Here is a 72,089-nt window from a genome sequence, read left to right as displayed (position 1 = left end):
AATACTTGTGAGATTAATTATCTCTTTGTTCTTTTAGAACACCTAAAACACCATTAGAGAATTGGTTGTTTAGCTTGACTTATCAATAGGTTTTCCATCCCCTATTGTGGTGTCTACATTATACCAAGGTTTCTAACCACAGGTTGGTTAGGGGTTGAGGTCCATTCCATTAGAACTTAAACTTAATTAAGATCCGGGCTAATATAATACGTGTTTAGGAGCAGGTCGTCCTAGGTTCGTATCATTTGGTATCAGAGCTAAATTTTGTTCAGGTTTGATCTATCTTTATTTGATTTATTTTTTTTTTGTGTTATTCTGCAATTATAGCATTAGGTTAAGGTTGCATCCATCCTATACACATTCAGCATCTTAAAAAAAAGAAAAAAAATTCATTCCTAGTTGAATTAGGATTTCCTAGTTTTATCGTATTTTTGTTTCCTAATTTGTTGGTTGTCTTTTATCATTGTTCTTGATAATTTTGGTTTTTTGTTGATTTTCCTTTGCTGTTTTAGTCTGAAATATTTGCATTCATATATTCAAAAAAAAAAAAAAAAAAAAAAAGAAGTTTGCGGCAACATTTAAAAAAAAAAAAAAAAACTGCACATTTTATTTATTTGGAGGTCACGGGTTTGGTGTTTTTTTTGGAGTTGGAATTGCAATTTTGGTAATTATTCTTGCTACTGCAGTTATTTATGTTCTGTGAGTGAAAAAAAAAAAAACAAAAAAAAAGAAGAGGTAAAGCCGAATAAAAAAAATATATATATTTCGGTTTGTTGGAGTTTGATTTGTTTGCTGGAAATTTGTTGGAGCTGCTGGGTTTTTTGATTATTTATTCAATATTTGAGTTGCTGGGAAATTATTTTTGCTGCTGGATATTTGGATTTTGGGTGCTTAAATTATTTGGACTAAAATCAGTTAAAGGATTTGATACAAAACTTGAATTACAAAGAACAACAACAAACAACTATTCTATATTTTGTTCAATTTGATTCTTGTCCGTATTTGAATTTCTTTTCCTGGAATTTTATTCTTGAACTCATAATCTACTACCATCTGGTGCAGTTTTCAAAAATTCCAACGTTTTCCCATTATTTTATGTGTTTTCTTGTCAAGAAAGCCGAAAAATTAGGATTTGTTGGATTCTTTCGGTACTGCCTACTTTTTGCTACTGTTTTGTTGGTAAGTTTAATTAAAACATACTAGTGATCTAATTGCTGTTTTGTGGGTGTTTTAATTAGAACTTTGAGATAATACATTGAGTGAAAAAAGGCAAGAGTGTGTGAGCTTAAAAGAGGGTAAAAGCCGAAACTAGTGTGCAAACACGAGTGTCGAGACCTTGTTTGAGTGAAACACGTGAGGGAGTGAATATTGTGAGGATTTATTTTATTTTTGCAGTATTTTACTAACATGGCAGATTCTAGAATAAGAAGAGGGGATCCTCCCTTGAGGATCAATGAGGAAGAGTCCGTAGCATTCCATGGCGATGACCGAGCTACCGGGAGTGGAGACCAAGTGGACATGAGAGCTGTCTTGGAATCAATACAGCGGGTTAGTGCTCAAGTTGAGCATGTGAATCAAAGAGTGGGAAGACTAGAAGCCTCACAAGGAAGGCCGAATACAAGAAATAGGCAAGAATTCCATGGAGGACGAGGCCAAGGACGAGGAGGTCGCGAGAGACCGAGAGACGAATTTGATGAGGAGCCATTCGGTGGAGACTTTGAGGAAGGTATGGATGAAACTTTTGCTGTCCAAGAGAGAGCTGGCCGTGGAAGGTATAGGAAGGAAGAAACAGATGACAATCTTAGCAATATCAAGATGAACATCCCACCATTCATGGGAAAAATTGATCCCGAGGCATATTTGGAGTGGGAAGAAAAGATGGAGATGATCTTTAATTGTCATAATTATTTGGATACTAAGAAGGTGAAATTGGCAGTAATGGAGTTTGGCCATTATGCACTCCAATGGTGGACCAATGAGCAAAATACCAGAAAGAGAGTTGGTGATGATTTAATCTCGACATGGCGTCAAATGAAAGGAGCCATGAGGAAACGGTTTGTGCCATCCCATTACCATAGGTTGCTACATCAAAGGCTTCAATCTTTATCTCAAGGAACTAGGTCCGTGGAGGATTATTACAAAGAGATGGAGATGCTCATGATGAGGTTAAACATGAGGGAGGATAGGGAGGCAACAATGGCAAGATTTCTTGGAGGGTTAAACCGTGACATTGCCAACCAGCTTGAATTACAACAATACTTGGAATTGGAGGAGATGTTGCATGTGGCTATTAAGTTAGAGCATCAATTCAAGAGGAGGGGTGTAAGATCATGGTTTGGAGGTGTTTTCAACAGTGGAAGGTCCAATTCTAGTGGCTGGAGGAACAATCCCATCTATGAAAGCAAGCCAAAGCCGAAAGTCAAAGAAGAAAGTTCAAATTGGCCAAGGAAGGAGACTAGAACTGAATCTGTCCATGCACCAAAGAATAAGGTAAAATTAGATCTTAAATCTTCTAGAACTCATGATGTTATGTGTTTTAAGTGCCAGGGAGGAGGACACATTGCTAGCCAATGCCCGAATAGAAGAATCATGGTGTTAAAGGGCAATGATGAGCTAGAATCGGAAAGTGAAGAAAGTGAGGATGAAGCCAAGCAAGAGGAGGAGGACTTGGAGGATGAACCCGAAACCTTAAAAGCATCCAATACTAAATTAAACTTGCTTTCTAGGAGAGTACTTGCTGCATACAAAGATGAGGATGAAATTCAAAGAGAGAACATCTTCCACACCCGATGTGCAATTCAAGGTAAGATTTGTAGTATGATTATTGATAGTGGAAGTTGTACAAATGTAATTAGTAACATTGTAGTTGATAAATTAGGCTTAATAACTATTAAACATCCAGAACCTTATAGATTACAATGGCTTAATGATGGTGGTGAAATAAAAATGAATAAACAAGCCAAAGAAAAATTTAATATAGGTAGATATGAGGATGTAGTTTTATGTGATATTGTACCCATGATTGCTGGACATATACTATTAGGTAGGCCATGGCAATTTGATAAAGATGATACTCATTTTGGTCAAGAAAATAGTATTATTTTCAGGTTTAAAGGGAAGAAGGTCAAGCTGGAACCATTATCTTTTAAAGAGGTTTACAAAGACCAATTACAAATGCAACAAAGGAGAGAAGCCGAAAAGCTCAAGGAAAAAACAAGTATGGCACCAACGGCTTCACCATTTTTTCAAGAAGGTAAGAATGAGGTTGCTGATCAAGTTAAGGTTTCTAAGACTCATATTGAGTGGAAAGATCAAGGAAAAACCGAAAGAGAGGGGAAAGAAAGTGGCAAACCCAAGAGCTTGGAGAAGGAAGGGAAATCCGAAAGTTTGCGCCAATCCAAAGGGGAAAAAGAAAAAGAAAGAAAAGAAAGGTCAAGTAGCAACTTTTATTTGAGTTTAGGAGATATTAATAAGGTTATTGAGTGTAATAAACCTTTGCTGGTCATAATTTATAAAGAAAATTATTTTAATGATCAAACTAACTTTGAAGAACTTGAATTGCCAAGTTCAATGATTTCTCTTTTGAAGGAATTTAGAGATGTCTTCCCAAATGAAATTCCAATTGGACTACCATCCAATCAAGAGGGAAAATGTGAGCTTGCTGTCCAAGATAAGTCTTCTAATACTCAGGTTGTGTGGAAAAATTTTATTAAAACCAAGAGTGAGAAATTTGGTGCAAAAGCCGAGAGTGAGGAAGGTGAGATGGCCGTGAGTGGGAAAGGAAAAGGAAGACAAGAATGGAAAAATATAAATTTTTATCTTAGCTTTGGTGATGTTAATAAAGTAATTATGAATAAGAAATCATTGCTGACCATGAATTTTAAAGATACTTATTTAAAGATGTCTTTATTGCATAGAACTTTATCTGCATTGTTGAGAGCTTTACTTAGTGGCAATTTAAAAATTTGGGAAATATTGTTTGCTAACTTTAAAAAGTGTAATTTTTACCATAATGAGCATGTATTTCTAGATTTTGTTGTAATAGTGTTTGACCTAGGAAAATAGGTTTGGTTGCACTTACGAAAGGAAAGGTTTCCTAAACAAAGAAAGTCAAAGCTCATGCCGCCTATGGATGGACTTTTTCAAGTTTTGGAGCGGATAAATGACAATGCCTACAAACTTGATCTACCGGGTGAGTATAATGTTAGTGCTACCTTAAATGTTGCTGATTTGTCTCTTTTTGATGCAGGTGATGACTTCGATTTGAGGACAAATCATTTTCAAGAGGAGGGGAATGATGCGAATCCGCCCGAACCCATACAACCGACAACCCGCTGGGGTGCCGATCCGTTACGGATGAAGGTGAGACCGATCACTAGAGCCCTAGCCAAGAAGTTCAAGGAAAATCTTGCTGTATTTATACAAGGAATAAGTCATAGTCAAGAGGGGTTGGCCATATCTAAAGAACCAAGGCCTGTTTTACTCATACAAGCAATAGAAGCCAAAACGGGCCAGGGTGGCGGTTTTGGTACATTTTGGAGTCCGGGAAGCATGAAATGGTTCCAATGCTTTATGGGTTCAATACATATGCCTAAGAGGTCATGTAATCAAGTTAAAGCAGCCTCAAATGCAATCAAAAAGGGCTTGTACGGACAGCATCAACAATTTGGCCGAATTTGCTGTATTGCTTGCTGACTTTACTGTATTTTACTGTATTAGCCTTTTCTTATTTTTCCAAGCATGGGCAACGTGTGGGACTTCATATTCTGCTTATTTGGCATCCTACAAAGCATCTAGAAGCTGATTTGAAGCTCAAAGAGGTCAAAGATTGATCAAAGTCAACTTGATCAAAAAGGCTAGCATTTTTAGTTTCCTAATTTGTTTTTACTTTTTGTTTTAGGAAACTACCATTACTTTTTGGCTTTTATTTATTTATTTTCTGGAAAAATAACTTTAGGAAGGTTTTTATTTTATTCTTTCCATTGTAAATTAATTAATTCCTAATTTAATATAAAGGAATTAATTAATCAAACTTAGATTAGGAAAGGAAGTATAGTTTCAGCCAACTAGGTTTCTTTATGTGTGGTGGCTGGTTTTCTTTATGTTCTAGGGTTTTATTTCGTGGCTTTGTAGCCTATTTAAAGGCTTATTTTTCAATAAGAATACAACTTTGATTTGATTGAGAAAATACTTGTGAGATTAATTATCTCTTTGTTCTTTGAGAACACCTAAAACACCATTAGAGAATTGGTTGTTTTAGCTTGACTTATCAATAGGTTTTCCATCCCCTATTGTGACGTCTACATTATACCAAGGTTTCTAACCACAGGTTGGTTAGGGGTTGGGGTCCATTCCATTAGAACTTGAACTTAATTAAGATCTGGGCTAATATAATACGGGTTTAGGAGCAGGTCGTCCTACGTTCGTATCACTATGCTTCTTCAACATGGTGTTTGGATGAACTTGTCAAGATTCTTGAATACATGAAGGACTATAAACAGATTGTTCTGCCAAATTTCTACCATGTGGATCCATCTCATGTACGAAACCAGATTGGAAGTATTGGTGAAGCATTCGAAAGACATGAACAAGTTCATAGTCATAACTTAGGAAAGGTACCAACACTACAAAAAATTTGGGCAACCACTACAAAATTCTCCCTGACAAATATAAATTTGTCACTTAACATACACATTACATGACAAAAATAATTATTGCCATCTATTTCGTTTTCAAGTTCAAGTACGTGACAAATTCTTGTTCATCACAAAATTTTATCACAAATTTGGGCAACCGCTACAAAAATGCTAGTGACAAGTATAGGCAATTAGTGACAAAAATTTTCTTTGTCACATTTAGTGATTGGATAATTTCATTGGTGATAAATTCTTACTTTGTCACCTACTTTTGTAACTAATTGCCTTTTAAAATTTGGAGGGAATTTTTTTTGAGTTTATTTGATGACAATGGTGACAAACATGCTTTGTAACTATTAGCCAAAAAAAAAAAAAAATGCTTTGTAACTATTTTAAATATAAACATAAAAGGAAAAGAGACACCCCCTCGATAAAGCATTTTTCCTCTCCAGCTGGTAACCCCGATGCTTTACAAAACCCACACAGGCTGGATTTCCATCGAAAAATTGTTCCAATCTCGACGCCAATCCACCACACTGCCACCTCAGCCACCAAGCCCAGTCTACCAGTGATTAAACCACAAAGAGAATACTCCAAATGATTACCCGACGCCTGGGAAGAGCTGGACTTGGGCAATCAGTATTTTAGTCCGATCACTGGAAATCAATGGTTCTCAGATCTGAGGGCCAACCTTTTCCACCATTAGTGGACTTCTTGAGCTTGAATCGAAGCTTGGTTTGGACTGAAATTTGCTCGTTTGTAAAGTATGAAGGAACCCACTTTGACAGCAACTTTCAGGCAAAGTTGAAGGTCACCGACAGCCACCGTTGAGCAAAGTAAGCTCACAAACTTGTTACTCTCTTCACAAGATTCATTTTGGTATATAATTTGTCCATTATTGTTGGTTATTTAAGATTTTGCCATTTTTAAGTTGTGATTTTTCTTGGAATTAGAATGGAAGTTTCATTCAAGGATACTGCCAACTATAAATGATAGTATTCAATGCATGGTATTGTACGCTTTTGTTACTAACTTTCTCCAAGCTCAATTCATTTCTTTATCCTGACTATATATGTGTATATATATATGTTGTTAGTTCCAGATGTGATTGACCATGGTGACCTGAGATAAAAAAGAGCTAGCTAGCTTCTTTTGCTTGGTATACAAAGTGAAGTGGGTGGGTGGGTCGGGGTGTGTGTGTGTGTATACATAAATAAAGGTTCCAATATGGAGTTTGTTTCAAAGTTAACCCACTTGGCTTTGGGTGTTACTGCTTTGTTTATTGTGGACCCTGTTTTGGGTTATAGACATTGGGAAAGGTCTAATGTTGAGGAAGTGAGCAACGGTGGAAGTGAAGATCTTGTAACTGACTTGCCTCGCCAGCCTCATGTAGACTTCCAGCATTATGCCAGCTATGTGACGGTGAACCAAACACATGAAAGAGCTCTTTTTTATTGGTTTTATGAGGCTGCTTTTAACCCAGATGGCAAACCTTTGGTTTTGTGGCTTAATGGAGGTAAAGCATTATATACATACATGTACAGACACAGGCTCACACACACACTCATGTATATACATACATATGTATTAGATCAAAAATTGATGAGATAGAGACTTCATCTTCTTTCATAAAAGCTGCTGTCTGCACTATTGCAAAATTCCCTGTTCGAATGTCTTTGGTATTTTCCTAACCTTATTAGGAAAAGCTGATAGGACCAAGTTAATTTGATTGAGTGTCTAAGTGGAAAAGATTTTTGATAACAAAACATGTTGTCAGGGGTCCTAAAAGCCAATTGGATGGAATGGGGAGAAATTTAGGTCACCGTCATCTATTTTCTTCTGGAAATCATATACAGATTCACTATTGATAAATATTAACCTTTTGACTCGAATATTATATGCTTATATTTGATATAATGCTAATGAGAAGAAAAATAGAACTTTGCATCATATATATTCTCATGCTCTCTTTTCTTTAAGACAATTTGTGTTCCTCACACTACAAACAAGTACACAAGCTACTTTTTACTAAAAAATTGAATAAATTAGGTTCCACTCACAAGGGAAAATTGAGGATGTCATTATTTTCAATCTTTTAGTGGATGTCATTCATTACAACTCATCCGAAGAATATATTATATAATATGTCAGTATCCAAATGTTTTTTTTTCTTTTTTTTTCCTTTTTTTTTTTTTTTTTTTTTTTTTTCTGAAGGTGGGATGTATTATACTTTTTGTTTCAGGTCCTGGGTGCTTTTCTATGGGATATGGAGCAACACAGGAGATAGGACCTTTCTTGGTTACGGATAGTGATGGAATTCAATTTAATTCCTTTTCATGGAATACAAGTATTGGATTCGCTCAACTTTGAAATTTGATTTTCTCATGTAAACATAGATTATTACTACATTAAAATTTTTATTTTGTTCCCTTATTGGATGCTTTCCACCATTTATATAAATGCCTACAGAGATTGTTTTGGGTTAGGTTGTGGAATATTTAGAATTTAATGTTAATGATGATGCAGAGGCCAACATGTTACTTAAACACAAGTAGTGATTATGACAATATGGGGGATAACTTTACATGTTTGTTAAGAATCATTGTTTTTTTTGCCTATTTAAGTTCCAACAGGTTGTTTGTCTGGTGGGAAATCAAATCAAGTGTTGGTTTAGACATGTATGATTGTATTATTTATTAATTATTGATCTCTCATTTGTATTTTGCATTTAATTTGTTCTATTATTAATTTTTTTTCTTTTCTCAGCTATTGATGCTTACATTTTCCTGCACAACTAGTTCCTTAAGTATCCATCATACAGAAATCGAACCTTCTACGTTGCTGGGGAGAGCTATGCAGGTCTTTTATGTCTTAACCAATTCCCCCTTGTTTCAGTTTAAAATATATATATATATATATATATATGTGTGTGTGTGTGTGTGTTCAAAAGAAGAAAAAAAACCCATATATAATTTATATATACATACATACAAATATATTCATTCTATATATGTATTTGTCATAGGAAAATATGTCCTAGAGCTCGCTGAGCTAATCTATGACAATAACAAAGACCCGTCCCTTCATATTGAACTTAAGGGTATTCTGGTATGTATCATAGATTCATAAAATTACTAATCTATATTAATTCATGCTTGATTTTTCTCTTCAACTTATTGGAACTTAATAAGTCTTGAGTTTGTTCTTTACATTTTTGCTAATTAAATTTGACAGGACCTGCCCTAAGAACCATCCCAAGATCTCTCAGATGGTCCCGCCTGGTGAAGTCCCATTGGAAAATCCCTAGAGAATATCCAATGGAACCTCGCCTTAAAATGTGGACAACCGAACACTAGCATTAGCAATAATATCTCAATATATAAATATAAAATAAATCCATAACAGCACAAAGTCCACAACCGGCCTATTCTACCACAGGCCATAACTACACCCATAAGTAATATGGTTTCTATTGAGTTCAAAACATTGATCAGAGCATTCTAAGAGTATTAATGAAGTTTAGAATACAAATAAGAAATAAGTGAGTACAGAAAGATAAAGATAAGATAGAGAACAGATAAATACTGCCGTTGTCGTGGAAGAACGAAGCGATAAATGGTGCGTGAGGTAGACTGCTACTAGCTACCTGGGCCTAGGGGAACAAATTTAAAACAATAAAACATGAGATAAGGGAATCTTAATGAGTGCATGGTATAATATAAAAATAATGATTTATTTCCATAAAAGTCTTTCTCTCAAGACCTCTCGTTCACTCTTTTGAAAAGTTCCCCGTTTAAAAATCATTTCACAGAACCCAACTTGTATCCCCATCTAATCTCATCAAAAATTTGATGCTCAAAAGTATAAAATGAACGATCAATACAATATTACAAAATACCATAAATATGATGTAATTTACGAGCATAAAATTTTATAAACACACTTCCACGAGATAAATATGAAAATGGAAAAATCACCACAATATTTATAAATCAACAGTATATTCAAACGTATACATGTATCATATGATGTACCAATCTGTAAACCGTGGGATACACCCACCTCATGACCATCAATATATGAGAGATGTCGTGGAAATAATAAATAACCGTCAGAACGTATCCAACCTCACGGTTCGTGGCAATAATAAACTGTTGAGTGAAACCAATTTCACGGCACCATGATAATAATAATAAACCGTCGGATAAATCTGATCTCACAGTCCATGGCAATAATAAATAGTTAAATGAGACCAACCTCATGGCACTGTGGTAATAATAATAAACCGTCGGTTAAACTTGACCTCACTGTTCATGGTAATAATAAATCGTTGGGTGAGACCAACCTCACAGCACTGTGGTAAACCTAGCGCACTGTAATATAATACTGAATCAAAACTCTGGTGCTACATGGTATATCAATTAAAAACAACCGATACAGTATCCTTAAAATAATCTTATAATATCTCAAATACTTTTCCGAACAATATTGTATCATAAGTCCTTATTTAATATTCAAAATTCAACTGCTTATTTAAATATTCCAAAATTTTCAAATCATTATTGTCTACTAAAACCGAAAATACCACAGTGAAATATATTCACCATAAACCAATTTTAAGCATATAAAATTTATAAAATATTTAAATATGGTTAAAATCATATAAATTTTCAATTTGCTCCTCAGATCAAATATTTTCCAAAATGATTTAAAATCTCAATTCAAATACCAGAATGTTTAATTAACATAATTCACAAGTTCACTATGAACTCACCAAAATTTGAAGTCATTAAAAACTTTATCAAAATCCACATAAAAGGAAAATTTATATAAGTAAAAGCGGATGTTATATATGCATAAAACAAATATTTCAATCAATTTATATATACGTAAAATATCCAACCACACATATATATTATTCTATATACCCAAAACATTTTTAAAATAGTAACCACTCACAGTACTGTATCCCCGTTTAAAAATCATTTCACAGAACCCAACTTGTATCCCCATCTAATCTCATCAAAAATTTGATGCTCAAAAGTATAAAATGAACGATCAATACAATATTACAAAATACCATAAATATGATGTAATTTACGAGCATAAAATTTTATAAACACACTTCCATGAGATAAATATGAAAATACAAAAATCACCACAATATTTATAAATCAACAGTATATTCAAACGTATACATGTATCATACGATGTACCAATCTGTAAACCGTGGGATACACCTACCTCACGACCATCAATATATGAGAGATGTCGTGGAAATAATAAATAACCGTCAAAACGTATCCAACCTCACGGTTCGTGGCAATAATAAACTGTTGAGTGAAACCAACTTCACGGCACCATGATAATAATAATAAACCGTCGGATAAATCCGATCTCACAGTCCATGGCAATAATAAATCGTTAGATGAGACCAACCTCATGGCACTGTGGTAATAATAATAAACCGTCAGTTAAACTTGACCTCACTGTTCATGGTAATAATAAATCGTTGGGTGAGACCAACCTCACAGCATTGTGGTAAACCTAGCGCACTGTAATATAATACTGAATCGAAACTCTGGTACTACATGGTACATCAATTAAAAACAACCGATACAATATCCTTAAAATAATCTTGTAATATCTCAAATACTTTTCCGAACAATACTGTATCATAAGTCCTTATTTAATATTCAAATTCAACTGCTTATTTAAATATTCCAAAATTTTCAAATCATTATTGTCTACTAAAACCGAAAATACCACAGTGAAATATATTCACCATAAACCAATTTTAAGCATATAAAATTTATAAAATATTTAAATATGGTTAAAATCATATAAATCTGCTCCTCAAATCAAATATTTTCCAAAATGATCTAAAATCTCAATTCAAATACCAGAATGTTTAATTAACATAATTCACAAGTTCGCTATGAACTCACCAAAATTTGACGTCATTAAAAACTTTATCAAAATCCACATAAAAGGAAAATTTATATAAGTAAAAGCGGATGTTATATATGCATAAAGCAAATATTTCAATCAATTTATATATACGTAAAATATCCAACCACACATATATATTATTCTATATACCCAAAACATTTTTAAAATAGTAACCACTCACAGTACTGCAGATGCTCACTTCTGCTCCTCTGTAGGATCACCTTCAGGCTCAACTCGAGTGTCTGTAATATAATAAAATATTCCTCAGACTCCAAGTAACTAAACCAAAGACACTTGTATGATCCAAATGTCTTAAAATAATTTATGGTACTATAAAATTATATAAATTGAACACCGAACAGTCCAATTATACCGCGTACCCCTTAGGACCCGGTACCCAAAATTAGGGATTTTCACTCGAAGCCTAATCTTTCAAAATCGAACCTCTTAATGGATCCTAATAATATTCAATTTCACTAATCCAACTCCAATTTTAACCAATTTGACCAATTTTGTCCAAACACAGTCCCAACTTATCCAAAAATTAACTAATTGACCCAAAATGGAATCCAAAATTCACAAACTTTATATTGACTGAAAGCCCAAGAGACAATGAACCCATCTGTATGCTCACCTTAGTCCAAAGATTTCTCCAGTGGCCGGGAAGCTCAATTGCAAGTCGTCGTATCTCCTAAATGGTGAGGAAAAGATGTATGGGTTGGCCTGAAACGGCCAAAAATTGAGAAAATCAGGTGACCCACCTCGCCAACCGCCGTGGACTTCGCAGGCCAGATCTGGGAACGTCCGGCAGCTGTTTGCCATCAAATTTCACGGCCAAGCTCGCCTCAATGTGGGCTTCTTCCCTAGCTGGCGTGTGTACAAGGATGGTGGTCGGAATTGGCAAAAACGGCGATGACCTGGTTCTAAGTTAAGCGGGTCGAAACGATCCAGTTCGAACCCATGGTTCTAGGGGGAGAATATCTCAGATTTTGGAGATGAAATGGTTATTTTTGGGTGTGTTTCTTGTTTGGCACACTTATCGAGGCTTATATAGAGCCTTAGGTCATTAACAGACAAAAACTAGGGACTTGTTTGAACACTGATATAAAACTTATGCATAAAAATTCTCAGAACCATAACTTTTTATCCGTAACTTAGAATTTGACGTGCCACCAGTCTATGAACTCGTATTGACTAGATCTACATAATGGTACCTCGGTCAAACAAAAAATATTGACCATTGAAAAAGTCAACTTTGGATCCAATATTGTTCACTTGGTCAAACCTGGTCAAACTTGGTCAACAGATATTTTGGTACGGATTGTTACAAGATTAGTTTTTTACTAAATGATTATTTTTTTAATTATATAAGATCCTTGGAGAATATATTAATGAACTGCATTGGCAGATGGAGATTGTAAAGATTTAGTGGGTATAGCCAAACATCTTGTATTTATATTTATTTTTTCCCTAGAATTACAAACTGTTTTTGTTTATATTTTTCTTTTAATGTAATCTTATTGTATTTGGTACACATTATATAGTATTAGGTGGTGTCTAATGAATTTTGTAATGCAAGATAACCGTTTAATAAAGTATTATTCCTTTATGTTAATTGCATTTCAAAAGTGTCATGTTACATTTATAAATGATAATTAATGATATTATAATCAATTTGTAATATCTAATAAAAAAATATTTTTTATCAAATAATATTGGTGATTGATAAATTATTTTTAGTTACAAAACCATTGTCATCAAATAAATAAATAAAAGTAGTTTCGGTGACAAATTGAATAACTTAACCATGGTTTATGTCATATCAATGACAAATCAGATGTATCACTGATGTTTTAAGTGACAAATCGGATATGCCACTGATGGTTTAAGTGACAAATAATATTTTATCACCTAACTATATGTATTATCACTGATGGATAAGTTTGACTAGCTCATATATATGTATTGGTGACAAAATTTGTGTGAACAATGACAAAAAAATATGCTTTACATGATAAAAATTGATGTCACGATAAGGCTTCAATCTATGATGAAAATTTTTTTTGTCGCAGTTACATGCTCTTTCGTGACAAACTAAAATGTTCATCACAAACATGCTTTGTGATGGGTCTATCATGGCAAACACAAGACGAACTGATTTTGTCACCTAAACTCAATAAGGCGACAAAAAATGGCCCTTACATGACAAAATAGCTGTGTAGCGGTTGCCCAAATTTTTGTAGCGCAAGTTGACGGGATGCGTTCAAAGAAATTGGCAATCTAGCTGGATGGCATTTACATGATAGGTAAACAATAAAGCATTTGTCCTTTTCCTTTTATCTTTGTCTGCCCTTTTTTATTTTCTAATATACATAAGAACCTTTTTTCTTTTGTAATATACATAAGAATTTTGAGTCTAAAACATATATATATATATATACATATAAAAAGATACTTTATTTGTCAATATTTAATTACGAGAATATTATGAATAATTTATATATATTCGTATTTTTCTTTTCCTTGTGTAAGAATTTCAATTTCTAAAATTCGTTAAGGATATTAGCAATTGTGGTGTCTAAAATAGAACAATTACATTTACAAAATTCATGTTATGCTTTCACTTAATATAGTCTCATTGTTTGAATTTTTAAGCGATGAAGCAAAATTTATACAAGAATTCATTGTAGAGGTATCAACTAAAGTTGGTGTTGCACGGTTAAACATTTTAAAGGACCTTTTTGGTATGGATTCAAGACTAGAGAAATTGAATAGTTGTGTTTATACTTCAACACCAAATGATGTTCACTTTATTTGAATTTGTGGGATGGGCGGAATAGGGAAGACAACTCTTGTCAAAGCTCATTATTAATGCATGTCTTCTCAATTTGAATATTGCAGTTTTCTTGCAAACGTTAAAGAAATTTGTGGAAAGAAAAATGGTCTTGTGTATTTACAAAACCATCTTCTTTTGGATATTCTTAATGGTTTACCTACAGAAGCAAGGGATGTTGATGAAGGAAGGAGATGATAAGAAGTAGATTACGCCATAAAAAAAGGTTCTTATTGTTTTGGATGATGTGGATAATTCAGATCAATTAAAAGTATTAGTTGAGAAAGACAATTGGTTTGCCTCTGGAAGTAGAATACTCATAAAAACTAGAGATGAAAAAAATGAAAGTTTGCTTACAAGTACTTATAAAGATTGTACAATATATAGAGTTGTGCAATTAAATGACAGTGAAGGTCTTCAACTATTTACTTGGAAAGCATTCAAAAGTAGTCATCTTTTGAAGGATTACACAAAGCTGTGTAAACAAGTCATAGCATATGCAAAGGGTCTTCCATTAGCTCCAGAAGTACTATGTTCTTTTTTATGTGGCAAAACTATGTATGAATGGGAAAGTGCTTTGGATAGACTGAAGGAGTATCTAGAAAAGAAGATTTATAAAGTACTTTGAATAACTTTTGATGAACTTCAAGAAACAGAGAAGAATATTTTTCTAGATATTGCATGTTTCTTCAATGGATTTAATGAAGATGAAATTATCCAAATTATGGATAGTTGCAGTTTCTATGCAAGAATCGGGATAAGAAATCATATTGATAAATCTCTCATCCGCAAGGGTCCTGATAACAAACTTTGGATGCATGAGTTACTGCAAGAAATGGGCATAGAAATTGTTTGAGAAAAATCTAGAAATGAACTAGGAAGATGGAATAGGTTATGGAATTACAATGATTTATGTCAAGTTTTAGAGAATAATACAGTAAGAAACTTGCTGATCTAAAATCTTGATTTTTGGCATTTGCATTTCATAACATAATATTCTACAAATTTAGTTATGGTGGAATTTGATGTGATCAAATTTTATCTTCATTTTTTGTTGTAGCAATTAATTTTTTGTTTTTTTCTACATGGTATATCAAATACAAGACTGAAACAAAATGCATTTAAGCCTTTTTCTTTTCATTTCATTTCTTTTCTTCTTCTTTTTTTTTTTTTTTTTCTATTCCTCTTTTGATCATTTCATTTAAGCCCTTTTCAATCTGCATATATAGAGTTACCAACATGTTTTTCTATGTGTGTATTATATATAGCTGAAAAAACTCATATAGTGTGGTTCACTTTGTGTTTTGATCTCTACTATTAGGGCACGGAAGAAGTTGAAGCCATTGTATATGGTTCTCTAGAAGCACAAAAAACATTCCATTGTGAAGCCTTGTCAAGTATGAAGAAACTGAGATTGCTCATTCTTAATTATTTCCTGGTGAATCATGATTCCACACCAATTGCATATTTTCTAATGAGTTAAGGATTCTAAAATGGGATAGATTTCCTTTCGCAAGCTTGCCATCAAGTTTCCAACCACATTGACTCATTGAATTGATGTTGCAGCGGAGCAATATCAAACTACTATGGAACAACCTTGTCAATGTACCTTTTGAACCTCTTATTTTCATGTTAATCTCTAACATGTCTTTTGTCTAATCAAATAATAAAATCTTCTCTGTTTTGTTGATATAATAGCTTTTACACAATTTGAAAATCATTAACCGAAGATTTTCGGAAAAGTTTAGCAAGTTTGAAGACTACATGTTTGTTCCAAATCTTGAGAAATTGATTCTTAAGGACTACTCAGGATTAGTGGAGGTTCACCCATCCATCACTTTTCTTACAAGGCTTACTTTACTGAACCTGAAAAATTGTGACAGTCTAGAAAATCTTCCAGCAAATATAAAGGGTTTGAAATCTATCAAACTTCTAAAACTTTCTAATTGTTTTAGTCTTCGTAACTTACTAGAGGACTCAGGGCATCTAAATAGTTTGGAGGAGCTTCATCTAGATGACACTTTTGTAAAAGACCTACAATCTTCCATTGTATCCCTGAAAAACCTCAAGATACGGGCAAGATTTTTACAACCTCAACAAATGAAAAATACGATGAATATCATTGTTGGAAAAGGTCTCATCTCAGGTTGTCTTCATTCTTTGAAAAAATCGGATCTAAGTAGTTGCAGTCTTGGGGATGGAGCAATTCCGGAAGATTTTGGTTGCTTAGCTTCTTTAGAGGAGTTGGACCTCAGAAATAACTGTATTTTTTGCCAACTTGTCTATATCAATCAACTATCCAAGGTTAGGATTTTTGATTTAAGGAGTTGTGGAAATCTAAAATCATTGGGACCAGAGCTTCCACCTAGCTTAGAAATGGTATGGGTTGATAACTGTATGTTCTTGGAAACCTTTCTTGATCCATTTAAGGACCAATGCAACTTATGGTGTTCTGCAAGTTGTTTGGGGTGCTTTAAATTGGTAAGGAGTCAACGCAGCAAAAGGATAGCATTTGCATCTCTGAAAAGATACTTTCAGGTAGACTCCTTATGTCTTTGTGTTTCTAATTGTTAATGCTTAATATTTATTATTGAACATGATGGTTCTTCTTCAATGTTACAGAATCCCCCCATCTAAGCAAAAGATTTGATATTGTTCTTCCTGGAAATGAAATTCCAACCTGGTTCACTCATCGAAGTTTCGGGCAATCAATAAGTATACAACTAGATCCAAATTGGTGCAGCAATGAGTGGAAGGGTTTTTCTTTCTCTATATTCACACACACAAGCTTTTCTTGTAAATTCAATGTAAGAACCAAAGGACATGACATGGAATTTTGAATTGTCCAGAGTCCTAAATTCTTCTATGATTGGTCTGATCACCTTTGGCTAATTTATATCCCTCGTGATATATGTTTCCATAAAAAGTGGCAGAACAATTGTAGTCAAATTGAGCTTACTCTTGGATCCATTAGCCACGGTAATGAAGGCTACAAAAACAATGAATATGGATGTGGTGTTCATTTGTTATATGAGCAAGACATATGAGATTTGAAACCTACACCATGAAGATGCGAATATGGATATTGAATATCTTTCACAGAAACAGGGGTTACGACGAGTAAAACGGTGCTTTTCTTTGTTCTCAGAATGTAACCGCCAGAGAATGCATTGAAGATGAATATGTGGAAAGATCCTAGGATACCTCACATGTTTTTATTTATTTATTTATTTTTTCCAATCTAATTTGTTTGGTGCATGGTGTTGAAATGTGGTGATCTTGCCACAATGTGCAAGGTAGTTTGGTTACACTTGCACTCTTTATTTTGCAACATCAAAGACCAAATATTATTTATGTTTATGAATTTTTATTTTATCTTGTAATGTTTAAGAACAATATCCTTTTTTTAATGCCCTAAGCTCATTAACTAAGCTTAGGGGCTTTTTGTCTAGTTGCTGGAATTGTATTTCCAGCAACATAAGTCCACTTCTTTGAATACCGTTTGAAGAAGGTTTGGGATTTGGATCTGAATTTTGGATATAATAAACGAGAAATGTAGAGAAAGCAGCAGCAAAAAGAATGGCCCAAGTTGGAGCTGGGAAGGCTGAGTTAAGCCCTAAATAATCTGACCCTTGTGCAGTTTTGTTGCCCAGAAATCTGGACAAAACTACCTCAGGTTTGATTATTTTTGAATATGTAAATGGACTTTGTTTTATCTAATTGTTGTCTAGAACACATTTTAATATTCAAAAAGGTTTCCCTCTAATTTTCAAGTCAAATGGAGCTGGTTTTCAAATTCAAATGCCTCAGACAAGCTGAACTGCCCATTAAAGAAGGTTTCTTGCATGCCCAGCACATTTATTAGAGTTAGTTGAGGTAGTTTGGCTTGGTTGGTTACTTTTAATGCTTTTGTATTTATTGCTCAATATGGCAGCATGTCTTATTGTCTTTTTGATGTATTTAAAAGTATGAAAATTGTAATGAAAACGTTGAGGAAGAAAATATTCAAAAAATAGATTTTGAAAAACAACATTTTTGGCTCTCTCTCTCTCTCTCTCTCTCTCTCTCTCAACTACTACATTTGTTTTCTTCTTCTTCCCAAAAGCTAACAACCTTCTCAAAACCCCAAACCTACATTAAAAACCAGAAACAAAACCTTAACAAACCCAAAAAAAACAAAAATCAAGAACCAAGAACCAACAACAATCATTCTTGACTAACACCTTGAATGATTGTGCTCTAGGGTACAACAACATAAACCTACACCAAATTCCATCATGGTATCAGAGCATAGTGTAATTTCTTAGGACCTTGTGAGCTTTCAACCTAGACCATTTTATTTGTAAGAGGATCCCCCACCTAAAGCCTTCCAACCGAAACCAAAACCTCCCAAAAAGGCTAGTTGAAACTCACCAAAACACCACCACCCGAGAGCTTGTTCTTGTGTCCATTTTTCAAAACTTTTCAAAAACCATTTTTTCAAATGGCCTCACAATCCTTTGCAACCCCAACACCACCTAAGTTTGAAGGCCAAAACTATTCCATTTGGAGTATAAAAATGAAAGCTTACCTTCAAGCCTTTGGTTTATGGGAAGTCATTGGAGAAGGTTATGTAGTGGAAGAGTTGAGAGCTAATGCAACCCAAGTACAAAGAAATGCACATGAGGCTGAAGTTGCCAAGGGGTTCAAGGCCCTCACTGCCTTGCACTCCTCCATGAGTGATTCCATTTTTACAAGGATAATTTCATGCACAAGTACTAGAGAGGTTTGGATAAAGCTTCAAGAGGAGTTCCATGGAAATACTAGAACTCGGCAAATGCAAGTTTTAAACCTAAGAAGAGAGTTTGAGACCTTGAAGATGAAGGAGAATGAGCTTGTCAAGGATTTCACGGAAAGGATGCTCAAAGTGGTAAATCAAATTCGGGTCCTTGGTGAGCAATTGACCGATCAAAGGGTAGTAGTGAAAGTATTGGTGAGCTTACCCGAAAGGTTTGAAGCTAAGATTTCCTCCCTTGAAGAATCTAGAAATATTAGTGAAATAACCTTGAGTGAGCTCATCAATGCTCTTCAAGCAACCGAACAAAGGAGAGCCATTAGAAAGGAGGAGACCATAGAGAGTGCATTTTATGGTGGCCACGGCAACAAAAAGAAGGATAAAGGAAGGAAGAGCAACAACACCAACCAAACCTATTTTACAACCAACAACAACACAAACAACAACAAAAGTGGATGGAATCAACAACAACAACAACAAAGCCATCAAAACCGAGGAGGGCATCCACCTTGCTCCCATTGCAAGAAGCTTGGACATCCACCATCCAAGTGTTTTTGAAGGCCGGATGCATCTTGTGAAAGATGTGGAGGAAAAGGCCACATTGCCAAAGTGTGCAAGCAAATGAGACAACAAGCCAATGTGGTTAATGAAGAAGCCAAGAACCTATTTGTGGCCACATGCCTTAAGGCCACAAGTAGTGGTCTCGGTTGGCTTGTGGATAGTGGTTGCTCACACCACATGAGTTTCCAAAAGGATGGTTTTATGGAGCTTGACCGAAACTACAAAACCAAAGTAACGATTTGTGATGGCCGGTTCATGCAAGTAGAAGGCAAAGGAGATGTGTGCTTGAACACCAAGGAAGGTACCAAAATTATAAAAGATGTGCTATATGTTCCTAGTTTGTGTGAAAACTTGCTTAGTGTAGCACAATTAGTAGAAAGAGGCTTTGCTTTAAATTTTGCAAAAGATGGATGTATTATATATGATGCTTGTGGTAATGAGCTGTTTAAGGTACCATTGAAGGACAAAAGCTATAGATTGGACCTAGTTAAGAATGAACAAGCCTTAAAAATCAAAGTGGAGTCCATTTCTCAACTTTGGCATAAAAGGCTTGGGCATTCTAGCTATGGTGCCATGAAAAACACCAATACCATTGTGAAGGACATGCCAAAGATTGAGAAGATGAGAAGCCTATGTGCTGTATGCCAACTAGGGAAATCCACGCGGCTTCCATTCCCTAAAGCCGGTTCATGGAGAGCTAAGGAGAAGCTTGAGCTAGTCCATTCGGATATGTGTGGATTGATGAGTTTGTCATCAATTGGAGGTTGTAAGTACTTCCTAACCTTCATTGATGACTACTCAAGGATGTATTGGATATATTTTCTAACAAACAAGTCACAAGTGCTTGAGAAGTTCATGGACAATGTGGTGATCTTGCCACAATGTGCAAGGTAGTTCGGTTACACTTGCACTCTTTATTTTGCAACATCAAAGACCAAATATTATTTATGTTTATGCATTTTTATTTTATCTTGTAATGTTTAAGAACAATATCCTTTTTGTAATGCCCTAAGCTCATTAACTAAGCTTAGGGGCTTTTTGTCTAGTTGCTGGAATTGCATTTCCAGCAATATAAGTCCACTTCCTTGGATGCCGTTTGAAGAAGGTTTAGGATTTGGATCTAAATTTTGGATATAATAAACTAGAAACGCAGAGGAAGAAGCAGCAAAAATAATGGCCCAATTTGGAGCTGGGAAGGCTGAGTTAAGCCCTAAACAATCTGACCCTTGTGCAGTTTTGTTGCCCAGAAATTGGGACAAAACTGCCTCGGGTTTGATTATTTTTGAATGTGTAAATGGACTTTATTTTATCTGATTTTTGGCTAGAACAAATTTTAATATTCAAAAAGATTTCCCTCCAATTTTCAAGTCAAATGGAGCTGTTTTTCAAATTCAAATGACTTAGACAAGCTGAACTGCCCATTAAAGAAGGTTTCTTGCATGCCCAGCACATGGATTAGAGTTAGTTGAGGTAGTTTGGCTTGGTTGGTTACTTTTAATGCTTTTGTATTTATTGCTCAATATGGCAGCATGTCTTATTGTCTTTTTTATGTATTTAAAAGTATGAAAATTATAATGAAAACGTTGAGGAAGAAAATATTCAAAAAACAAATTTTGAAAAACAACATTTTTGGGTCTATCTCTCTCACTCTCTCTCTCAACTACTACATTTGTTTTCTTCTTCTTCCCAAAAGCTAATAACCTTATCAAGAGCCCCAAACCTCCATTAAAAACTAGAAACAAAACCTTAAAAAACCCAAAAAAACAAAATCAAGAACCAAGAACCAACAACAATCATTCTTGACTAACACCTTGAATGATTGTGCTCTAGGGTACAACAACATAAACCTAGACCAAATTTCATCACATCGGTGTGAGTTGCCCTGTTTTTCTTCTTTCCTTTTTTATTATCATTTTCTTTTCTTCTTCTTCTTTTTTTTATTTTTTATCTTTTATTTTTTATTTTTATTGTGTGTGTGTTTTCTTTTGGTGGCTAGGGCAGATTTCATTCAACTGATCAGACATAGAGAATAAGATTGTGAGAGAAAATTTCTTGTCCAGTGGTATGCTCCACATACCCAATTGCCATAACCATTTGGTAAGTAGCAAGCTAGCAAAAGGACAGCAATTGCATCACTGAAAAATATACATTTCAAAGATGCCTTCAGGTCTCTTTACCTCTAGTCTTTGTATTTAATGCTTAATATTATTAAACATGATAGAACCTTCTTCTTAGCCCAACCTACTTAGTCCTGTGGTCAAGTGGATGAGTTGTGTCCACAATATTACAATTGCGAGAAGAGGCAGGCACAAAACAACCAGATAGAACCTTCTTCTTAAATATGTTTACACTTTACCGAATCCTCTAGTCCAAGCAAATGACTTGATAATTGTTCTTCCTAGAATTGAAATTCCAGCCTGGTTCACTCATCACAGTTTTCGGTCAATAAGCTTAGGAACTAGATCCAAATTGAAGCAACAGTAAATGGATGGGTTTCACTTTCTCTTTGTTCACACACGAATTGGATTGTCTATGTAGTCAAGACTTGGGATTTCGACTTGTCAAGGATCCTGAGTTATTCTATAGTAGCAGTTATCAACTTTGGCTATTTTATTTGCCTCATGGTATATACTTCCATACAAAGTTGCAGAATAATTGCTGTCAAATTGAGTTTATTTTTAATACCCTAGATATGGATGTGGTGTTTCGTTTGGTATACCAGCAACCTTTACGATATGGGGATGTAGAAAACTTGGATAGAATGAGGTGAAGAAGGGATTTACTGAATACTCCACAGAATCTACACCTCACATTTTTCTGTGTTGTACTAGCTTAATGTACTTATCAAATCTGTACGCGTTATGATATCATTAAATTATACATTTATATATCTACAACAGTCTCTAAAAGCAGTAATGAGGTAAGAAAGAAATCCCAAAACAGAGGCAAAAATCCAAGAACTTAAGGAAGACAGTTGATATATAATTATGAATTGAACATACGTACTGTTATGAAAAATAGAATAAAACAATAGCAATAGAAGAATAAAATAGAACATATAGATTTACGTGGAAAATCCTTGATGGGAAAAAACCATGAGCAAAGAAAGGCAAACTTTTATTAATAAAGATTAATACAAAAGGTGAGCAAAATAGAGCTACTAAAACTCTCAAAAAATAATACAACAAAAAAAAAAACCCGAAAATATATATATATATATATTGTACGGACGGAATAAACTAAAAATTGGAAAGGGTGGGCTACGATCTCGGGTCTATTGGCCCTCAACCTCCGCTACCACCACAAAGCCCCATTTTTTCTCTCAAAATAAATTTCATCAAACGGGGTCGCACAGCGAGCTTTTCGGGTCAGGTTAACAATCAAGTCACCGACTCTAACACGTACAAGTCTACAGGATCTTCCAATTAGTTCGTAACATTCCATCTCTTTCCTTTTAGTCTAGTAGGAGCCGTTTGTATTCTGCCAGCAAATGTAGGATATCGTCCATACACAATGAAACCATTTAAGAGAATTCAACTAGATGACTAGAGGAAAAATAAAGGAAAATATAAGTCTGCAAATATATTGATGCATGATATTTACCTAACATCACAAAAACGAGTGCATTGATTGCATGAACACTTATATGATAATGTCTATTCTGTATTATATCTTTTTTTCCTTTATCTGAGGGTGTGTCCAAGTCATGTTATTACTTGTATCACAAGTCTCCAAGAAAGATTGTACAACTTTCTTTTTACTTTTTCTTTTTTTTTTTTTGAATATAATCTTTAACATTAGGAGATCAAAGGGATCATAAGATACCTTAGAAGTAAAGATGAAGCCATTAATTAAATGGTGAATGAAAACTAATGCGCTATATAGAAAACATAATGTAAAACATAAAACATTATAAACGTACCTGACGAACATTTTTAATATGATAAATAATGGTAAGCCTCGTTCAAAGGAAAATTAGACTCGATGAACTGCTTGCGAGATGCACCATTTGCCCTGTCAGAATCAATTCCCTGATGCTGTGTTAGGTGAAGCAGTCGAATTAGATATGATGAAATTATTAAAGGTTTTATTTGTACCTAATTTATCTTTTCAAAAATGCACAGTGAAGAAACTAAGACAAATGCCTACACGTAAGTATTGGATATGTACAACGTAAAAATAACCTACAAGAGAATTTACACTGCGATCTTATCAATTTTTCTGAGTACAAGTTAAATCACTGTGACCTTGCATGAATACTGATAAGTTATGACCATAAAGAAGTATGTTTTTCTTACAAACGACGAGCAATGTAGTCGCAAAGCCGGGGTTCAAGCTCTTTAAGTGGTATAGAACTTGTTGCATATTAACAGAGCTGCCTTTTTTCTTCACCACAAAGAAAACTATTAGTTCGAAGATATATCTAACAGATCCATCACAACAATATAGCATAGGCACCTGCATGTGTGAAAGCTGAGCACAGTAGATTGTTCTCTTTGGCCTTCCCGTTAAAATAGGAAAGCACTTTAAAAAATGTAGAACTCTCTTGGTATAAGAAACAGAGGTTTTACTAATAATAATTATAGAATCAATTGAAAACAAGACAATATCGTGTTCGAAATCCAAGTTCATTGAATGGATGACTAACTAGTTAGCAGACTTTTATATATGAATGTCCCAGGGAACAATATTTTTACCTTCCAAATGCTTGCTATCCAGGACCGGCCCTGAAATTTTGGGGGTAGATCAAATTTATAGTTTAGCTTTTTATCAATATTTAAAATAAATTAAATACAACTAACGAACAGAGTAATTTTTATGAAATAGATTTTTGTATATATCCAAGGAATATAAAAGTTAATCACACAAAATTATAGCTTCATTGGAAAGAGGGACAAAAAAAAAAAAAAAAAGACAATTATGGTTGTATTTTGTTTTGGAAAAATACAATATTATTTAAAGGTATTAATGGCCAATTACTAAGAACAACAAAAAAAAAAAAAAAAAAAGGGCCCCTCTAGTATTTTTATTAAAACAATTAGTATTGTAATATATATCCAAGAAATATAAAGGTAAATCACACAAAACGATAGTTTTATTGGAGGTAAAAAAAAAAAAGATAATTATGGTTGTATTTTTTTTTTTTGGGGAAAAAATTACAACAACATTTAAAGGAAATTACAACAACATTTAAGGTATTAATAACTAATTAATAAGAATAAAAAAAGAAAGAAAAAGGATCCATTTCGTATTAGCATTTTTCCTAAAACAATTAATATTTCAATGTTTCAAACTATATTAAATATTTAAACAAAATTAAAAAAATATTTAAAATATATATTTTGAAAACTGAGGATCCTAACCAAAATAGGTCCTTGTATCATTGCAGACCAGGGCCATGGTCAGGGCCGATCCTGTTCCTGTTGCTATCATCTAGAAGCATAGCATAACATTACAGAAGAAGCACGATTTTACATGCTAGCAGTGGCATGCCATACTTTTACTTGGCTGGCTAATGAATCACTTTTGTAGGTTTAACCCTTTCTTTATCACTTGAGTAATCTCTGCAAATGTTCATGTAGCTTCTCTACTGTAATACCATGACTATACATACATTATCCATATACCATGCTACTATATCTATGTTGGGATGCAGTAGAATGTTTCATCAAAACTACAGGGGTGATATTATAAATATTGCAAGTTGTGTAGGCTAATGTTCAATCAGGAAGCATACCATAGTCCATAGGTTCATGACCCACAAATCTTATCTACCGACTTAGATAAAAAAAATAATAATAATAAAAGAAAGAAAAGAAAAATTGCCAGCCTAAATATTCACAAAACTACTCAACCACTACTCTAACCATGTGCTGCAAACAGAGCCTTAACCGACTGACCGCCAAGGAATGTGGGATCCTATATAGAAGAAGAGTTCAAAGTCCTTTTTTTTTTTTTTTTTTTTTTTTTTTTTTTTTTTTTTTTTTTTTACTTCTTTCCGTCAAATAGATTAAATTAAATACAAAAAACAAAAATAAGATTATTAGGACTAACTATATAAAAGAGAAAGATAAATTAGAAAAAATTTATTTAACTTCTCGTGGGAAATTTTCCTTGAAAAGATAACTTTTTGTGTTTATATATGATTTTCAAGGGTATGAAATTGTGTGTCTGTTGGGAGTCCAATTCTCATAACTTAGGAATGCAGGGTGATGGCTCTTCCCAAAAAAAAAAAAAAAAAAAAAGATAATGTTTATTCTAAATTCCTTGGAAAATTGATTTTACATCTTCCATTAAAGAAATTTTGCCCTCAATTTTGAAACAGATTAATTTAATTATTTGTTTGTTTAATATTTTCTTCTATTTCCTTGTTATTCTTTTGAACATGCTTTAATGATTTACTCTCTTTTTTTTTTGAAGAAAAATGATTTACTCTTGGGTACCTATAATTTTGCAATTTTTACTTCATTTTAATATTTGTATTCTTGGCATTGTATTATTTGAAGGAATGATTTTCTTTTCTTTTCTTTTTTCTGACATGGTACCTATAATTTTGCAATTTTTACTTCATTTTAATATTTGTATTCTTGGCATCGTATTATTTGAAGGAATGATTTTCTTTTCTTTTATTTTTTCTGACATGTATTTTATGAGGAGTAACATTTATGGTTCACAATTAAATTTTAATAATAAAAGTATTATTTAATCTAATATAGCTTTTTAAAAAGATAATAACTTATTATAGTTGCATGGAATTGTATAATTTAAAAAAAATAAAAACTTAAATTCATAATATTATTGCTACAAATATAAGGGCATTTTAATAACTCACACTACTCCTTGCGTTTTCAATATGAACAAACAATGTTTAAAGAAAGATGTTAAAAATGTGTTAGGAATTATATTAGGACAAGAAAAGGAATTCCATAAAACTAATTCTCATAAAACAAATTATTTCAAAATTTTTTTCAAACCGGAATAAATGAAATTTTTTTCAAAAAGGATATTATACTTTTCAATTAGCCTTACCTTCTAGAGCTGTTTTCCTCTTTTACGAAAAGAGTATATTGTGGCAGTAATCGAATAAACAAGCTTTATTTTTTCTTCTTTTCATTTATTTATTTTTATTTTTCTTTTTGAATGAAAGGTTTCCACACAAGGCGTAAGATAAAGTTAGTCAATGAAACAACCAAAAAAAAAAAAAAAAAAATCCAAAAAAAAAGAGGCATAAAGCTAGTCAAACCTGTCAAGCAGCTATCTGGTCAAACCAATTACTATGGGAGCCTATTTGTGTAAATGACGAACTTGTACAATTTCTAGTAAATGAACATTAACTTGATCAGCTGGGTTGCTCTACCAAATTATTTGTTGTTGAACAATGAATTAATAAACATTCTTTCCATTCCCATGGAAGCTTTCCTGATCCAGTTACTATACAGATCTATCTCTGATAAATAAACAAGACAATTTATCTGTGTTGTTTTAAAAAACGAAAAATTGGCATTTAATTAACATTTTAATTATATTAAATTAATATTTTAATTTTAAAATAATAATTAATTGCGCCTCATCATTTTTTCTTTTTAGCTGATCCTAGCTATCAAAACTTAATAAGATCTTAATTAACATTCTCAGTTATATAACATTTTAAAATTGTGTACAATGTTTTAATTTATAAAATTATGTTAAATTCAAAAATATCATTGTTATTTGTTGGTGAGAAATAGGAAGGATATATTTATATATATATATATATATATATATATTGCGTTAAAAATTAAAATAAATAATTATTCTAATTTTCAAAATTACACACAATACTTAAGATTAGTTAACAAATATTTTGTAATTAGCTATTTTAAAATAAATATGAAAACTAAAAGTAAGCTTGAGCTTTGAATCAATGACAAAGACGATTAGCGTCATTCGAACTTGTGTTAAGGTTTTAAAAATTCTTGCTGCGGGAAGGAAAAACAATAAACGAAGACGAAAACAATAAAAAGGAAGAATTATGGAGAAAAGTTATGAAGGATTGCGTTTTGATATTTAAGGGTAATTTTGCCCTCTCAAACAAACTCTTGAATACTTTTCATATTTATGAAAAATCGTGGATAAATTTGATCACAACCCTCAAAGTTGTGGACATTTTACTAAAAGACTCTTTTATTTATAGGGAATGAGAGGTTTTTGGATAATTTGTTAAATAAGTTATTTGTTCAAAAAAAAAAAAAAGTAACTAATTAAGAAGGTAATCTGTATTTTCTCTCTTCACTGTTGGATATTAAAGATCTCGCATCTAACGATTGAAAAACTACCAGCAATGTTGCTGTGTTTTATACCAGCACTAAGGCCAGCTATTTTGGTTGAAAATTATTGAATGGTTAGTAACTATGCGAAAAATTGTCCGCGTATTTAAAAGAAGATAATTATATTGTACAATTTTTAAATTTTTAGTTTAAAAAGCTTATGTAAGAATAGAAAATTGAATTAAGATTTCTATAATGTAATTCAATTATTTTTATGAATAAAAATATTAATTTTTAATAAATAACAATTAATATAACTAGATAGGTTTTATATATATATATATATATATATATATGGAATCATAAAAAAAATAATGGAATGATATTTAAAAAAAGAAAAAGAAAATTTCAATCATCTCTATTAATTTTTATCGAAATATTAAAATTATAATGTCATTTGACTATTGTTATTTGGAAGTATTTTTTATTAAAAATAATTAATATAACCATCAATATTAATCTGAGTTAGTTAGTACTTGCCATTGAAAATTAAAAGGTTTTAATTTGGTTTATGAAATTAAAAAAATGCATTGTGAGACTAAGAGGTGATAAAGGTGACAAAGTTAGTGGTGAAAGAAAAGTAACCGGTTATGCAAGTGACCGGTTTTACGTATCTTATTCTTGTAACCGTTGGATGTTATTAGCTTTCATCCAATGGTTGAAAAAAATCTTCCAAAAAGCACCAGTAACGTTGCTTCTTGTTTGTTTCCACCCAAAAACAAAAAAAAAAAAAAAAAAGTTGCTTCTTAGTTGACCGTATTTGGGAAAGTGTGCGTGAAACAAGTTATAAAAATATAATTATGATGGGAAATATCAAAACTATAATTTTATGAAAATATTAATAGAGATGTTCATAAAATTATAAAAATTATATATTTTATATTAAAAGTATATAATTTTTCACATAAAAAAATTAAAAATTTTAAATGAATATAGATAATATAAATAATATTAACGATCAAAACCCATTGGCTGCTTGTACATTCTAATTCTAATTAATATTCACCATTTTTAAAATAAAAAATTGTTTATTATATGAATTATTTATTTTTAAAAGAATATTTTTATTTATTTGGTATATATTTTTTTTCATTTTCTGATAAATTTATATTATTATTACTATTATATCTTTAGTAAAAAAAAAATTTATTTAAAGCAAAATTTTTAATTTTTTAAAACATGAACCCCCATGTTATTTTTTCTTTTAGTAAACAGTAAATTCAAATTGACGAAGAGAGTTAGCTCAACTGGTTGAGCATCTCTACCTATGCCTTGAACGCATAGGTTCAAGTTTGTAACATATCTAAGAATTTAAGCAATATAAACATTTTTCACATTCTTTCAAACTCTCCTACTTCCTGCTTTACTACTCATAGCTTCCACATAGTATTAGCTTGCCCAAAGAGGTGCTAAGTACCGTACAGGAGCGTTGGCCCATGACAGTTGGTATCAGAGCCAATTGCTACCCAAGCATACGACTGGTGTAACGTGAAAGTAGGCATGATGGCCAGTTCAGATGTCACCATCAATATGGAGGGAGTTACTAATGTGCAAGGTCGTGAAGAGCAATGCAATCCCAATGAGAGGAGACAAAGGCACAAGTTCAAATTTAAAGACTTGATGACTAGCTTGGAGTTATGCATGGAGAGCATGCGGCGGATGGGCTTTGGGGTATTTTGTAATGTTAAAAAAAAAAAGGGAATTTGGCCCTTTACCCCTATTGGAGTCCTCCTAACAATATCTACCCACTCGATTCTAATTCTTTTTGTTTTGCCCTCTTATTTTTTAATATTTCTATAGTACCCTTTTGAGATATCAAAAACAAATTAAACGAAAAGTCCATTGTTCCCTTCTCTGTTTTTTTCTTTCTTTCACTTCCCTTTGAGTTCTACTCCTTCAAAATTTTCACCGGATCTTCTCTTCTCCTTCCTCACCCTTCCCCCGAAAAAACTAGATTTAGGGTTAGGGTTTGAGTTTTCGAATTTCCGATTCAAACATAATCGACGATGGTGTCTAAATATTCAAATGTGTGAGCATTAGACGCTGAACTGAAGTGGTCATATCCCAAACAAAATAAAAACACAGAGAGAGAGAGAGAGAGGGAGAGAGAGAGAGAGAGAGGAAACGATGAAGTAATGGCAAGCAAGGAAGAGAGCGCAGTAAAGGAGACTGCTCTTGCCAATCTTATTGTAAGGTTTTTTTGTCATAGCTTTAAAAAATGACCCACTGTGTTTTCAATTTTGTTTTCAATTAGGTATTTACGCTAATCTGATCATATACCAAGATAATTCCTTGCAAGCAGTATGGTCAAACAATGAAGGTGATCGAAGACTTATTAGGTGGGTCTTGTTATGATAAGTGTTAACTGGATAACCTTTTTATGCTGACTCTATGTCCTTTGTATGCTTGCTCTAAGTTAAATGACATTTTATTGATTTCTTGCTTGATTTTCATTTAAAAGATATTATGTTAGGAAGGCAGAGCGTGAACTAAAATGACTTATTATTTACTTTGCCTATGAAACCTGCAAATTAGGCAATTGTGTAATTTGGGCTATGATTATTTATGCAGTCCCCATGTAATATATTAATTATTGGAATTAAGCTCTTTTTTGTTCCTAATTTATATATCAACTTGAATTTCTGTGGAGGTTAAAAAGTTAACTTACTGGGTTCTGTATTAAATAAACTGGTCTTTTGATACCTTCTTATTTGATATTAACTTTTCTGTTTATCCTTCAATTGGATAGAAATTATCTGTGATTTGTGCGTATTTCTAGAATAATTGTGCTACATATCCCTGGTTGCCTTGAATTATATTTTGATGCCTAGCAGCTTAAATTTATGTATTTACTAAAATTGGTCTTCCAACACTTTTGTAGTTGTTTTTTTATTTTTATACCCTACTTCAGTGGTCATGTTTTTTTTACATTGCCCACCTTGAATTTTTTATACATTTTAAAGTATCACTTTATGGTAAATATACATTTTCTTTAAATATTTGCAGAGTGGATATTGTTGATTGAGGATTTCAATATTTAACCCTCATCCTGGAATGGATGGCAGTGATGAGAATTCAACTGTAAAGTGGTAAGGAAAACAAGTATCTTTTCTAATATTGTATATATGCTTTTCTATTAGTACAATAAATAATTTTTTTAGTTGCATTTATGAGCTCATGTCTTTCCACATCAAGATCTTGAAATGATTTGAAATTCCTTAAGCTTCGTCTTATCACACCATATTATATATATATATATATATATATATTTTTTTTTTTTAAACAATGAAATATACTTAGTGTGATCATTGAACCAATTCCTACTGCTTTTTTTCTTACAATTCTTATATTTTATTTTTAATACTCATTCTTGATGTAATTCCTTGAACAAGCGATTGGTACTTCAAAAAGGCATAATGAATTAAAGAAATTTTTTTCCCTATAAAGTGGATATGCTAGTGTCAAACAGAAGAAGAATTTACGAAAGAACTAAAACCTTAAGCAACCTGACAAGAAAATACATTTTTCATTATTTTTATTATGATAATAAGTGTTATTTTCAAATTCTGATTTCCATATTCTGTGAGGTTTTTGTGTTCTTCAAATGGTGTCATTTACATATATTCTATATAGGGTCAAAATGGGTGCATCACTTCACAGGTCTTCAAAAGGACAGGCAATAGGGTTAAAACCTCCATACCTTATGGAAAAATCTGTTTTCAATATCTTTTTATTTTGCTTTTATCTTGTGCATACACTTATTTATATGGTGAAAATGAGACACTAACTTTTGTAGCTTGTTCATGTATGTTTCATTCTAATATAAAGAGAAGTCTACCTTTCATTTCCTACATGTACTTTATCTTATTTTCTGTTTCTCTTGATTATTTATTAGCATGCATTTCTTCCTCCATATTCAAAGTACAATTTGTTTGTACGTTATGTCTTGTGTCCACTGTCTTCTTAGTGTTACTTGTTGAAATTTATCTTTTAAGCATATCTTGGTTATGCAGCCCTTTTTTGGCATGTTTGGATATGGAGGACCTATTGCATCTATGCATCTAGGAAGGTATGAGTTGCACCTTCATTTGTGTCCTCATTCTGACTGAATATTTCGAAATGTTTAAATTTACCTTTTCTCATTTCACTGTCTTGTCGTAGGCATACTCTTGTTTCTTCGAAGATAGAATTCGAAGAAAGTATATACATTACATCTTGAGAGAGAAGCCTTACTTGATAGTTCTGGCTCTGAACATACCTGGACGATAGTTAAGTTGCATACCAGTTTCGTGATCTATCAAAGGGCCATATTTTTTTTAATATTTTTATTTGATTTCTCTTACATTTTTGCAATAGAGCCATCCAATGGTTTTCAATCACTTGTACTAATGGAAAACTTTATTTCCATTTTAGACTGAAGGGGTTATAAAGAATCCCTTAGAAGATGAAATTAGGGACACACCCCACGGAGAGCTACTCTGTTTCTATTATTTTATACTTTTGGCATGGTCAAATGGAGAAATTATGTGTCAATTATAAGAATTTACTTGTGCCAGTTGTGAATTTGACAAAATGATAGCTGTTGATTTTTTTTTTTTTTTAACAAGTGGGATTCCTTGTAGTAATTTTCACATTGTACCTGACCAGAAGAATATACGTGCTTGCTTTTATGTGATTATGATCAATTATTTGAACATGCTACCTGATATAATTTTTTTTTATGGTAGATGGGTGGATAAAATCCTTGAGGCATTAAGAGGATATGACTACTAGAGGACTGGCTGTTAATTGTTTAGGTGAAAAAAGCAGTTGCTTGTTTTTATTCCTTAAATTTAAAATGAGCTCTCCTCAGTTTTCTCCAGATGCAGGTATATGAGATGATGTGAGAGGTGTAGAATAATGCAGCAACATAGACATGGAAAAGTTTGAAGTTTCTATTTAACGTGATTACATGCCAGCAGCAATACAATATGTTGGAATGTTTAACATCCTGAACAGCTCATATCTGGTAGCTAGATCATTCTTTTGAAGTTAGTGAAGAGCAATAATTTTATGGAAAGCCAACTTTCCTGCTTGTATATATGTTTATAATTTTCCAAAAATGAAGTTTTGATAATGACCCGACATCTTTTTTACTATGCCTTAATGATGAGTTGTTACCACTCTTAGTAAAATAATGAACACTAGTGTAGTTATGATTCATGTCCAAGTAGTATTTGTTCCTTTTCAATGATGTTATTGTATAATACTTCTGTACATTATAAGCAAATAATGGAAGCTCACTTTAATATGTTTTCTGTATTATTCTTATACACTCTTATCTGCTTCAGTTATTTGTTTATTAATCTCCACACAACACGCTTTGAATCCAAAAACATCCTTGAGTGTCAATGCTTTATTGCTGGGATCCTCTGCAGGTGCCTTCATTTCTGGTGAGTTGGTAAAAATAACTACATTTTGACCTTATGCTGAGCAGAACCTAACTTGTAAACATGCCAAGGTTTAATTCTTATACACTTTGATAATGTTTATTTACACCAAGATTTATGCTCAATGCAACTTCATTTTATGATGAGAATCATGGTAAACAAAAGAAAACACACAAAAATATGATAAAAAAAATATTCAAAAATTAGAAATGAACAAGATTACCAACGGGCGAATCGTCAATAATCTACCTTTTTTTTTTGGCAACCTTACAAGATTACCAACCTTGTTGGAAAACTTTATGAATGATGGTGAATAAAAGACAATAGGGGCATGTTATGCGGTATGCGTGTATTATGCAATGTAGTAAGGAATGCAATTAGTAGCTTAACCGAGTAACATGTGTTTTGGCATAATAGACGTTGGTTTTATGTGTTGTTTTGTTGGCAAAGTCATCTATTGTATTGTGTTTCTAAAGTATCATTCTGTGTTCAGTTATTTCTTCAGTTTTTTGTTGGTTTCTTACTCGTTCATGGATGCTATTACTGCCCAATGGTAATTACTAATGCATCGTCAGTAATTGACATTTATCCACTGTCGTAAAAGAATCACCACAATTCCATCCGACAACTTCAATCATGTGTGTTTCCACCAAGAACATGCTAAATCTAGCTTTATTAAAGATAACCGTTGATAAAGTAAGAGAAAACAACATTAATAAGTGAAAACATTCAATTTGTAGTTGCTGGAAAACATACTATAGGTTTCATCGGTAATTACCAAAACCTCTATGGTAATCACATTTTACCAATTTTTTGGCCCCCACAAGTCTCCTAATGTGTGTTAAATGCAACAACATGCAAAATATACATTCTTCAATGATCCTAAGGAGAATAAACCCCAAACATTATGAAAATGTTCTCAAATTGGCACAAAAATTTGATTACCGTAGAGTCTTCGGTAATTACCTATGCAACCAATGGTAATCAGTTTGTCCATGCTTGAAAAATTACTGTAAGTTTCATCGGTAATTACCAAAGGCCCTACAGTAATTAAATGTTTGTGCCAATTTGAGAACTTTTTTAGAAATTTTGGGGTTTTTTCTCCTTAGGATCATTGAAGAATGTATATTTTGCTTGTTGTTGCATTTAACACACATTAGGGGACTTGTGGGGGCCAAACAATTGGTAAAATGTGATAACCATAGGGGTTTCAGTAATTACCAATGAAACCTACGGTAATTTTTCTAGAAACTACAAATTGATTACCGTAGGTTTCATTGGTAATTACCGAAGGCCCTACGGTAATCAAATTATTGTGCCAATCTAAGAACTTTTTCAGAACTTTTGGGGTTTTTTCTCCTTAGGATCATTGAAGAATGTATATTTTGCATATTGTTGCATTTAACACACATTAGGGGACTTATGGCGGCCAAACAATTGGTAAAATGTGATAATCATAGGGGTTTCGGTAATTACTAATGAAACCTACGGTAATGTTTCCAGCAACTACAAATTGATTACCATAGGTTTCATCAGCAATTACCGAAGGCCCTACGGTAATCAAATTTTTGTGCCAATTTGAGAACTTTTTCCGAACCTTTGGGGTTTTTTTTCTGTTTCGGGTCATTGATGAATGTATATTTTGCATGTTGTTGTCAGAAACACACATTGGCGGACTTTTTGGAGTAAAAAAATATGTGAATTGATGTCACCAAAAGCGTATCGGTAATTACCGATGGACCCGTCGACATCAGGAATTCCCGATGCACCATCGGTAATCATGTTTGTTTGAATTTCTATCACTACTGAGGGTCTTATTTTCTTTTATTTTGTCGATGGTTATCATTAGTAAAGCTAGATTCAGCGTAGGGTGCCATAACATTAAACATACGATCTACATTGAAAATTTATTAACATACAACTCAACAGCATATTTTTTCCTAAACCAACTATTGTCTTCCGGGCCAAATAAAAGGTTCTCCTCACTGCTTTTGTGCTCAATAAATTTCAAAGCAAAAATGCCGCAATCACCCCTGCAGAACAGGCACAGCTCCAAGTTGATTACTTAAAATTTCCTTTTGAAGAGACACGAAAATTACAAAAACAGAAAAGAATATGTAGAATATAACTATTACATACAACCCTGTTATCTAGAGTAGGGTATGAACTATGGTACAACTGCTATGTTAGCATCTTTGCATTTGCAAATCATCAAACTTCCAAACACAAAATGGTTTCATTAAGTATGAAATTATTCTCAACTAACAGCAAAAATTATGTACCCAGTTCACACTATTTCAATTCAAAGAATCAACTCTATAATGCATCTATCTTAATCTTTACAATGAGAGATGCAAAGTCCAGACTCAAAGAACCCTGCAGTGTAAGCCAAGAAATAAACGAAGGGTAAGCATACAAATTAGTGGAGAGTGAAAACAAACACCACCAATTTATCTCTTACGTCAAGTTATACAAACCCCGACTTCCAATTGGAGCCCAAACACGCCCCTTCCGACTATGAAAGCTTTTCTACTCGGGAACCTGAAGTTTGTCTTTCTCCCTCGAGTTCCAAAGGGCGATCACTTTCATATGTATATGAACTATAACCTCTAGGACTCATGGGCATACCCGAGCCGCTAGTGCTCATAGATCTTTCAATGTCATTAAGCTCAGCTACCAGAGGAATTGGCTGTTCTAAAGTGGAGGGAATTGACATGTCCGTTTCCAACATTTTCACAGCCTGATCCATTGTTGGCCTAGCATACAACTGTGGATGAGAACAAAGAACTGCAACTAATACATACTTCTCTAAAACCTGAGATGGACCTTTGTTTGGCATATCATCTTCAATGACATCTAAAGCTCTGCCATCATGCACTAATGACCAAGCCTAATCGGTCACAAGGGAGGGTTGATCCTCATTACCAATAAAAAGTGCTTTCTTCCCACTTAGAAGCTCAAGAAGCGCAACACCAAAGCTATACACATCACTTCTCTCTGTCAACTGTCCATACAAGGCATACTCTGGGGCAACATATCCCATAGTTCCAGCAACCCTGGTGCTCAAATGTGTCATTCCCTCATGTGTGAACTTTGCAAGTCCAAAATCCACCACCTTGGCTTCAAACATCTCATCCAAAATTATATTATTAGCTTTTATGTCTATGTGGATAATTCCAGGTTAAGCCCCATAATGCAAATAAGCCAATCCTCTTGCGGTCCCCAGTGCAATCTTTTGACGAATTGGCCAAATAAGTTTCTTCTCCTTATAACCAAATATATGGTTGTGAAAACCACCATTCTTCATCAAATTGCACACAATGATTCTCTAGTGACCCTCCATTGGAGTTGTGGCAATACAATAACCTCTCAAAGCAACAAGATTGACATGTCTAACACTGGCAATTACCTCAACCTCATGAGTGAAACTGGTATCCCCAGCAGTGGAACAATTGTTGAATCTCTTCAAAGCTACTTCGGAACCATCTACCAGTACCTCTTTATACATATTCCCATATCCTCCCCTACCAATGATATAATCACTAGAAAAATTTCTAGTCACTTTCTTAATCTCATCGAATGAGAATTTAACTAAATTGGTGCTTCCACTAATGGACTCTAATGCAGAATCGAATCCTACCTCTCTATTACCCAGTCTCCTCTTCTTCATCTCAGAGCATGTTTCTTCCACCACCAGAACTTACCAATTACGAGCAACAATAAAGAAACACAACAAATCACAACGACCACAATCACAGTCTTTTTATTCTTACTAGAGCTTTTGGACGTGAATTAAAGTGAGTACAAACACTCGGCGGTCCCTAAATCTATGGGTCTAAGATAATTCGCGAAAGCCCCAGCGTAAATCAAAGGTAACACCATACAATTCAATACGTTTCCGATAGAAGGTCCAGTCAAATACGAAGCCTGAAGTGCACGAAGCGCAAGGAGAGCCATTAGCGAATGACTGGTTATAATTCTGGACAACAGTATTGATCATGGATTTGGGAATTACATGCTTGAATTCCATCCTATTGGTGATGTTCACACAGCGTTTGGAGATCCAGCTAGTCTGGAATCTGCACGACGATTGAATATCGAAATTCTAACCATAATCGTTGAGTAAGAGCTGGAAGGCAGATCGGCATTACTCAGAGGATTTCAGCAGAGGCGCAAAGTTGTTTATGGCCTGGAGATAGATGGACTTGACGAGCCTTAAGCTTTGAATCACATATCTGCAAGTGGTTGGGACATCGAAATTGGGGTGGCCGTCATTTGAAGCCAACTTCGAGATGACAGTGAAGTTGAGAGGGCATGATACGTTGGCGTTTTTCTAGGAGAATGATGGGATCGGCAAGAATAGAAGTAACAGTGCATGGAGAATGAGGAAGAAGAACCAGAAGAGGGACATTGGCATTGGGCTAGGGTTTGAGTTTCATGAAAAGGAAAAGCATGAGAATGGAGATGGTGGAGTAATAGGTGGTAGTTGTGGAATTGGCATTTGACTAAGAACTGAATCTTCAGCCAGCTAGTTTGACACTTCATTTTTTTTTCCCCCTTTCTTTTCTGTTTGGAAGAGTGGAAAAATGGTAAGGAACAGATGAGAAAGAGAAAGTCACAAGCAAGTGGGGAATTTGAGTGAATATAGAATTAGTCTAGCAAACCATCCGCATGAAATCATTGCCAAATTAGACTTGGACTGATCAGTTCCAAGCCAAAACGCCTTAGCACTCTTCGTTGCAAGCATAACTAGAAAACCAACTAAGCAACCCATTAAAACAGCAATTGAAGATCTATCAAAACCATCAAGTGGACCAAAATTGAAATCCAAAACCAAAGGACTAATTAGGAAGCAAACCATATTCCCAACTATGGCTCCCAAAGTCCCAAAGAGAACATTCAATTGCTTCTCCGATCTCCTCGATGTAGATTTTTCAAAAGAAACCTTGGCGAGCAACATCAAAAACTTAAAAACACCCACAAATCCTATTAGAATCAGAACAAAACCACCGTTTGCTAAAGACCCAGATTCTTTCGATCCACCATTCAAGTATTTCTAAAGCAGCAAAGAAGAAATAACTATAAGCGAGAAGGTAAAAGCATTCCGATACTCGTAAAAATAAGGCAAGATTGAAGATGGGCATCATCGAGCATTAGCCTGAAGATCTAAGCATTGCTTTCATCGAACTCAAACTTGTTGTCCTTGAATTTGGTCCTCTTTCTAATCTCAGCATTAGTTTTGGATGAGAATCCATAAGCTGAATCGGAAGAGCCACAAAAGGTTTCCTTGTATTAGATCTAAAATAAATGACATACAGGTCTTTTAAAATTTTTTTAAGGTTGTAATGGATATTAAAGGGCAAAATAAAAAAGTTTACTAATGTAAGGGTATATATCATCATGGTCCTTCTAAGAAGGACATTGGACCAAATTCCCAAAAAAACAAAAAAAAACTGTAAATCCAAATTTATTTTTATTAAATAGCCCATAACCAGCCCAAAACGTTTCCAAAAGTGTCAGGACCCGTCCAGAATTTCTTCCCGGAACCCTAGACAAGCCCTGATCCCAGCGAAATACCACCGAACCTTCCAACGGAAAATCCGGCAGCACCTCCCCTAAGGGTAGGACTTACCAAAAATTTCCTACACTGAAAACACACTTCTAAAAGCATCCCCTTATTCCTCCCACAATACTACAAATTGATTCCACAAATTTACAGCACTTCAAAGAAATAACAGCAATCCAATGCATAAATAATAACTACACGTCCAATACAGTATACAGAGCATTATACTAATGAATGTGGAATTAATAAAATGACAGATAAGAAAGCAACACAAGATGGAGAGGAAAAAGGGAAGGAATACTTCTTGGACTTTCGGCAATGAACTGAGACGTTGGGCTCGTCCTGGACAATCAACGTCTCCAACCTGGACCTAGGGGAACGGAATTTAAAAACGTGAGATGCTAATCATCTCAGTGAGTGACCCTATCTACTGAACACTTTTAATATTAATAATATAACAAATAAAGGGATTTAATTAATCAATACCGAACAATTAAATAAATAAATAAATAAACATTTGAAGGTAATACTTTTTCTCAAAACCCTCACTATTCAATCCGTTGGAAATGTTCCCCTTTTAAAACATTTTCACAAAACCCGATATTCGTACTTCCCGAAAACCAAGGGATCAAACAACTTAATAAACAATAATTAAATAGCCCAAATATAAATTAAATATAATAAATTATAATAAATAATTTTTGTACTCTTTGGGGTTTGAAATTTCTATCCGGAAAATTTGTACTTGACGTACCACACCATATACCAGTGATGCCCTCCGATACCCAGCATCCCGAGCACCGACTGGCGGGGAGATTAAAGAGAGAAACTTGCAAACGGCACTTCGGCGTCCCGACAGTACCTCTGCCGAAACCGTCATCCCGGCCAAGGAGGGGGGCGGCTATGTGCACTATATCAAACCTGTCTGCCCACGGTCCAATGGCAACTCACGGGAGACATAATAACTTGTGCGCTAACCACATATATACCAGAACACCAATACTGTATGAGTGCGTCTAAAATAATTATTAATTTAATTATAACCGTACCGATTTTCCAAAATCACCGTGGGAAATATACCAAATTTCAATTTCACCATCCCACATATTTTCTTTTAACAAACCCGGTACGAAAATATCGATAACGATAAAATAATAATTTTTCTCATAACACGAGGTTCAACAAATAATATACCACGGGCATAATTATAAAATTTAAACCATCAAATTAAACAAATATTTTCTCAAAATATTTAAACCGATTATGCCCAAAAATAATATAAAATCCAACCACAATGAATTACTGAAAATACTTGCTCATGTGTAATAAATACAATTAAATCATAATAAAATAATAATCGGGAATTTCTTAATGACCCAAAATTCCTTTTAGCATCAATGGATAAATATATATACATAAAATAATATTTTTTCCCGATTATATTTAAATTACACCACATGAGTATAAATTCTAGATACCAATTTAACAGCAATTAAATATAATTAATTATCCCAAAATAGGTTTAAAGGTGGGTCACTCACTTGGAGCACGCAATTAAACCATGATCCACCATGGGATCAATTCCACGGCTCACCGGTGCTCCTAGAACACAATTCACACACAGTCAAATAAATTAATATTTTATTCGGATAAATAATACCCGGTACCTGGGGGGTCATTATATGTCTATGGAAAGCTTGTGAGATGAGGATCACATTACCGACCTCTATTGAGTTCAATTCGACCGACGGTGGCCGGAAAGCTTCGGTCGGTCTTGATTCCTTCGCATCTTACAAACCACTTCGAATTTAAACGATTGGAGACCATATTTGAACTTAGAGAACCCAAAATAGGATGAAAGGGGTGGCAATTTGGACTGGGCTCACCGGAAAACACAAGAAAAGAGGAGAGAGAAAATTTTCCAGCCGGGGGCTTCTCCGGCCCGATCTGGGCGCGTCCGGCGGCCCGTGACTATGAAATTTTGCGGCCGAGCTTGCCTCCTCCCTCCACTCATCACTGGCCGGCACGTGTAGCAAGGTGGTGGCCGGAATTGGTGAAGGCCGGTGGACCCAAGGGAGAGAAGAAAAGAAAAGAGAAGAAGAAGACGAGGGAGGAAGAAGAAGGAAGAAAAAGAAATTCCTCCCGTGTCCCCCCCCTTTTTTCCCCACGTGGGGAGAAAAAAAGAAAAAGAAAAAGAAAAAGAAAAAGGAAAATAAAATAAACTAAAATAATTAATTAATATTAAATATAATATTATTATATAAAATAACAATAAAATAATAATTTGGTATTAAACATGGTTGACATGTGGTATCTCAACATGGTGACACATGGTCACATTTATTAAGTCACACGTGGCACATTGTTACACGTTCAAAAATAATATTAAAATAATATAGTATTTGAAAAACTCTACAGGTCCATAACTTTCAAACCACATGTCCAAATCAGACGTGCCGCTAGTCTACGGACTCGTATTGACGAGCACTTCACAACCATGCATGAGTCAAAGCTCAATTTTGCATGAATAAAAAGTCAACTCCGGCATCCCTTGGACAGTTTGGACCCCAACTTGTTTTGCTCATATCTTTCAAACAGTAGCTCTGTTTTCAACGTGCTACTAGTCTACGAATTCGTGCCAACGTGTACTTCGTAACGGTACCTCAGTCAACCTAGAATTTCATCCGAGTCAAAAAGTCAACTTTTGACCCCTTCGGTCAACGGTCAACGGTCAACGTTAACGGTCAATGGTCACCCTTGGTTATAGTTGAAAAACTTCCGTTGTACTTTGGGACGGGGTGTTACAAAAAGCCTAGCCCATTCTCATCACGTTAAAACTTAAGATTATCTTCTTCCCACTAGCCGCCTCCTTTGTTTAGTTTTCACACATCTATATTTATATATTTATTTATTATTATTATTATTATTTAATATATATTTATTTGTTTATTTTATGAGTGAAACTGCAGCGAAAGTGGTCTGCAATTAGGAGCTGGATGGCTTGCTTCGAAAAGCTAAATATATATATATATATATACCTACAAGAACAGCCTCAAGAGGCTGTGTCAGTACTTGAAGCGCATGCATGAGACTCTTAAGTCTTATGTACTAAATTATAAATAAATTTTGCATTCATGGCTGATTTGCTTTCCGAGATGACCTCTTCTTCTTCTCCTCCTCCTTCTTCTTCTAATCGTAGCCTGGAATACGACGTGTTTTTGAGTTTCAGAGGAAAAGATATCCGTAACAGTTTCATTTCCCATCTTAATAATGCTTTAGGTCAGAAAGGAATTCATACTTCTGCAGACAAGCTGCTCACAAGGGAGAAGAAATTGCACCCTCGTTGACCAGAACAATTGAATCATCTAAAATATCCATCGGTGTCTTCTCTGAAAATTATGCATCATCCCCATGGTGTTTGGACGAACTGGTCAAGATCATGGAGCGTCGAAAATAGCATCGACAATTGGTTTGGCCAATCCTTTTCAATGTGGAACCGTCTCTAGTAAGAAATCAGACACATGGCTTTGGAGAAGCAATCAGCTGTATACCAAGCTAATTCAACTAATATTAAATACAAGGAAAAGCTGCCCAAATGGAAGGATGCTTTGAAGGAAGCTGGCAATCTAGCTGGATGGCATATAGATCACCTGGGCCGGAGCCACGAATTTAGGTAAGTGGGGGGCAAAAATTAGTATTAAATTATGAAAAATATACTATGTAAATTCGTTTGCAAAACAAATGCTTAATACAAATAATAAAAAATTTTGAAAAAATATATATATATATATATATAAATATAAATATAATTTAAGCACATAATAATAAAAGTATCGTTTAAATTTATTGTTGCAATATTTTTTGCAATAAGGATTTTGAAGATGGAGAATGTTTGACTAACTGTTTCCTTTTTTGAAGGTAGTTTTAATTTTGACTTAAATTAGTAACTTTGGAGAGGGGTGTATTTATGAAAGGTTAGAATGAGATGGAGTAGTAATGTTGACAGTGGGCTTCATTTTTCTTGTTGATTATGTTAATTCCTACTTAGGAGAGGAGTTTAACATTTTTCATCTTTTTTTTATCGGAAAAAAAAAAATATATATATATATATATAATTGAAATGAGAAAGAGAGGGGTAATCAAATTTCTTCGATATTGGTTAAAAAAATTAATATAATAAATATATAAAAATTTTACAAATTAATTTGTTTTGTTTCAAGAATATATATATATATATATGTATAGTTGAAATGAGAAAGAGAGGGGTAATTGAATTTCTTCTATATTGGTTAAAAAAATAATAATAATAAAATAAATATATAAAATTTTTACAAATTAATTTGTTTTGTTTCAAGAAGATTTACACATTAATTTCCTGATTAATTATTAATTCTGCCTAGTTTTGTCAATTTTGGCAGCTTTTTGTGTATTATAAGTTTCTTATTTTCTTTTGAATCTATGTACAGAGATGAATCCCAGTTAATCCAAATTATTGTGGAAGCGGCATTGAGCAAATTGAATCGCACACATCTAGATGAAGCCAAGAACCCAGTTGGATTAGAAGCTCGTGTTAAGGACTTGGATCCGTTGATGAATGTTGGATCAGATGATGATGCCCAAGTGATAGGAATATATGGAATTGATGGTGTAGGTAAGACAAGACAACTATTGCTAAAGTTGTTTTCAATAAATTTGCTGATGAGTTTGAAGGTGCCAGCTTCCTTGCAAATGTTAAAGAAACATCAAACCAATATTGTGGCCTAGTTCAATTACAGGAAACACTTATATTTGATATGCTGTGGGATAGAAAACTTAAAGGTTGGGACTACTGATAGAGGTATCAACATTATAAAGGAAAGGCTTGGTAACAAGAGAATACTTCTAGTTCTTGATGATGTGGATCACTTCGAGCAGTTGGACAAATTGGCTCGAACGCCTGATTGGTTTGGCTCAGGAAGTAGAATTATCGTTACGACTAGAAATAAGCACTTCCTAACCTTATGGTTGAGGGACCTGACTGTCATGATGCGCTTGTGCTCCTTAGCTTGAATGCTTTTAAAGAGAACAAACCTATACAAGATTATTACGAGCTCTCAGAACGTATTGTGCGTTATACTGATGGCCTTCCATTAGCACTTGTAGTGTTGGGTTCCTATCTATGTAAGAGGAGCAAACCTGCATGGGAGAGTGCAGTTGACAATTTGGAAAGCAAACCCAACAAGCAGGTTTATGAAACACTTAAAATAAGTTTTGATGCTTTAGAAGATAACGTGAAAACTATTTTCCTTGATATTGCATGTTTCTTAGTTGGAGACGACAAAGATCATGTCATCAAAGTTCTTGGGAGTAGTTTTAAGTTCTCGCCAATCGACGGATTCGAGGTTCTTCTTGATATGTCTCTCATAACCGTAGAGTCGGATAAGGTGAGAATGCATCAGTTACTCCAAGAAGTGGGTTGGGAAATTGTCTGCCAAGAATCCCTTGAAGTAGGGAAATGAAGTAGATTGTGGTTTCCTGAGGATATTTTCTATGTACTCTTAGAGGACCTGGTAAGTCATCTATTTGGACCTACTGCTCTTTTGATCTAACAAGTAGAGACTATGTATGTTTTTAGTACATAAAATGCTAATGTATTGTGATCTGGTCTGAACATTTAGGGAACGAATGCAATTGAAGGCATTAAGTTGGAATTGCCTAAACCAAAAACTCTATGCTTGAGTGCTAAAGCATTCGAGAACATGAAGAGGCTTCGGTTGCTTATATTTCATAATGTGGTTATTTCAACAGCCGTTGAGTATCTTCCTACTGAGTTAAAGTACATTGATTGGTCTGGATACCAATTTCCCACATTGCCATTCAATCCGGGTCCAAAACAACTTGTCATACTCAACATGCCTCATAGCCATATCCATCAGTTAGGTGAAGGATTCAAGGTACATTCATTATGTAGTTTACGGTTTTAATTTTGTTCAAGTTTTGTACTCTTGGTAGCTAATTTCATAATCTCTTTGTTTTTTTCTTCTCTTTTGTATACAGAATTTTGAGAACTTGAAATTTGTCAACTTAAGTTTCTCCAAATTTTTTACCAAAATCCCTGACATGTCAACGGTCCCAAAACTTGAGAGTCTATGTCTTGAATATTCAACATTGACTTGGGCTTCTAGAATTATCTATTATATCTGATATATTTGGAAAGCAAGTACAACTTCGTGATTGGTGAAAAAAATATCTAATATTACAATATCGAGCACCGACTGTGAGGAGAAGTCTAGAAGCTTTGAGTAAGCTAAATCCACCGACATTGTCAAAGTATAAATAAGAAGCTTGTGGTTCTCTGACCACTTTAGAGAAGAAAAATAAAAAGAATTCTATTACTCTCTTGGAAATAGAATACAAAAATACAAAAAACTTCTCTCTTGGATTCTCACGTGGAATCTCTCCCTACACTCTCAAATTCTCTCTGGAATTGCTCACTCTTCTCTCAAGCTCTCTCTGGAACTTAAACACTCTCTCTCTCGGAGTTTTCTCTCAATATTCCTCACTTGGGATAATATTGAGCTTGCTCTCTTGACTTGGTTTTCATGCAACGGGAAGGAGCCTATTTATAGGCTTACAAGGTTGGTTGCATGGCCACAATCTTCAACAGCTTAGCCCACAATTGTTGAACAATCCATTCGGTGCAGCAATGGTGTCAAAAATGGTGGCTGTGGTTGGTGCGGCTGTGGTTGGTGCGGCTGGACTTCACAATTCTCCCCCTCCAGCCACATTTAAAACTGATGGTCATCTGCCATCTATTCCAGCTATGTCTCTGCATAGCTTCAGCTTCTCTTGAGCAACAACTTTTGTTAGCATATCTGCTGGATTCTCTTTTATGTGAATCTTCATCAGTTTCAGCAACTGTTGATCTATTACTTCGCGTATCCAATGATAGCGGATGTCAATGTGCTTTGTACGGGAATGATACATTGAGTTTTTGCTCAAATCCATGGCACTTTGGTTATCACAATGTATCTTGTAGTCTTCTTGCTTGATGCCCAATTCTATGAGAAAACGCTTTAACCACAACATTTCCTTACCCGCTTCCGCTGCGGCAATGTACTCTGCTTCAGTAGTGGATAAAGCAACACACTTCTGCAATCTTGACTGCCATGACACAGCTCCTCCTGCAAAAGTGTAGAGATAACCTGATGTAGACTTTCTATTATCAGGGTCTCCGGCCATATCTGCATCTGTATAGCCTTCTAAGATTGGATCACCTCCCCCGTAGCTCAAGCACAGCTTCGATGTACCTTTAAGATACCTGAGAATCCATTTGACTACTTCCCAGTGTTTCTTTTCAGGATTTGAAAGAAATCTGCTCACAACACCTACTGCGTGAGCAATGTCTGGTCTGGTACACACCATTGCATACATCAGACTTCCTACCGCTGAAGAATATGGTACTGAAGCCATCTCCTCTATCTCTTCTTTGGATGAGGGGCACAATCTCTTACTCAACTTGAAATGATTTGCAAGTGGAATGCTGACCGGTTTGGCTTTATCCATGTTGAATCTCTTTATCACCCGTTCAACATACTTCTCTTGAGATAGCCATAACCTTCTATTCTTCCTGTCTCGGATTATTTGCATTCCCAAAATTTGTTGAGCTGGTCCTAAGTCTTTCATATCAAAGGACTTAGACAATTCTTTCTTCAGCTGACTAATCTTCATTGCATCTTGTCCAACGATCAACATGTCGTCCACATATAGCAAAAGTGCAATGAAGTTTCCACCTGAAAATTTTTGAATATAAACACACTGGTCTGCTGCAGTCCTTTTATAGCCTTGACTCACCATAAACGAGTCAAACTTCTTATACCATTGTCTTGGTGCTTGCTTGAGGCCATACAAGCTCTTCTTTAGCTTGCATACGAGGTTTTCTTTCCCTGAAACCTCAAATCCTTCTGGCTGCTCCATGTAGATTTCTTCATGTAAATCACCGTGAAGAAATGCTGTCTTCACATCCATCTGTTCAAGCTCTAGGTTTAGACTTGCTACTAAACCAAAAATGACTCGAATTGAAGTCATTTTTACCACTAGTGAAAAAATCTCATCAAAGTCAATTCCTTTCTTCTGAAGAAATCCTTTGACCACCAATCGGGCTTTGTGTTTCACCACCTTTCCGCTGCCATCTTTCTTGAGCTTGAACACCCATTTATTCTTTAGTGCCTTCTTTCCTGTTGGAAGCTCAACCAACTCATAAGTATGATTTTTCTGCAAGGATTCCATCTCATCTTGCATTGCTTGCAGCCACTTTTCCTTCTCTTGATGAGAAACAGCTTCCTGGAAACTCTCTGGCTCCCCCTCTTCAGTAAGCAGAATATACTCAGATTCTGGAAATCTCTTTGATGGAATTCGCCCTCGCTCAGATCTCCGAACTTGTAAACCACTGGTTTCAGGAGGTGTACCATCATCTGACCGCTGTGATGGCCCTGCAGTTGCTTGAGAGGATTGAGTCTCCCCCTGCTCAATATCCCCTTCTTCCTCCTGGTCTGCTTCTGGTATATCTTCATGCACCTCATTATCTTCTGTGGCTATTTGTGCTGGTGCTGGATTAGGACAAAAATTCTCGGCACTAGAACTACAATTAGGAGACATTCTGGGCTTTTCAATGTCTTCCATTTTCTGGTTTTCATGGAATACTACATCCCTGCTTCTAATAACCTTCTTTGTTTTCGGGTCCCATAATCTGTATCCGAATTCTTCATCTCCATATAATATAAAGATGCATGGAGTAGATCTTGCATCGAGCTTCTGTCTGAGCTCCTTGGATACATGTACATAAGCTAAACAACCAAACACTCTTAAATGAGAGTAGGAGGGAATCTTACCCGACCACATTTTCTCCGGAATTTCAAAATTCAACGGTACTGACGGTGATCTGTTGATTAAATAGCAGGCGGCACGAATAGCTTCTCCCCAAAATGGCTTTGGCAGCTTAGCCATACTGATCATACTTTTGACCTTTTCCATAATGGTTCGGTTCATTCTTTCGGCTATTCCATTATGTTGTGGGGTGCGAGGGACCGTCTTCTCATGTCGAATGCCGTGTCTTCTGCAGTAGGCATCGAACTCCTTGGAAGTATACTCGCCTCCATTATCTGAGCGGAGACATTTCAGCTTCTTTCCTGTTTCATGCTCTACCATGGTATGAAACAGTTTGAAGTAATCCAATACCTAGTCCTTAGTCTTCAAGAAATATACCCACACCTTCCGAGAAGCATCATCAATGAAGGTCAGGAAATACTTGTTGCCACCTAATGATTCCACCTCCATGGGACCACAAACATCAGAGTGCACCAGACTAAGCAACTCTGATCTTCTCGATGCAGAGGAACTGAAGGAGACTCTATGTTGCTTACCAAATAAGCAGTGACTACAAGGATCTAGTGCAGCATCCTTGCAAACAGTGATAAGCTTCTTCCTTGCCAAAGTGGACAATCCTTTTTCACTCATGTGACCGAGTCTCTGGTGCCACAGATTTTGAGACGCCTCTCCTTCTGCAATATTGAGGCTATCTGCACATATCTTCACATGAGTCTTGTACAGCGTTCCACAAATATGTCCTCGGGCGACAACTATGGCACCTTTCGTCATTTTCCATGTGCCTTTGCTGAAGTAGTTGTCATAGCCTTGCTTGTCTAAGGCTGCTCCCGAAAGTATATTAAGCCGAAGATCTGGAACATGACGGACATCCTTCAAAGTGATTGTACAACCAGCATTCGTTTTTACCTGAATATCACCAGTTCCCATAATCTTTGCGAAACTGGAATTTCCCATCTTTACCGTACCAAAGTCTCCTGCTTTGTACGTTTTGAAGAAATCTCTGTGTGGGGTGACATGGTAGGATGCTGCAGTATCGACTACCCACTCAACATCTTGGGTTGATATATGAAGGCATGTCTCTTCTTCGGTGGAGCAGAGCGCCACTTCTCCTGTAACAGTGACTAGTGTCTCTCCATCCTTCTTCGGCTGATTACCTTGGAGTCTCTGCTCTCTCAACAACTTTCTGCAGTTCTTCTTCATGTGACCCTCTAGGCCACAATGATAGCACTTATATGATGATTTTCTGCCGTCTGTAGATCTGCCTCTGCTCTTGCTCCTGCCTCTCCCCCTATCTCGACCACTTCTTTGCTGTCTTCCTCTCTCTGTGATGAGGGCATGTGACTGATCCATGCCCATGTCCTTTCTCCTGGCCTCTTCATTAAATATGGCATCCTTAACCATAGACATAGTAAGTTTGCCATTCGGGGCCGAATTACTGAGAGAGACTACCAATGTCTCCCAACTATCTGGAAGAGAGCTTAGAAGTAGGAGGGCTTGATCCTCATCCCCTAGTTGATAATCCACAGCAGATAGTTGATTTACCAAGCTCTGAAACTCACTGGTATGCTCGGCTACAGAAGTTCCACTCTGTAATTTTAAATTTACCAATCGCTTAAGCAACAGGGCTTTGTTCCGAGCAGTCTTGGCCTGGTACATGTCCTCCAATTTTATCCAGAGGGCATATGCATCCGTTTCCTTCGCTACATGATGGAAGACACTGTGGTCGATCCATTGCCTGATCTGACCGATCGTTTTCTTGTTTAATTTCTTCCACTCTGCTACTTTGCTGGGATCGGGGTTTTCTCCTTTAGCTTCTATAGGATCAAACAGATCCTTACAATTGAGGAGATCTTCCATCCGAGGTCTCCAAAGTGTATAATTTATGGCAGTGAGCTTAACCATAGCTCCCGAAGATGATTCTTCCATTGACATTATGGCTTGACCAAAAATGGAGCTGAATTAGGCAAAACGGAGTTAACCCTTGCGTCCGGAACAGCCGAAAATGGTGGACTTGACTCTTCCGGGGTCAAAATATAACTACCAGAAATTTTGGGGCAAAAATATAATTTCACAAAATTTCTGGGTCAACTTGCAAATACAGAAACTACAGGGGTCAATCTGTAATTTCCAATAGTTCAGGGGCTGTACCGTAATTTCAGAAAACTACAGGGGTCAATCTGTAATTTCCAATAATTCAGGGGCTGTTCCGTAATTTCAGAAAATATTGATGACGTGGCAGATGACGTGGCTAACAACGTGTCGGCTGGCGTGGCAGGTGACGTGGCTGCTGACGTGGTCGTCTTCAACCTCCAGACGGCGCGTGCGGCGCGTGAACAGTTGCAGAAAAACTTCAGTCGGCGCGTGCGGGCGCGTGGGAGGCTCGTTTTCTCTCCGGCGAACTTGTGTGTTCTCCTCTCGGCGGGTAATTTCACCTGGTATTGTCAAATTAATTATTTGAGCAACTTTTCAAAAACACCAACTTATAGAACAGTAGCTTTGTTTCTTCAAAGTTTGAACCCAAGCTCTCGACCTGGAGCTCTGATACCACTTGTTGTGGTTCTCTGACCACTTTAGAGAAGAAATATGAGAAGAAAAATAAAAAGAATTCTATTACTCTCTTGGAAATAGAATACAAAAATACAAAAACTTCTCTCATGGAGGATTCTCACGTGGAATCTCTCCCTACACTCTCAAATTCTCTCTGGAATTGCTCACTCTTCTCTCAAGCTCTCTCTGGAACTTAAACACTCTCTCTCTCGGAGTTTTCTCTCAATATTCCTCACTTGGGATAATATTGAGCTTGCTCTCTTGGCTTGGTTTTCATGCAACGGGAAGGAGCCTATTTATAGGCTTACAAGGTTGGTTGCATGGCCACAATCTTCAACAGCTTAGCCCACAATTGTTGAACAATCCATTCGGTGCAGCAATGGTGTCAAAAATGGTGGCTGTGGTTGGTGCGGCTGTGGTTGGTGCGGCTGGACTTCACAGCTTGGTCCTCCTTGTAATGTGAGCTACTCAAGTGGGTAGAGTAGGCTTCTAGAGTGAGAGATTTCTCATGTGTCATGTTCAGTAGCAAAAGAAAAAGAGTGAGTGACGTGTGAGTGTGTGAGAAGTGTGTGAAAAGGTGTTTTGTGTCCTAGTGTGGCCAGTAAAATGGAGTGAGTGTATGTTATTGTGTGTTGCTCATTTGTGTGAGTGAGAGTGTGCGAGTGAGTTGCTCTCTTTATACGTGTGAAAGCGTACCAAATCTCTATTAATTATTAAAAATCAAATTTTGGTTTACTCTTAAGTCCTCTGTCTCCAACAGAGCATTGTACAAATTTAGTTGAGATTGATGAGTCTGTTGGGTCTCTTAATAGTCTAGACATGCTGAACCTTCAGTTTTGCTGTAACCTCAGCATTCGTCCAAGCAGTCTTAGTTCAAAATCTTTAGGAACACTAAAGCTTTCCAAATATTTTTGCAGAAATGAAAAATTTAAAGAAACTTTATTTATCTGCCACTTCTGTGAAAGAGTTGCATCCCTCAATTCAGCATCTAGTTGGGCTTGAAGTTTTAGATTTAGCCTATCGTAAAAAGCTTATGCATATTCCGACCAGTATTTATACGCTACCTAACCTTGGGCATCTTGGTCTTGGTGGTTGCTCGAATCTCTTTCTGTTTCCTAAGAGTATGGCTTCCTTAGGGACTAATAAATACTTCCAGTTTGCGGCGCTGCTTCGCGTTGTCTTCCAGATGCTTCCTGAGAGCTGTTTAGACTGTCCCTTCCCCAAATTGAGTCCCTTGATCTTCAAAATTGCAATCTATCAGAAGTGGATTTCCTTATGACTCCCAATGGCTTTCACAATCTTCATATGTTAAATCTAGCTGAAAACAAGTTTGCTAGCCTTCCATCCTTTGTCCAGCTTTCAAAACTTTCGAACCTTAATTTGACGAAATGTGAACTACTTCGGGAAATTCCAGAGCTTCCATAAAGTTTAAGGCATCTGGACGTTAGTGATTGTAAATTACTGCTCGAGATTAAAGGCAACATCATGGCCAATATCATAAAAATGAGGTATCTCCCTAACTCTCTTTATTGCTATTATCTTTTTATGTCTTTCTAACATTATAGATTTTTATGTCAAAAACATGACGGTTCCAATGTAAGTAGATAGTAATTCTTGAAGGACACTGAAATCCAACTTATACTTCAAGGATATGACATTCCGAGGTGGTTTGGCTACAAATGTGAATGTAATTTCATAACCTTCACCGTGCCGTCAACTAAGCTGAAGAAAATATCAGGGGTGATTATAGGTGCTGTTTTTGAGTCGGACTTCAAAGCAGTTTCTTTCTCCTTAGAGCCTGACCTTACAAACGAAGCACATGGGTTAAGACACGGTGCATGGGTTGATGATGGCGAAACTCTGGTTTATGTACCTCTATTTTCCGTCAACAGAACTATATTTTCAGTAAAGTCAGGACACATGTGGCTTCTTTATGTTCCTGGTAGCTTAATTTTGCGCTTGCACCAACCATTCGGAATTGATAGTCGATATAAGGTCTCCTTTGCAGCAATTAAGAAACCAATGAAAATTTGATCTCTAGGTGTGGAGTGCAGATTCTATGGGATGAAGATGAGGTCAAAGTCTCTGTCCTTCTCAGGGTTCATATGGTCCACTAACAAAGAGAAGTTATGCTGATTGCACCTAGATAGACCTTGAATCCATTCCGTATCCACAGGAGAAGAGGTACTGTCAAGCACTGAGGATTGAAACACCAGTAACCAGTGAGGATATGCACCAAACACTATCATCATCTGACACCGATGGTAGAGGCACAATTAGTGATAAAGGAAAAGGGTTTGCCGGATAAGCATAGAAGAAACGAATAAGATGCAAGTGTCTCTAAAAATTTGTTGTTATGTTATATGAATCTGGAAATATATATTATAATCATGTCAAAAAAGTAAAAAATAAATAAAAAATCCATGGATGGAAAGTGATTGTACACCAAATTCTTAAAGTGAAACTTGAACAGATATAATCCAATGCCAAATCAAGAGCCTATACAATGTTCAAAAGGGACAAAATATTGGTTACTATTATTATTTTTTCTTACATAGTTTGACTGGGAGATAACTGGCTAATTTTTATATAGGAATACGCATTCACTTCATAAAAGAAATCATGAGTAGATCAGTTCTAGCTAGAATCTATAAATAAAAGAGCTCTCCAAGTCATTTCATGATCTTCATCTTTGTAAAAATAGAGTTTAAAAATTTTCATGTATGACAGATACCTTAAAAGGAAATTCAAGAGCAAAGAACTTCTGTTATCATACTCTTGTCAAGCTTTGCATCTTCCACAAGTTGTCTGCACAAACTTATTCAAATTGTTAAATGTAATGCATGAAAAATGTAGATTGTTTTGCCACTCTTCTTTGATGTGGATCCATAGGAAGTAAGTAATCCCAATTGCCAAAGGAAGTGAGATGAAATGGCAATACATGAAGAGAAATTCATAGATACTCTTACAAGTGGAGGGCTGCTTATTATAGTTTATAGCTATATGTAGTAGTATATAGTAGTTCAATCATATATTGTTATTGTTTTGGATAGATCAAATAAGTTTGCTCTGCATCAATATCATCATTACCTAACATCACACAGAACTAAACAGCCTGGTGATATTTTTTCACAAAAATGAAAAACCTCAGACTAGCTACATACTTGTAGTCCAAAAATGCAAAAGTTTCAGATATATTTCAAACTTTGTATATTTATGAATTACAGAGTGACAATCCCTGACTTTTTCCACCCCTTGTGAAAATCAATAGCATAACCTCCATTACTATCGATGGCAAAAAAAAATAAAAATAAAAATAAATAAATAAATAAATAAATAAACATAACCTCCATTACTTTTGATGGCCAAAAAAAAAAAAAAAAGAAAAATAGTCTATCACTATTAACTATTTGCAATTGCAGAGGAAACAGATTCTAAGGTTTAAGATGTTGGTGGGGATGTCATATGGAATCGAAGAATGTTTATTTTTCCACTGTTATGCTACCTGTTTCTGTTGATGAGCAATTCAAATCGGTGTATGCATGTTGCTACGGATGTTTATTCAGTTTCCAAAGAGATTGTGACAAGGCTTGCACCTTAGATTACATACTATTTCATTAAGCCTCACATGATGCAAATTCACTAGTGGTGCACCAAATGACTCGATTTCTATTACAATCAATTAATTTTTTTTTTATCTTGATTAATTTAGGCTTTATATATTGTTGCAATTGTAATCTTTCTAAACTATATTTAGATCCAAGGCCCAAGGGCTTTGCTTTTTTGTTAAAAAGTGTGAATATTTACTAGTCATGCCTCATGCTCACAGAAAGTGCTATAAAAATGTTTTCTATTCGTATATTTACTAGACATTTACAATGTATGCTGAAGGTGAATAAAGCTGTGTATTACAAATGATGACAAACAATCAAGCGTTGGTAGTGGCGAAGCAGAAAGTACAGAACTTGGTGTAGATTTTTTCCATCACTAGAAACTGTTTCTCCTACCAAACTGGATGCCCACTTCAATAAATTCTTTGTCTTTGGTTTGTCTACATTGGTATCTCTTCTATCAAGGAACGAAATTGAAATCCCTAATCTTCTTCCTGTAAATGTGAGAGATAGTAGGTTGTTCTCTTTGGCCTTCCTGTTAAAAAGGAGGATCATTTTGAAAAATCTGGAGCTCAATTGGTATAAGAAACAGAGGTTTTACTATTAATAATAATAATAGAATCAAGTGACAACAAGACAACATCAAGTTTGAGATTAGTTGGTAGACATTTATGAATGTCCAAGGGAAGAACAGTATTTGTACCTTCTAAGTACTTGCTATCATCTAGAAGCATAGCATAGTATTACAGAAGAAGCATGCTTCCAGTGAGCATTGGATATGTACAACTTAAAAATAACCTGCAAGGGCATATTACACTTGGATTTTATCTCTGCGTACAAGTTAAACAATTGTGACCTTGCATGAATACTCATAAATGACGGCCATAAATAACTTTGTAGAATGTTGTTTCTTACAAATGATGGCGAGCAATCAAGTGTTCGCGAAGCAGGGGTCCAAGCTCTTTAAGTGGTATAGGACTTGTTGCATAGTAACAGAGTTGGCTTTTTTCTTCACCATAAAGAAACTATTTAGTTCAAAATATCTAACAGATCCATCACAACAATTTAGCATAAGCAACTGAATGTGTGCAAGTTGAGACATAGTAGATTGTTCTCTTTGGCATTCCTGTTAAAAGAGGAGGGGCATTTTTAAAAATACGAAACTCTCTTGGTAATAAGAAACACAGGATAAAAGCAAAAATAACTGTACTTCTGGGCATGGAGAAATTTCGGAAGATTTTGGTTGCTTGGCTTCTTTATAAGAGCTGGCATCAGAAATAACCATATTTCTTGCCTACCTGCCTATATCAGTCAACCATCCAAGCTTAGGATTCTTGATTTGAGGTGTTGTGAAAATCTATAATCATTGGGACCAGGGCTTCCACCTAGCTTAGAAATGGTATGGGTTGATAATTGTACTTTATTGGAAACCTTTCTTTATCCATTTAAGAACCAATGCAACTTGTGGTGTTCTGCAAGTTGGTTGGGGTGCTTTAAATTGGTAAGGAGGCAAGGCAGCAAACAAACAGCATTTGCATCTCTGAAAAGATACCTTCAGGTAGACTCTCTCTACCTTTTTATGTCTTTGCGTTTCTAATTGTTAATGCTTAATATTATTGAACATGATGGTTCTTCTTCATTGTTACTGTGAGAAAAATAATCCTCAAATCTGGTCACCTATATATATGTGTTTACAAGCTGTTAAAAAGAGAAGAAAGAAGGGAATTTTGCAGGTCCAAAACGGCATCATTTTACTGCAGCAATAATAAAGGGCAGAAAGGATATTTCATAAGTTATTTGCCACGTTGGAGCTGCTGGAGTTAGTTGAACGCACCGTTTCTTGTTTTGCATATATATGTATATTTAGTCTTCTTCTTGCTGGTGCACATAGGAAAAAACAGAGAGCAAAAAAGGGAAAAAAATTGCAGACTGTGTGTAGCTTTGTGCTAAGAGAGTCGCGTGAGTTTTAAGAGCCATTCTTTCTTGTTTTTCTTTGTGTTCTCAATGTGGGTTTGAGAGAGATCTCTGTGGAGATTGAAGAGTGAATGGGTGTATTGGGATCTTGGGTATTGGTTTGGGTATTCTTGTATGAATCCACCATTGATGGTCTGTTATTAAGCTTGTAAACACCATTTTTCTATAGTGTAGAAGCTCAACACTTGAGCAACGAGGACGTAGGTCGATTTTGACCGAACCTCGGTAATTTTGTGTGTTCTTGTTTAGTATTTTCTTTATTGAAGTGAATTCAAGAATTTTACAACAGTGGTCTCAGAGCCTTCATATTCTAATCTTGAAGAAAATTTCTCTGATTCGTGTCTTTCTGCATTTTGGGTTGAAGAAAATTTCTCTTATTCGTGTCTTTCTGCACTTTGGGTTTAACGTCAATTCTTGGTCAAATTAATTCTGAAATTGGGGTTTTTCTTCTTCAATCCTCAACAATGTCGGCCAAGTTAGAATTGGAGGTCTTCAATGGGAAGGGTGACTTCCTCTTATGGCGTAAGAAAATGAAAGCAGTCTTGGTACAGATGAAGGTGGCCAAAGCAATTGACAATTCCTTCTCTGAGTCTGTTACTGAAGAAAAGAAGATGGAGATGGATGAAATTGCGATGAGTACCATCATTTTGCATCTTTCAGACAACGTCTTGAGGAAGGTGGATGACGTCAAAACCACTACTAAAATGTGGACCAGGTTGGAACAACTCTATTTGGTAAAATCTCTCCCTAACCGAATCTTATTACTGGAACAATTTTTTGGTTTCAAAATGGATGTAGCTAAAGACTTGGATACCAATCTTGATGCTTTTAACAGATTGATATTAGATCTTGCTAATTGTAAGGTTGTCTTTACTGATGAACATAATGCTGTGATATTGCTTAATTCATTGCCAGAAACATATAGAGAAGTCAAGAATGCTATAAAGTATGGTAGGGATGAGTTGTCTTTAGACATAGTGGTGAGTGCGCTGAAAGCTAGAGACTTAAGAGTTAAAATCTGAAAACAAAGGTGAAGGTCTCAGTGTAAAAGGCAGAACTGTCAATAGAAATTGGGGTCAAAATGACCATAGAAGCAAATCTAGAGACAGTTACAAGTCTAAGTCTAGGCCTAGAGGTAAAAGGTGTTTCTATTGTAAGAAAGAAGGCCACTTCATTAAGAGTTGCTTTAAGAAAAAGAGAGATGAAAAACAAAAGAGCCAAGAAAGTGGAGACTTGGCCATGGCCTCCACTGAATCAGACCCAGCAGAGGTTCTTGCTGTCACCTCTGAACAAAATGGCTCTGAATGGGTGCTAGACTCTGGTTGCTCATTCCATATGTGCCCAGGTTTAGGTTGTTTTCAATCCTACACTAAGTGTGATGGTGGTCAAGTGCTTCTAGGTAATAATCTATCATGCCAAGTTGTTGGTATTGGTGATATTCAGTTACAAATGTATGATGGCACTATGAAAACACTTTCTTCTGTGAGACATGTTCCTAGTTTAAAAAGAAATCTGATTTCTCTTGGAATGCTTGATGATTTTGGTTATTCATGCAAAACTGAAAATGGTGTAATGAAAATTACTAAAGGTGCATATGTTGCCATGAAAGGTGTTAAGAAAAACGGTTTGTATGTTTTACTTGGTAAAACTGTTAATAATTCTAGTAATGCATCTGTTGGGTCTTTTGTGGATAAAACAAACCTATGGCATAATAGGTTGGGTCATATTAGTGAAAAGGGTTTGTATTATTTGAATAAGCAAGGTGTATTTGGCAAGGATATGATCAGCAAACTTAATTTTTGTGAAAATTGTGTTTTAGGAAAACAACACAGGTTGAGCTTTAACTTAAGCAGAAGTAAAGCTAAATTTGTGTTAGATTATGTGCATGCTGATTTATGGGGCCCTGCCAAAGTACAAACTCAAAGTGGAAATAGATATTTTTTATCCATTATTGATGATCATTCTAGGAAAGTATATAAATCCAAGGATGAAGCTTTTACAAAGTTTAAGGAATGGAAGTTACTTGTTGAAAATCAAACTAATAAACTTGTAAAAGCTTTAAGGACTGATAATGGTTTGGAGTTTTGTAATAATGAGTTTGATACTTTTTGTAAAAACCATGGTATTTTAAGGCATAGGACAGTAAAGCACACACCACAACAAATGAAAGGATGAATAGGACACTGCTTAATAAAGTGAGATGTATGCTTGTGTCTTCTAGATTGCCAAATTTATTTTGGGGTGAAGCTGTTATGACTGCCATGCACTTGATTAATTTGTCTCCATCTACTGTTTTAGAATTTAAATCACCTGAACATGTTTGGTCTGGAAAGCAACCAGATTATAAAAATCTTAGAGTGTTTGGATGTGCTGCTTATGCACACCAATCTGTAGGAAAGCTTGAACCTAGAAGTGTGAAGTGTGTTTTCCTAGGTTATGCTTAAGGTGTCAAGGGATTTAGGTTGTGGATTAGAGAAAATTTAGGTTTTAAAGTCATAATAAGCAGGGATGTGATATTTGATGAAAATATTATGCCTTGCAAAGTTACTAACCCTGCAGGTACACAATCTGAGCATGAATTGGACAAGAAGCAGCTTGTCTTACCAAATCAAGTGGAGAACTAAGATGGTGATGATAATGGTCAAGGTGCTGATGAGTTAGAGGGGCAGCTAGCTGATGAAGAGAGTGGATTAATTGAGTCAAGGACACCAACCTTATCATTTTCTTATGAAGATACAGTTGAAAAATAAATGGTACAGCAGTCCCCAAGGTCAAATCAGAAATTATTAGCTTCTCCGGGATATTTCTTAACTAGAGATAGAGCAAAGAGGCAAATCAAACCCAACAAGAGGTACAGCTATGCAGATTATATAGCATATGCCTTGGCTGCATATCAAGACTTGGTGGACAATGAACCAAGGTCTTATATGGAGGCTGTGAAGTCTAAGCAAGCATCTAAGTGGATGGAAGCCATGAAAGAGGAGATGAATACACTTCATGAGAACAAAACGTGGGATTTAGTTTCATCTCCTACAAATCAGAAAATTATGGATTGCAAGTGGATTTTTAAGGTCAAGTAAAAAGGATTACAAGTGCTGAACCAGTGAGGTTTAAAGCCAGACTTGTGGCTAAGGGTTTTACACAAGTGGAGGGCATAGATTATAATGAGATCTTCTCTCTAGTTGTGAAGTATACCACAATAAGAACAATTTTGGCCTTAGTAACTCAATTCAATTGGGAATTGGAGCAGCTTGACGTAAAGACAGCCTTTTTACATCGAAGTTTGGAAGAAACTATCTATATGAGACAACCTGAAGGCTTCAAAGTTAAGAAAAAAGGTGGAGAGCTTGTGTGCTTACTTAAGAAGTCATTATATGGTCTCAAACAATCACCAAGGCAGTGGTACAAGAGATTTGATTCTTTTGTGGTAGAAGCTGGATTTACAAGAAGTGGTTTTGATAGTTGCCTATATTTTAAACATACTATGAGTGATAGAGCTGTCTATCTTCTCCTTTATGTGGATGATACGTTGGTGGCTGGTCCAAATTTGAAGGTGATACAATCAGTCAAGGAGTTGCTTAAATCTAAATTTGATATGAAGGATCTAGGAGAAGCAAGGAAGATTTTGGGAATTTCGATTGCCAGAGATAGGAGAAAATCAGAGATGAAGCTGCTGCAAACTTCTTACTTGTAGAAAGTGGTTTCAAGATTTGCTATGGATAATGCCAAGGTGGTAAATGTTCCACTTGGAGGACACTTCAAACTTTCAGCTGATCAATGTCCTACTACAGAGCAAGAGAAAGAAGATATGGTAAGAATTCCATACTCAAATGCTGTTGGTTCAGTTATGTACACAATGATTTGTAGAAGGCCAGATCTAGCATATGCTATTAGTGTCCTTAGCCGATATATGACAAATCTAGGTAAAGCTCATTGGGAGGCTATGAAATGGTTGCTTAGATATGTGAAGCAGACTTTGAATGAGGGATTGATTTACAAAGGTAATCAAGAGAGTGTTGAGCTCAATGGTTATTTAGATTCAGATTATGCAGGAGATAGGGACAAGAGAAGGTCCATTTCAGCTTATGCATTTACTTTGTGTGGAAATTGCATAAGTTGGAAATCACAATTACAACCAGTTGTGGCTTTGTCCACAATAGAGGCTGAGTATATAGCAGCTACTGAAGCTGCCAAGGAAGCAATTTGGCTTAAAGGATTGCTAATGGAGTTGAAGGTGCTTGATGGGTAGGTTGTTTTATACTCTGACAGCCAGAGTACAATTCACTTATGCAAGAATCCTGTCTTCCATGAGAGGTCTAAACATATTCAAGTCAAGTATCACTTCATTCGTGACATGGTAACTCAGCAAGTTTTTAAGTTGGAGAAGATACCAACTAAATTTAATCCCTCTGATGTGGGAACTAAGGTCCTGCCCTTGAGTAAGTTCAATGCCTGCAAAAGCTTGCTCAGAGTAGGAGCAGGCTAAATTTGGTGAGAGTTGATGATTGCTGGGATGGTGTTGTTAGTTTCTGCATTTGGTGAATGATTTGAGGATTAGGTGGAGATATGTGAGAAAAATAATCCTCAAATCTGGTCACCTATATATATGTTTTTACAAGCTCTTAGAAAGAGAAGAAAGAAGGGAATTTTGCAGGTCCAAAATGGCATCATTTTACTGCAGCAATAATGAAAGGCAGAAAGGATATTTCATAAGTTACTTGGCACGTTGGAGCTGCTGGAGTTAGTTGAACGCACCGTTTCTCGTTTTGGATATATATGTATATTTAGTCTTCTTCTTGCTGGTGCACATAGGAAAAAAACAGAGAGCAAAAAAGGGAAAAAATTGCAGACCGTGTGTAACTTTGTGCTAAGAGAGTCCCGTGAGTTTTGAAAGCCATTCTTTCTTGTTTTTCTTTGTGTTCTCAACGTGGGTTTGAGAGAGATCTCTGTGGAGATTGAAGAGTGAATGGGTGTATTGGGATCTTGAGTATTGGTTTGGGTATTCTTGTGTGAATCCACCATTGATGGTCTGTTATTAAGCTTGTAAACACCATTTTTCTAAGGTGCAGAAGCTCAACACTTGAGCAGCGAGGACGTAGGTCGATTTTGACCGAACCTCGGTAATTTTGTGTGTTCTTGTTTAGTATTTTCTTTATTGAAGTGAGTTCAAGAATTCTACAACAGTTACAGAATCCCCCCAATCCAAGCAAAAGATTTGATATTGTTCTTCCTGGAAGGGAAATTCCAATCTGGTTCACTCATCGAAGTTTCGGGCAACCCATAAGTTTACAACTAGATCCAAATTGGTGCAGCAGTGTGGAAGGGTTTTGCTTTCTCTGTATTCATACACACACAAGTTTTTCTTGTAAATTCAATGTACAAATCAAAGGACGTGACATGGAATCTCGACTTGTGCAGAGTCCTCAATTCTTCTATGACTGGTCTGATCACCTTTGGCTAATTTATATCCCTTGTGATATATGTTTCCATATAAAGTGGCAAAACAATTGTAGTCAAATTGAGCTTACTGTTGGATCTATTAGCTACGGTAATGACGGCTACAAAAACACTGAATATGGATGTGGTGTGCGTTTGGTATATGAGCAAGGCATACGAGATTTGAGCCTCCACCATGAATATGTGGATATGGATATTGAATATCTTTCACAAAAACAGGGGTTACGACGAGTAAGACGGTGCTTTTCTTTGTTCTCAGAATGTAACCGCCAAAGACCTGCATTGCAGATGAAGAGAAGGATCATTTTTGAAAAATATAATAACTCTCTTGGCAATAAGAACCAGAGGTTTTACTAATGATAATTATAGAGTCAAGTGAAAAACAAGATAATATCAAGTTCAAAATCCAACTTCATTGAATGGATGACTAACCAGTTAGTAGACTTTTATGAATGTCCAAGGAACAATATTTGTACTCGCTATGATCTAGAAGCACAGCATACCATTACAGAAAACAGTAGCATTTAAACCCATCCGTGTTATTTGAAAGATAGACGTCTACGTTTGTGAATGAACAAAATGGAGAGAATCTTCATGTCCGACAAAATGTGAATGAATTTCAGTATTTACAAGCATATGTCATATCTTAATGTTTTTCAGTTTTTGGTGTCCAGGCCATATAGAATCAAGCATGAAAATTCGCTAACAAGTCTCTAAGAATGATTTTGCAAGTTAATACTTTTAGACTGTAAATGAAGAAAGACTCTAAATCTTCATAATTTAAGATCATAAAAAAACTTAAAAAAAAAAAAAGAAAAAAAAAAGACACTTACTGGAAAATTCTGGAGTAGTTTTTCATCCAATGCGAAAAGTCTCAAGCAATTAATTTTAGAAACGCGAACTAAACAATATGTTTTCTATGTAATATGACACTGCCACATACTTCACACGGACATATGTATTATAAAACAGCAGGAATATATGCTTTGTCTGCATATTAAACAACTGAATGCTAATTCAAATTCAACCTCAAACTATTATGTGGTTTTCCTAATTTTCGATTTTGGCATTATTCACCTCAACATTTATCAACTAGTTCCAGCCTTGACATACAGTTATTAAGTAATTGTCATTCACATTTTCACAGCTTCAAAACAAGTTACTCAATACTCTTGCACATTAACTAGCAATCTACAAACTTATCCTATTTAAACATGCTTTCGCAACTCTATTTGTCACTAAAAGTAGAGATGAAAGTTTATATCTGCAGAAGGGCATAATTAAAAAGATATTAAGACACATGTTAATCATAAATCATTGCAACTTTGCTTAGATATACTGGTAAATGTTAATCAAAAGAAGTCTGAAAAATTCTTATATATGTCTACAAGCAATAGATGTCTTACTGATAATAATAAAAAGACTTGAAAGCGAAAAAAGAAATTAAGAAGTAGCTAGTTGGGTCAAAGACTACTAAGGCACCCATATGTGTAATGTGTATGTACAATTTCTGCAATTTCTAAATATTGTTGTTGTTAAATAATTAATTCCATCTGGTTGCTTTATCTCATTGATGAACAATGAATTAACAAGCTTTCTTTCATTTTCCAGGGAAGCTTCCCAGATAAGGATTTTTCATAAATTAATGAATCAGGAGAAACAGAGTTTATATTGTTTATTAAAGTTTTTGAATTGGATTTGGGCAAGAATTAAGTAAAATATTGATGATTTTAAATATTAATTCCATCTGGTTGCTTTATCTCTTGTTGACCAATGAATTAACAAGCTTTCTTTCTTTTTCCATGGCAGCTTCCCAGATAAGGATTTACCATAAATTAATGAATCTGGAGAAACAGAGTTTATATTGTTTATTGGAGTTTATGAATTGTATTTGGGCAATAATTAACTAAACACACTTTCTTTGCTTATGTAAGACATTAAATAAGAAACAAATGGAAAAAGTCAAAATTGGGTAAAGCTTAAATAAAATCCTAGCTAGCTACCTGATAATCAAATCTTTTAAGTGCTATATATATTTGCATTCCTAGTTCAGTTACTATGCAAATATATCGCTCTGATAATTAGGCCCTTGAGTTATATCCTTGACTTCCTCTCACACAGACTATAATGGCTTCTTCTTCTAACTCTACTGTTTTCTCTTCCACTAAACGTAAAACCAATTATGATGTGTTTTTGAGCTTTAGAGGTGAAAAAACCCGTAACAGTTTTACGAGTCATCTCTATGCAGCTCTTTGTCAGAAAGGAATTTTCACCTTTTTGGATGACGATAAACTTGAGAGAGGCAAATCCATTTCTCCCAGATTGATTAAAGCCATCAAAGATTCAAGATGGTCAATCATTGTTCTATCGAGAAACTATGCTTCTTCATCGTGGTGTTTAGATGAACTTGTCAAGATTCTTCAACGCATGAAGAACGATGGACAGATTGTTCTGCCAATTTTCTATCATGTGGATCCATCTCATGTACGGAAGCAGACTGGAAGTATTGGGAAAGCATTCCAAAGACATGAACAAGTTTTAAGTGATGACTTAGAAAAGGTGAAAAGTTGGAGGGAAGCATTAAAAGAAGTTGCTGATCTAGTTGGATGGCATGTACATAATAGGTAAACAATACCTATCCATTTCCTCTCTCACTTTTTTATTTTTTTATGGATAGCCACATATATAGCATGTCTTTACTATAAGGTCTTTACGCAATCGTTACCATATCACAACTGTAGATTTATGTATATACGCACATAGAACTTTAATCTGGTAACAATCTCCTACCTTGTAACGAAAATCACATACGCTAATGTGACAAGTGTTAAAAGTCTCTACTTTAGCATCTAGTTTTCAACTTTAAATCATACAACAAGGAGGCCATTTTAAGGTATCCATGTTATCATGATTTTGATTATAAATGGGAAAATAGTTTTATTATATAGTTTGCATACAAGGAAAACAAATCCGAGCCCTAGTTTCAATTTAATTCATGTATAAAAATCAATAACTTGACTGTACTTTAGGATATCCTAAGGAGAGACTTACTATATAAAGAGAGAAAGTGAAGCAGAGGATTGGAGAGGGTGCATAAGATAGGAAGAGAAACAAATAAAAGGACAATTGGCGCTTAATATATGTATTTGTTGCTTCCCATAGAGTGTCGACTATAACAAATCCTAAATTTATATATTTAAATAGATCAATTACATTTATACATACAAAAAATCCATGTCATGTTTCCACTCACTGTAGTTTTATATTTAAACTTTCAAGGAATGAAGCAAAATTTATATAGGACTTCATCGTAGAGGTTTCAACCAAGCTTGACGTTGCGCCATTAAACATTTCAGTGGACCTCTTTGGAATAGATTCACGATTAGAGAAACTGAACTATTGTGTTCGTACTTCATCAGTGAATGGTGTTTGCCTTATTGGAATTTGTGGAATGGGTGGCATAGGCAAGACAACTCTTGCCAAAGCATATTATGAATGGATGTCTTCATCTTCTCAATTTGAAGGTAACAATTTCCTCTCAAATGTTAGAGAAGTTTGTGAAAAGAAGAAAAATGGTCTTGTGTATTTGCAAAATTGTCTTCTTTCAGATATTATAAATGGTTTACCTAAAAAGATAAGGGATGGTCATGAAGGAATGGACATGATAAGTGATAGACTATGTCATAAAAAAGTTCTCATTGTTCTTGATGATGTGGACAAATTGGATCAGCTTAAAGTATTAGCAAATGAAGACTGGTTTGGTTTTGGAAGTAGAATAATTGTAACAACTAGAGATGAAAGTTTGCTTACTAGTGCATATAGAAAATCTATAATATATAGAGTTGATGTCAGGACCCGTCCAAAATTCCTCCCCGGAACCCTAGACAAGCCTTGATCCCAAGGAAACCCTACCGGACCCTCCAATGGAAAATCCGGCAGAACCTCCCCTAAGGGATGGACTTACCACAAATTACCTGCACTGAAAACACACTTCTATACTCATCCCCTTATTCCTCCTGTAAACTACAAATTGTTCCACAAATTTCAGCACTTCTCAACAATAACAACAGTCCAGTGCATAAATAAAATATAAGTGTCCCAATAGTATACAGAGCTTTAAGAAGTGCTAATCAACAGAAATACAACAAGGATGAAAGAAATAATACACTAAAATGAAAGAGTACAAAGGTAATTCTCGAAACACGATAGCAGCGGAAAAATTGGTTCGCTCCGGAAGAACGTCTACCACCACTTGTACCTAAGGGAACGGAACTTAAAAACGTGAGATGCTAATCATCTCAATGAGTGACCCTAACTACTGAACACTTTTAATGATAATAATAATAATAATAATAATAACAATTAAGGGAATTGAATAAATACCAACAATTAATAAATAATAATAATAAATAGTAACTGTTGGAAACAATAATTTCCCTCAAAACTCTCACCAATCACTCCGTTTGAAATGTTTCCTTTTTAAAACACACAAAACCCGATGTACATACTTCCCGAAAACCAAGGGATTAAACCATTTGATAAACAATAAATAAATAAGTACATACCCCAATATATAATTAAAATGTAATAAATTATAGTAAATAATTTTTGAACACCTTTGGGGTTTAAAACATTATTTGCAAATTACACCTGACGCACCACACCATATATCGGTGATGCCCTCCGATACCCAGCGTCCCGAGCACCGACTGGCGGGGGGGGGTTAAAGAGAGAAACTTGCAAACGGCACTTCGGTGTCCCGACAGTACCGCTGCTGAAACCATCATCCCGGCCAAGGAGGGGGGCGGCTGTGGCCAATAACAAACTTGCCTGCCCATGGTCCAATGGCAACAACGGGAGAAATAATACCTGCGCGCTAAACCAGATAATACTTGCGCACTACCACGTGTCCATACACCAGAACACCAATACTGTATGAGTGCGTCTAAAATAATCATTATTAACCAACCGTACCGTTTTCCAAAAATTACCGTGGGAAATACATTGAATTCTCACACTTACCATCCCACATATTTTTATTTAACAAATCAGTACGAAACATCGATAACACATAAACCACAATTTTCTCGAAGTACGAGGTTCAACAATAAAAATACCGCGGGCATAATTTATAAAATTTAAACAAATATTTTCATAAAATATTTAACCTAATTATGCCCGAAAATAATATTTAAACCACGTACGAATATTACCGAAATACACTTTGCTCATGCATAATAAATAAATTAAACCACAATAAAATTCATAATTAAATCGCACCACATGAGCATAATTTAAATACCAATTAAACATAATTAATTGCCCAAAATATTTTTCGAAGGTGGGTTACTCACCTTAAGCGCGTAAATCAGCTAAGATCCTCCGCAGGATCAACTCCACTCCTCGTACGCGCACCTAAACAACCACAGTATACCAACCAAATATATTAATATTTTATTCGGATAATTCCCAAATGGGTACCCGGGGAGCGAACACCAAACGATATCTAAAGGTTGCGAGTTATATACCGAATCGAAGCTCGAGTGATGAGGATTACTGATTCGGTCTTACTTTCCGGTGATCGGACCCGACGGGGTCGGAATCTCGCCGAAAAGCTTTCGGGTTTCGACTCCGCAATTCTCCCAAACCATCGCGAATTGGTGGAAACGGATGCCAAATTCGGGTTCAGGAGATCGAACATAGTGGACAGGAGCCGGCCGGGAGACTGGGTACTTGTCGGAACAGTAACTTCCGGCGAGCCGCTGCGGTCACCGGCAACCGTTGCCGGCGGCGGGGCGTGCGGTGGCCGTTGGCTGAGATTTTTTGCAGATTTGTAGATCGAGGGGAGAGCAATCCAACGGGACCGGCGGTGAGGCGAACGGAGGCCGGATGGCGGAGAAATCACGGTTTGAAGAATTCCGGCCCCTCGCCGGAAAAAGCTCCGATCCGGGCGCGTCGGTGATCCGGTGGCCGTGAAATTTGGTGGGTCGGCCGGACTTGAGGAGGTGGTGTTGGCTAGCTGGCGCGTGTGGTCGGAAAATGGCTGGAAATGGGTCAATCGGCGGTGGCCGGCATTGGAGGGAAAAATCGCCGCCAATCTTCGCCGCCTCGATCCGGGCACGTTCGGCGGCCAATGGCCGTGAAATTTTGAGATTTTGCCGGAAATGGGGAGGGGAATCTTGCTGGCCGGCGCGTGTAAGGTAGATCGGCAGGAAAATTTGAAAACCTCCGGTGGCCGGTCGGACTCTCTCTCTCTTTCTCTCTCCTCTCTCTCTTTCTCTTTCTTCCCCAAGATTTTTATCAAATAAAAGCCACCTGTGATACTGTTCATGCCACATGGACCAATCAGGAGCTGACACATGGTATCACTGTGCACTTAAGCCAGATATAATAAAATAATACGGTATCCGGCGAATTTCAAACGTCCATAACTTTTTAACCAAACGTCCGATTCAAGCGTGCCGCTAGTCTATGAACTCGTATCGACGAGTACTTTACAACCATACAAGAGTCAAAACAAAATTATACCACAAGAAAAAGTCAACTCCCGGCACCTTTTGGACTGTTTGCACTTCAACTTGTTTTGCCCATAACTTTCAAACTGTAGCTCCGTTTTCGACGTGCTACTAGTCTACGAGCTCGGGGCATTATGCACTTCGCCACGGTACCCTGGTCAACTGGAAATTCCAACTAGAACAAAAAGTCAACTTTTGACCCGCTCGGTCAATGGTCAACCTCGATCAACGTGCACGGATTCCGATGCGATTTGGGATGGGGTGTTACAGTTGAGGAGCTAAATAATAATGACGCTCTTCAACTTTTTTCTTGGAAAGCCTTCAAAACTGTTCATCCTTCAAAGGATTATGAAGAGATGTCAAAACAAGTGATAACGTGTGCCAGCGGTCTTCCATTAGCTCTCGAAGTATTAGGTTCCTTTTTATGTGGCAAAAGTATAAAGGAGTGGAGAAGTGCTTTAGATAGACTATATGAGTATCCAAACATGGAGCTTGTCAAAGTACTTCAAATCAGTTTTGATGGACTCGAGAAACCAGAGAAAAGTATTTTTCTAGACATTGCATGCTTCTTCAATGGGTTTGACGAAGATTATATTTTACGAATTATGGATGGCTGTGGTTTCTATCCAGAAATCGGGATAAAAGTTCTTGTTGATAAATCTCTATTGCATGTTTCCCATGATAACAAGCTTTGGATGCATGACCTACTACAAAAGATGGGCAAGGAAATTGGTAGAGAAAAATCCCACAAGGAACCGGGCAGACAAAGTAGGTTGTGGGATAATGACGTTTTATATCATGTTTTAGAGAATTACACGGTAAGTGCTAATGTAAAATAATGATTTTTGACAATCTAGGTACTGAATGTCTTTGAGTTCATCTCTAAAATACAAGGCTGCAGCAAAATTTAACATTTATATAAAACCAAAGTGTTTATAGATTACTTATATATAGCTATACATATAAACTCTTATATTATGTTTCACTTTTTATTATAATTATTTTTTTTTATCGAACAGGCGACAGAAGAAATTGAAGCCATAGTATGCCATTTTCTTGATAGGAAAAGATTGAGCTGGGAAGCCTTGTCAAATATGAAGAAACTAAGATTGTTCATTATTGATTTTTCCTGGTACTTGATAGTTAATGTCCAATCCCCAAATGTTAAATACATTGCGAATGAGTTAAGATTCCTTGTCTAGCATAAATTTGCTTCCGAATATTTACATCGAGTTTCCAACCATATAACTTGTTGAGTTGGATTTGCATGGTAGCAATATCAACCAACTTTGGAAGAACCCCATCAAGGTACGATTGGATCCTCTTACATAGTTTATACTTATCTCCTTGGAAAGTATATATACATATATAAGCATTTGTTAGAGTTGATGACCCGAATTCTTGTTGACCTGATCCGAAAAGATCGCGGTGCGACCCGTTTGATAAAATCTATTTTGAGAGAAAAAAATAGGCTCTGTGGTGGTAGCGGAGGTCGAGGGCCGATAGGCCCAAGACCGTAGCCCACCACTGAGCCCGATGGGGTTGCAGGGGCAGCGCCCCCGCGGTATGGACCTTTTCAATTTTTAGTTTATTCCGTCCGTACAATATATTATATATATTTTTGGGGGTTTTTTCGGTTGTATTTTTTGAGGGTTTTAATCACTCTATTTTGCTCACCTTTTGTACCAATCTTCATTAATAAAAGCTTACCTCTCTTTACCCATAGTTTTTTTCCTGTCAAGGGTTTTCCACGTAAATCTATGTGTTCTATTTGATTCTTCTATTGCTATTGTTTTTTATACTACTTTTCGTAACAAGTGGTATCAAAGCCAGGCTTGTTTTTTGACAATGGCATCCGTGAAGTATGATATTCTGCTATTGGATCGCGACACCAGATTTGCGTTATGGCAAGTTAAGATGTGGACTATTCTTGCGCAGATGGATTTGGAAGATGCGCTATTAGTGTTTGATAAAATGCCCTCGTCTTGGACCGCAGAAGAGAAACAACAGAAGGATCGTAAAGCCCTAACTCAAATTCAACTTCATCTCTCTAATCAGATTCTGCAGGACGTTTTGAAGGAGAAAATTGTCGCTGCATTATGGCTGAAATTGGAGCAATTGTGCATGACAAAAACTTTGACTAGCAAATTGCGTATGAAGCAGCGAGTGTATTCTCATCGTATGTCTGAAGGTACGTCTTTGGCTGATCACTTAACTGTCTTTAAGGAAATTGTTGTTGATTTAGAGGCTATGGAGGTTAAGTACGAGAATGAGGATTTAGGATTGATTTTGCTATGTTCGCTGCCTTCCTCAAAACTGGAGAAAACTCTCCACCTTTCGTGCTAGACATGTGCCATTTGGCAAGAACATATGTTTCATAAATCACACTAAATACATTAAATTTCACTAACAGATATCCCAAAAATGAAAATAAAGAAATAAATAAATAATTTGACATAAAAGCCAGTTTATAGAACAATGTTTTGTTGGTAAATTATCAACCAAAACCAAATAGCACCAATCTAGACAACCTTGATGAACAAATTTCCATGATATGGACTAATGAAGTTGCCTATTATCAGTGAAGGTCTTTCCTGTGGCATCATTTCTGGTTATGAACTATTATGTAGCAATCATAGTATGTTACATGGTTATCGAATTTGTTTATGTTGTGTAAATATTGCATATGAAGTGTTGTTAACCTTTTTTTAACGGGATTTTAGCATTAGATCTTGAATCCAAACCTAAGCATTATCATAAATGATCATTGTCATCCGAGCAGTCCTGCATTTTGTGTATCATTTCTTTTTTCTTTTTTTTGTTTCTTTTTGTTTTTGTTTTTGTTTTTTGGGGTGACTAAACCAGACTTTCCGAGCTTCAAAGTTATAGTATATCTTAGATGCTAAATGGTTTTGCAAGTACATTGAAATTTTTGCATCCAACATCTAACCAAATTGTATAATGTATCAACCATATTTGTTAGGAGTTCTATAATATCTTCCCATTAATTTAGTACGAAACCGAGAACAATAACAAAGAACCGACTCAGTAGAAACTTACAACGCAATATAATATTCTCTTTTTCTTTTTAATCTGATTACAATCCTAAAATTTTAGAGTTAACACCCAGAGTGATATTATGTAACTCAGTTTCTTTTGCACTTTCTTTTATTTTCTTCTTCTTTTTTATTTTGAAAAATCAAAATATTTCACTTTTAGGAAAATACAACTAACAAGCACACTGAATAATAAAAAATTAAAGAACTAAAAAAGAAATATCCTTAAATAGAAGAAGAGTAGGTGCCCAGGCACATAGAAGACAAATAATAAAAATTCTATTTTTTCCTCCTTTATTAAAAAAAAAAACAATTTTCTAAAAAATAAGCCATGCTAAAGCCTTTATTTAAAGAGTAATTTTAGTTGCACTACTATTTGAACTCTATACAGTTTTATTATTAATTTATAGTTTTATCCCCATTTAAAATTACTACTAAGAACATTTATTAACTAAATCTGTTTAAATAATTTCTTTAGTCTCATTCTTCCTCTTAATTAATATGTTAAATATATCTATCTAATTTATACTCCATTAAAAATTAGGATTGCAGATACAACAATTATTCACAAATTATGGAAGCTCAAAAATATGAAACAGTAAAATGAATTTAGTTTTTTTCTTTATTTTTTGAATATTGTGATGATTACTTTAATTTCGATTTTTTTTTCTATCGCTTACCAATGCCCAAGTCGGAATAACACTCTTATATTTGATTCTGGTATATTAAAATTCGTCTTTTATTTGAAAGTTTAAAACTGAACATTTGTTAATTGTTTAGAAGCGTTTATCTGAACATTATTAAGATATTTAGAATTCGTCTTTTGGCTGAAGTTTAAAACTTAACATTTTTTAATTATTCAAAAGCATTCATCCGAACATTATTAAGATGTTTAGAATTCAACTTTTGGTTGAAATTTAAAACTGAACATTTTTTAATTGTTCAAAAGCGTCCATCTGAATATTATTAAGATGTTTAGCTTCTATCTATCCAACATTGTATGTATA

The 72,089-nt window shown here is 35.2% G+C and overlaps 3 protein-coding genes, 1 long non-coding RNA gene and 1 pseudogene across 6 annotated transcripts; 4 read left to right on the top strand and 1 right to left on the bottom strand.

The window, feature by feature from the left end:
* The first annotated feature begins 6,071 nt into the window (after positions 1-6,071).
* On the top strand, positions 6,072-8,751 carry LOC125421993 (serine carboxypeptidase-like 31). The gene is made up of 4 exons (XM_048472385.2): positions 6,072-6,472; positions 6,733-7,152; positions 7,879-7,983; positions 8,403-8,751. Exons 2-4 carry the CDS (start codon positions 6,864-6,866, stop codon positions 8,432-8,434), a joined length of 426 nt encoding a protein of 141 aa, XP_048328342.2. The 5' UTR covers positions 6,072-6,472; positions 6,733-6,863; the 3' UTR covers positions 8,435-8,751.
* Positions 8,752-29,226: 20,475 nt separating this feature from the next.
* Positions 29,227-42,144, bottom strand: LOC107416354 (probable LRR receptor-like serine/threonine-protein kinase RKF3; annotated as a pseudogene).
* On the top strand, positions 29,734-33,352 carry LOC107416369 (uncharacterized). 3 transcript variants are annotated; one of them, XR_007240553.2, is made up of 5 exons: positions 29,734-30,401; positions 31,069-31,151; positions 32,076-32,131; positions 32,224-32,330; positions 32,790-33,352. It is a non-coding gene; the product is annotated as an uncharacterized LOC107416369 (long non-coding RNA). The 3 variants fall into 3 exon arrangements; XR_003055481.3 differs by having other exon boundaries at positions 29,737-30,401; positions 32,224-33,352; XR_001581290.4 differs by lacking the exon at positions 32,224-32,330 and having other exon boundaries at positions 29,739-30,401.
* Positions 42,145-42,578: 434 nt separating the features above from the next.
* LOC132803512 (disease resistance protein RPV1-like) lies at positions 42,579-45,060 on the top strand. The gene is made up of 6 exons (XM_060816708.1): positions 42,579-42,730; positions 43,524-43,708; positions 43,865-44,000; positions 44,102-44,480; positions 44,715-44,990; positions 45,049-45,060. Exons 1-6 carry the CDS (start codon positions 42,579-42,581, stop codon positions 45,058-45,060), a joined length of 1,140 nt encoding a protein of 379 aa, XP_060672691.1.
* An 18,578-nt stretch (positions 45,061-63,638) lies between these two features.
* Positions 63,639-69,228, top strand: LOC107416356 (TMV resistance protein N-like). The gene is made up of 4 exons (XM_060816707.1): positions 63,639-64,124; positions 64,813-65,358; positions 68,302-68,844; positions 69,046-69,228. Exons 1-4 carry the CDS (start codon positions 63,639-63,641, stop codon positions 69,226-69,228), a joined length of 1,758 nt encoding a protein of 585 aa, XP_060672690.1.
* The last annotated feature ends 2,861 nt before the right edge of the window (positions 69,229-72,089 follow it).

This window comes from Ziziphus jujuba, chromosome 4 (assembly GCF_031755915.1).
Source record: "Ziziphus jujuba cultivar Dongzao chromosome 4, ASM3175591v1".
Lineage (NCBI taxonomy): Eukaryota > Viridiplantae > Streptophyta > Magnoliopsida > Rosales > Rhamnaceae > Ziziphus > Ziziphus jujuba.
Note: the sequence above shows the minus strand (reverse complement) of the source record. Positions and strands in the feature narration are given on the sequence as shown.

What these genes read in the sequence shown, in the direction of transcription:
- LOC125421993 (XM_048472385.2), top strand. Translation starts at nt 6,864, where the DNA reads ATGGAGTTTGTTTCAAAGTTAACCCACTTGGCTTTGGGTGTTACTGCT. An exon ending in GGTTTTGTGGCTTAATGGAG is followed by an intron (nt 7,153 to 7,878) that starts GTAAAGCATTAT and finishes TTTTTGTTTCAG; the next exon opens with GTCCTGGGTGCTTTTCTATG. An exon ending in TTCCTTTTCATGGAATACAA is followed by an intron (nt 7,984 to 8,402) that starts GTATTGGATTCG and finishes TTCTTTTCTCAG; the next exon opens with CTATTGATGCTTACATTTTC.
- LOC132803512 (XM_060816708.1), top strand. Translation starts at nt 42,579, where the DNA reads ATGGCTTTGGAGAAGCAATCAGCTGTATACCAAGCTAATTCAACTAAT. An exon ending in ATATGGAATTGATGGTGTAG is followed by an intron (nt 43,709 to 43,864) that starts GTAAGACAAGAC and finishes GCTGTGGGATAG; the next exon opens with AAAACTTAAAGGTTGGGACT. An exon ending in TTGGCTCGAACGCCTGATTG is followed by an intron (nt 44,001 to 44,101) that starts GTTTGGCTCAGG and finishes TGTGCTCCTTAG; the next exon opens with CTTGAATGCTTTTAAAGAGA.
- LOC107416356 (XM_060816707.1), top strand. Translation starts at nt 63,639, where the DNA reads ATGGCTTCTTCTTCTAACTCTACTGTTTTCTCTTCCACTAAACGTAAA. An exon ending in CTGATCTAGTTGGATGGCAT is followed by an intron (nt 64,125 to 64,812) that starts GTACATAATAGG and finishes AAATTTATATAG; the next exon opens with GACTTCATCGTAGAGGTTTC. An exon ending in CTATAATATATAGAGTTGAT is followed by an intron (nt 65,359 to 68,301) that starts GTCAGGACCCGT and finishes GTTACAGTTGAG; the next exon opens with GAGCTAAATAATAATGACGC.